This window comes from Saccostrea echinata, unplaced genomic scaffold (assembly GCF_033153115.1).
Source record: "Saccostrea echinata isolate AGI-Se365-2 ecotype Australia unplaced genomic scaffold, CSIRO_AGI_Sech_v1 ptg000056l, whole genome shotgun sequence".
Lineage (NCBI taxonomy): Eukaryota > Metazoa > Mollusca > Bivalvia > Ostreida > Ostreidae > Saccostrea > Saccostrea echinata.
In genome coordinates, this window is record NW_026889805.1 from 14,552,528 (window position 1) to 14,624,616 (window position 72,089).

A 72,089-nucleotide genomic window follows, 5' to 3' on the forward strand; every position below is an offset into this window, starting at 1 on the left:
AACGTCTTATCTGTCGTCAAAGAGGGCGTAGAATGGTTTCCAACCAATCGTGTCGATGACGTTGACGCGTAACAGCGCCATGTCAAGATCTGACTATTCATCCTGCCACCTAAATAATCACCACCACATTACCCCAAAACTGCTGTTATTGTAAAAGGCTATGATAGTCGTTACATCCATGCGCGAATTTGGTTTGTGAGCTCGTCAAATTTACGTTGGTGTCCCTCTCACTCGCGCACGCGTGCGTCATTTGCCTATTTTTTTCGGCTTGTTAATCCCCGTCCCAGTGCTGCCAGGGTTTGTCGACTTTCTCGCAAACTATCACATTCATCCACTTGACTGGTCTCCGTAAAGTCCATCTTTTCCGGACATCTTTGGGAGTACGTGGACGATAAGGTTCAAAATGCCCAAGCTGGTCTCAATCAACTTAAGGCTGCCTTGTCGGAAGGGTTGAATAATATCCCTGTTGGAAGGATAAACACACTGAATGGGAGAATCAAGGCTGTAACAGATGCACGAGGGAGACATGTGAGATAATGAGAATTTTCAATTTTCACTTTTGGGGGGTACCGTCATATGAGGTTCAATAACTCATGAATTATTGGAGAAAATCAAATGAGATTTTGGTTACATGTTTATTAAAGATGAAATTTAATGTTAGATAAGAAAACTGAAAAATACGTCTGAAACATATAACCTTACTTCACCTAAAAAGTTTACCATGCGCTTCTTTTTCCTTTCAGTATATTTCGCTTTCTTCCAGTATAAATTATGATCGTTCGTACAAGTTTAAAGTGTGGGCTTATAACAATTCAGATTTCAAAAACTAAACTCTCGAAAATTGTTATTGGATTAAATGCACCAACGAAGCTGAATCTATAGACCTTGCAGCTGAAATTTTTACATTGAAATTCCTTTCCTGTGTTCACGAATGTTCACATGAACAAACTATTACCGTTCCTTCTTCGTGACAAGCCATGGTTTGATTCAGTGCTACGTGAAGCAAAAAGAATTAGAAATCGTCTTAGTAATAAAGCACTAAAAACTAAAAAAAGATTCCGATTGGTCCACATATAGAAAGGACTGAAATTTAGTTCACAATAAGAAAAAGCATGCAATATCAAATTATTATGACAATATAGAAACCTACTTGGAAGATTCAAGTAATATAACAATAAGTTGTATTGGAAGTTGATGAAAGACTCATTTAATATGAAATTATCTTACGAAATACCACCGTACAAATATTTACTGACCGAGGTTTAAGACAAGTGGCTTATTCAGACTTTAATAAGATTGAAGCATTAAATTCATATTTTTCATTTATTTCCTCTATTGATGATTCTAATGAAACACTGCCAAACATGTATGTGGTGCATTATGCAATATTATCATTGATGAACAAGAAGTATTAGATAATATATCAATACTTTCCGTAAACAAAGCTATTAATCCTGATTGTACTAGTCATAAAATGTTAAAATTTACTCTTTTTTACTGTTGTTAATCCACGTACTATGTTATTTAGTAGGTCTTTGTCAGAAAAGGTTTTTCTGTCTTTTTGGAAATTAGCTGATGAATTTTATTCCTTTTTTTTAAAAAAGGATGGCCCATCTGTGGTTTACAATGTAAAAAATATACTAATGCAAGAATTAATCTTTTCAATCGCTTGTTCATGCTTGAATTGGACACTATTGATATAAGTCTATTATTATGTGGTGATGTTGATTTGCCTTTACAGATAAATGATAGTATAGTTGCTGCTGTTCGTAAATTTATTGAAGAAACATGTAGATTCTCTTACTTGATATGTTATTTAAGGTTAGTCGACACGTTCCTCAAAAATATATAATTTTCCCCAAGAATATGTCATTGAAGTATTGCTACTTAAAAAAGTTTCCTCACAAAAAAATTGAGGTACCTTACCAGGCATTTCTGCAAGATACCAGCAGTTGGTGTTTCTTATTGCCTGATGCCACGTGCGTCAAGCAGTATTAGGATTAATTAGTTTTCCATGGTCCGAAACTAAGCAATCATTCTTAATGAACTAGATTTTGTGAAAGCTGATTTGCATCGGAATTTGTTACCTGCATTTAAACAAATACAGATTGCAAAAGAAAAAATCATATTACTGATGAAAAATAATGATGTGTTTAATTCCTCCAGTTTTTTTTATGCACATGTTTATTCTTTGCGATTATCTGTACGGACATGTCCGTGTAACATTTTGTCAGCATTTCTAAACTACTGGATCAGTCCATTTGTTTCTACGAAAAGGGTGAGCAATCATTTCGCGCCAAATGTCAGAAGTAAATTATCTTGGCGCTTTTTTTTCTGGAATTGTTCTATTGAATGGGTTTGATAACCTCTATGGAAATAAATAAAGTTTGTTCTTTTAACCTGATTCTTAAGCTTCAGGTATTTTTTATTAACTGCAAATTTTATCTCATTTTTTAAAAGAACACATTGTATATGGGCAGGCAACACTAAAGCAGTGGATGTTACTATTTTGTTTCCCAGTGATCCATTAAATGGACTAGTCCAATCATAAACAAACTCCCTCCACCTAGTAAAGTCATCTCTTCTTGATTCAGTCTGTTTTCCATCATTTCTTTCATTATTACATTTATTAATAATGTACGTTACAAGGTTAGGTTTGTACTCGTAGAGGAATGGGATTCACTCCCGTAAGGTTCTTAGTAAAGAATCGGCAAAATGAAGAAGACATCATGATCAGTACTGATTTTCATTTCATAAAAAAGCACGTTATTATAGAAGAAACGAGAAAGGTCCTAAAATTGATGGAAAAGAAAAACTAAATTTTAAAACTGTACATAAAGATGTCTTTTAAACTCATTTATAATAGATGTATGTAGACCATCACTGCGTGAGTTGTGTCCGGGTGGGGGGGGGGAGTATTAGTATCATGTTTTGCTCTAGCTATAAAGTGTACAGGCCATTTACTTTGAGTCCTAGAGCAGCATTGAAACATTTTCGTCTCAAACACTTCAAGACAACTTTCCCTGTTAAAACTGTTCATAATTTACTTCGTCGTCGAGAACGACGGAAAACAGACTATTTTTCCCAGAATTCCAGTCTACGCTAGCTCACTTGCAGTTTCATCCGAACATAACTAGTCAGCCCGTTGGCTAACTAATAAATGACCAAATAGTGGCATGTCTTCGATATTCGTTAATCTGTAGTATTTGGTTATGACATTTGAGAAAGTCAATTGTACATATACATCTTGTGTAATAAAGTATCTATGTCGCTCCTTGATTACGGAAACGTTTAGCACCTCTCTTGCTTATACGTTCCATAGATATTGATTGATTAGTCAGGCAAGCTTTTTGAAAAGCTATTACTTGTATAATCCTATAAGAAATAGCTCGAGTTTGCCAAAATCACAATTTTTGATGTTATTATTTTCAAAAACCTTTTCAAAATAGTTTAGAATTCACAAGAGAATGGCAATTGTCAATAGATTTTGAAACAGTACAAAGAGAAACAAATTAAATATTTGAGGAACGTGTCGTCAGACCTTAATCGCTTTTCACTTAATATATTAATTGTATTATTTTTCCTAATTTGCACGACATACCAGTACTGTATTGTAATACATGTATAAGTACATTAGAAGAACTATTCAGTTATAAGAACTTGTTTCCAATCCTTTTGATGTTCAATAAAATATGTTCAAAACAATGTTTTGTGAACAGTTAACGCAAGCGGATGTTGAAAGCTGAACGCAAAACTGTGAACATTGAGCGCATGATGCTCTCATGGTAAGCAGACGTTGAACACACGGTGAACGATAGGTGGGCTACCGGAAAAACGGGAAAGCAGAACGTTTCCTAATATATCAATTATATGTGTTTAGATGACAGTGTGTGTCAGACGTGCTCAGTTGATCGTGTGTATCAGCGGTGATAAGTTGACTGTGTGTGTGCTAAATGTGTTTAGTTGACTGTGTGTATTATACGTGTTTAGATGACAGTGTGTGTCAGACGTGTTCAGTTGATCGTGTGTATCAATAGTGATTAGTTGACTGTGTGTGTGCTAAATGTGCTAAGTTGCGTGTGTGTATTATACGTGTTTAGATGACAGTGTGTGTCAGACGTGTTCAGTTGACTATGTGCTTTATAAGTGTTCAGGTGATAGTTTGTAAATGAAAGTGTTCAATTGGTTGTGTATCAGTTAAGTGTATACTTGGTATGTGAAAAATCAAGGAATAAAATAACCTTTTATATACATATTAGGTCTGATACTAGTATTATGTTTGGTGGTGTTGTTTGCAGTGTAAATAAAAACTTGGCCTTTAAAAAAAATGAAGTTCAAAATAGGTAGGAAAAACTTATCAAAATTGTATTTTTAATGTATCAGACTTATGCTTGAATATGCTTGAGTAGTTTGGGATGGCTGCTCTAAACAATATTCTGAAAAGCTTGAAAAAGTACAACTTACCGCCGCTAGAATTGTAACAGGGCTTCCTATTTTTGTGTCTAGAGAAGCACTTTATTCTGAAACTGGTTGGGAAACTTAAAAGATCAGGCGATATATTGCAAAAATGACTACTATATTCAAAATTCGCAGGGGAAGAGTGCCTGAATATTTGCACAATAGTGTTTCCAAAAAGCGTGATCATGTATCCATATACAATACCCGTGACAAACAATATTATATAGTTCCGAGATGTAGATTAGAATTATTTAGAAATTCCGTCGTACCTGATTCTGCAAATCAATGGGATTTATTAAAAATAGAGGTCAGAAAAGCCATCTCAATAAATACATTTTGAAGAAAAAAAACTTGATAACAAAAAATTAAAAAAACCACCATCGTACTTTTCTTTCGGTAAGCGAGATACCAATATCATTCCTACTAAGCTACAATATTACTGTAGAGTGTTTACTAAAGTATGATCCATATAAACGAAATTATTAATAGTCCATTATGTTCATGTGGAAAACATGAAGATGTGTAAAATTTCTTTTTTTGCATGCAGATGAATAATAGTATATTTTCTGCTGATCATAAATTTATTGACGAAACATGTAGATTATCTAGTTGATATGTTATTCAATTGCTTTTTCACTTGTATCAATTGTATTATTTTTCTTTAATTTGCATGACATAATGTAATACATAAGGAGAGAAAATAGTAAGTTATAAGAACTTGCTTCCAATCCGTTTGATGTACTCAATAAAATATGTTCAAAACAATGCTTTGTAAATCGGTTAACGCGAGCGATTGGTGAACGCTGAACACAAAACTGTGAATATTGAGCGCATGATGAGCTCATGGTGAGCGGACGTTGAACGTACGGTGAATGAAAGGTGGACAAACGGAAAAATGGGAAAGTAGAACCTTTCCTAATATATCTATATATTTACAATATTTCAAAATATGTTTATTTACAATTCTTGGCTGTGCTAAAATTCAGAATAAGATGAATTAATGGACTTTTCCAAAGTAAATTCTCAAAAAAGATTCATTTCTATTGATATTATTGTGCTTCAATTGTCAAGATTAAACGTTTTCCGCTGTAAGTGTTCTCACCATGAGAAACCAAAACACGAGTGGACACTTGTTTGTACGATTCGGTTCATCGGTGATCATGCATGAATTCCGGGATGCGTTAAGGAGGCTGGGGGGGGGGGGGGTCAACAAATTAACCACAAATTAACCACCAGATTTAACTTAATTTTTTAGATATGATATTTTAAGCTGTCAACTATCATTTGGCAAAGAAAAATTTCAAAAATTTTAGTTTTAAAATTTGATCATTTTCTATATCTTCATATGGAGCTCTTCTTCTAAAGGAGATCAATATAGTCTAAAAATGGCCACAACCCCCCAGCCTCTTTAAATTTTGTCCATAAAGAATATTTACATGTATACCTGACTATGTTAACGAGTCAGATCGACTTAATATTTCTATCTTGTTAAACTGTTTTTTTCATTTAAAAAAAATCTTGTCCATAAAGAACATTTACATGTATACCTGACTATGTTAACGAGGCAGGTCGACTTAATATTTCTATCTTGCTAGGTTGTTTTTTCTAGAGATATGGTATTGTTCATCGTATGTTTAAGATGCTTTTAATTAGTTGACTGTGTGTATCAGATGTGGTTATTTGATTGTGTGTTTGACAGTGTGTTGGAGGTGCACAGTTAACCATGTACAAGTATTTAAGAAGTGAATACTTGGCTGTGTGTGTTGAACGTGCTTATAGTTTACGGTGTGCATTATATGTGTTTAGATGACAGTGTGTGTCAGACGTGCTCAGTTGATCGTGTGTATCAGTGGTGATAAGTTGACTGTGTGTGTGCAAAATGTGCTTAGTTGACTGTGTGTATTATACGTGTTTAGATGACAGTGTGTGTCAGACGTGCTCAGTTGACTGTGTGCCTTAGAAGTGTTCAGTTGATAGTGTGTAAATGAAAGTGTTCAATTGGTTGTGTATCAGTTTAGTGTTCACTTGGTAAGTGAAAAATCAAGGAATGAAATAAACCTTTTTTGATACATATCAGGTCTGATATAATGTTTAGTTGTTATTTTTAGTTAAAAAATTAACATTTCTGCCTTCTAACTCTCTTTTACAAAAAGTGTCCATTTGCATGTGGGAAGTAAAGGTGTTCAGTCGGCACGTCATACACGTATAGGTGTGTGTGTGTGTGTTTGGGGAGGGGGTCATCTTTAAGATGCCCTTGTTAACATATCTTGAAAATTAGGTTATCATGTATCAGTTTGGTAATAATATATAGAAAAATAATACAAACCCTTTTACATATCACATCCTGTATCAGAACGAGGGACTAGCTATCAGCCAGAGGGTCGAAGGCCCGAGGACTGATATTGCTCAAGAGCTTTATGTTTAAGTTTCTTTTTATTTTGAAGAAGTAGTGTGTATGATTTCAAAAACACTAGTCTTTAATATTGTCAACTGCATTATTGTTCATATTTTGGCAACGAAGCTAAGTAGAATATTTACTGTAAAATAATATGTCAAAATATTATAAATAAATATATGTATGATATGTTACTAATATTATAATAACAGAGATATTCTGAATGTTGGCAAAATTTATAACTCACAACCTAGTGAATAAAGAACCAGACTATACAAATGAGGAAGGAAAAAATCAATTAAAAAAAACAAACACACTAAAACAAAGACAATACCTCACCAACAAAGAATATTTTTGCATCGTCAAATTTATACATAATTCCTTTTTTTTTAATTGTATTATGACAAATACTTAGCCTTTTGGATTAAATGATATGGAAGTGAACTTTGGTCTTCCTCTCTTACTCCTCAATTTAATTTGGAGAAAAAACTAATTGAACATAGAGTACGAAAAACTGAATTACTATTAATCACTTCAGAAATTTACGTCAACATGCAAGTACCAAGTAAATAAACAAATAAAAATTTCTCCTTATACACGGAAAAAACAAATGTTTTGATAAAGTCCAACAGGATATTTTTTTTTTAATTTCCAGTGAATCTTGAATCAAGACTTTCCAATCAAACATAACAAGCTGAGAAAGGAAACAGTAATTGCTCAATACATAATTGTTTATCGAATTAAAGGCATGTTTGAAAGCATTGTAAGAAAATAACATATTAAATCATTTGTGATAAAGAAATGGATTATAATTTTTTTGGACCTCAAATCACTCATTCTACAAGGCCTAAATTTAGGGGACGTCTATCTTTTAATTTGGCGACAGAATTTAATAAATATTTTGAATTGAATTCTGTCGAAGAATATGGAAGACGATGGCTCAAATATGGAGGCCTTAGGACTTTGTCAGAATTAATAAAAATTACAAGGTGGATGTTAAAATCTCGTGTTAAATGATTGAAAAGCAATAACAACCATCTATCCTTGTGAATTCCATAATTCAGATGAAACTAAAGAATTAGCTAGATTACATGAACATAAGGTACTGGTCCCAGCTGCCAAAGCGCGTATTTACACCATTTTTAGGTCACCTGAGTCACTCAGGTGACCTATTGCTATATCCCTTTTTGTCTGTCGTGGTTCGTCGTTCGTCGGTGGTAAACTATTGAACATTTTCAGCTTCTTCTCCGGAACCACCTAAACCATTTCAACCAATTTTGGCATAAAGCATCTTTGGATGAAGGGAAACAAAAGTTGTGAAATCCATGGCCATTGTCCCCCTGGAGCCTGAGGGGTGGGGCTAAAACCATCAAAATTAGTTCAATCTTTAACAATTTTCTTCTTTACTCCTTAGCATCAAGGAGTCAAACTGTTGGCATAAATGTATTAAGTATTGAGCCCTCTACCAAAATTCTGAAATTCATGGCCCCAGGGTAACGGGTTTTGGTGCTGGGGCGGGACTCTGTTGAATATATAGTGAAAATGCATTATTTATCAAAATATCTTCTCCTCTCTACCGGATATTAAATAAACGAACTAAATGCATAGTTATGATGAGCAAGTGTGCCTCTTCCAAAATTGTGAATTTCATGGCCCCTGGGTCAGGGGCTCTGATGTTAGGGTGGGTTCTGTTGATTATATATTGAAAATGCATAATATCTTTAAAAATCTTCTCTTCTGCTCCTAAGTATTATGCAAACAAATTAAATGTATAGTTATGATGAGCACAGGCGCCTCTTCCAAAAATTTGAATTTTATGGCCCCTATATCAGAGGTTCTGGTGTTAGGGCGGGGCTTTATTGATTTGATGATTACACATTAGGGAAGTGTCCATTGTATTTGTATAATTTGCATTCATTATCATCCTCGTAAGACTTGGGAAAACTAAGTACGATCCCAAGGAGATCACTCAGGTCTAGCCTGTTACATAAGCAAGGGTATTTTTTTTACCAGATTTTTAGCTCATCTAAACGAAGTTTGGGGAGCTTATGCAATACCCTTGGCGTCGGCGTCCCAGGTTAAAGTTTTTGGAGCAGATTTCTTTTCAAGTACTTCTATGCCCTATAATAATCAGAGATGCATAGAGGATGCTTCTAGTATGTTTCTTTGTACAAGTCAAGGTTTCATATGCTGCAATTGCAGCTAAAAAATGACCAGGTTAATGTTTTTGGAGCAGGTTAAAGTTTTTGGAGCAGGTCAAAGTTTTTGGGAGCAGGTCTCATTTCTAGGTAACCATAAGCCCTATATTGACCAAACTTGCATGGATGATACATATAAGGATGCACACTACTGGACTTGCTTCGGATGCTGGATCTGACTTGTATTTTATGGATGAGTAACCAGGTTAACGGTTTTGAGCTGGTCTCATTTCCAAGTAACCATAAGCCCTATATTGAGCAAACTTGTAAGGATGATACATCTAAGGATGCACACTACTGAACTTGCTTCAGATGCTGGATCTGACCTAGATTTTCCAGATGAGTGACCAGGTTAAAGTTTTTGGAGCAGGTCCATTCTTAAGTAACTGCAAGCCCTATCAGATCAAAATTGCATGAATGTTACATCTAGGGATCAACACCACTAGATTTTTACTTTGCCTTACTTCAAGACAACATTCAATGAGGTGATCTCTGTTATCTCTGATTAACTATGTTTGAAATTCTTGGGCAGCATTGCTTCATCTTTCAATTAATTTTGCTTTATACTTCTATGGATCCTTTACAGTGTTGTATTATACTCAGGTGACCGTTAAGGCCTTTGGGCCTCTTGTTGTTTGTAGGGCTCAATATCCCAACTGCATTTTAGGAGATCTTGAATTTAATTCTACAAGTGGTAATCCAACTTATACTCATAGTTCCTTTTCTCAGGAAGAGACTCTTCATATGTCCGTTTTAAATGTTTTTAATATTCCCAACAACCACATTGATTTTGGATTACCATACCTATATTGGATTCAAAAACTTCATAAAAAGCCTTACAAATAAAGATACACAGCGGAATCAAACAAGATTCCAAGCTTCCTTCTTGACCCCTCATGAAAATATTAACAGCAGTGAAGGAGACACTTCAGCAGTACTGTAAAACAACATGTGAAAAAGGTAAAGAAGATAAGAAACAGCGATCGATAAAAAATCTAAAACATTACAAATTTGTGAACAGGGCATAAAACATGGACCTCCGGAAATGCCAGAGATGGGATCAGTTGCCTAGGAGGGGTAAGCATCCACTGTTGACCGTTCACACATGCCGTGAGCCCTATGTATTGATTAGGTATACTGGACATTCCGTACAAAATTCAAATTTAGAATAAAAACCTCTAAACATTTGAAACACGTCAGCCAACATACGACTCAATGATAGGGTAAATTTGTTAACAAGGTCATTTAAATGAAAATAGAATTTACGAAATGCTAACTTTAAACGAGGTTATTACTCCCAGTAACATCAACGTATATGTCATAAGCCTGCCTTGGTTTAAATATTGATCGTACTCAGAGAACTCTCTTGCGTATCGAATTAGTTTGGGAACATAAACATTATATGTAGGTGATGTTGGAATAGTACGGTACTACATAAACGCCATATATAAGTGATAGCAGAATATTACGGCATAAATAACGCAAGGTGGGGATGAAAAAGCTGAAGGCACCTATAGTTTGTCATACAATTTAGTTGTTTGTTAGCCTTATCGTGTTTATATCATAACAAAAATTGCATAAAAATAGAAAAATTGTGGAATTTATGAATTTCGAGGGTGAAGTAGGAAATGTAGTAATGTGTGGCCAATCGCGTAGGATAAAAATAGAAAAAAACAGATGCTGGGCAGGAGTGCAGGATGAACTTTTCACCGCTGATAATTAGCTCCATGAAGTTTGCTATTTGTTTATAGATTAAGAACTTGTTTATAAGATGCTGGCTTGGTCAAGAATAAGGGTGTAACCAATCAAAGAGGTTGATGCGAGGGATCAGAGGTCATGCATCTGTATAAATTATCTACAGTAAATAAAAAGTCAAGATTATGCAAAAAGTTCAACAACAATTTTAAAGTGCAATTAAAGATTAAAAGAGGGTTTAAGGACGGATAATATTAATTTAAATTCAGAGCAAACTTAAGAGTAATTCGTGCAAATTTGAAGAAATACTCAAATATGCAGGGCATGTACGGGGGTATAAATGTAGCGCAGTGAAACATAGCCAGCCGGTGGTCTGCTGGATTTTGTCTCTTTCTGGTTGCATTTATACAGGTAAGATATTTTTGTAGCCTTGTGCGATTTTTGTAAAATGGGTAAAATTTTCAGATGGCTCAATGTATTTACAGCTTAATATATTTTATAATCTGATAGTAATGTTTCGTATTTATTATAATGTTTGCTATATTGTGTATTGTGCATCTTTAGTAATTGTAAATAATTAGAATGTATGTATTAATTTGATAAAGGGTGGTCTGCTGGATTTTGTCTCTTTCTGGTTGCATTTATACAGGTTGGGTAACAGCTAGGGCCACTCCCCATAACCTGTGGTGCGCTATGGACAGGAAGGGAACATATCCTAGGAAGAGTAGATTCAAACCGGAGCGTCATTTTGAGAAATAAAGGACCATTAATAACCTAACTAACTTGGGTCAATCTGGTCAAGACCAGGGGATTGTAGGAATTGTTCCCCTGTGTCTAACAACCTCTCACATGCAAAAAGCGCACAACGATTCCGGAGCTGACAATCAATTTATCCAGTGACCAGAGAAATTCTAAGACCAAAAACAACATTCAAAATAAACGAGAATCTCCCACAAGATATAATTTTAATTATGAAAAGTGGTGGCGAAATGGGGTTGTGATATTACATTTCGGAAAAACGGGACTGTTAAGAGTCACAATTATATGGAAGCCAATGTCTTTAGGCGAATAAAACATCTGCAACGGTTGATTGAACTAACGCCATATTTTCCCCAGATTTCATTCAACGAGACTTGGACTTTGAAATTTCATATTTGACTCAAACATATAAATCGAGTGCTGACGAAAATAAGCGAGGATTCATCAACACCTGACCAGGACCAGGAAGTCCACGATTTACAAATAGAGTCTATTTCAAACAGAAAAGCCCGAGGCAATTCTGTGAGACGCCCGACGTTTAATGGGCCAGGTTTTTTAGTCGTGGTTTGAAAACATAATTACGCAAAGAATATGACCAGAGCTTAAATTATGAAATTTACTTAGTAAAGCGTCCAAATATGAAACAGATGTGGCAGAGTCTGGGATGTCCTTTATCATACGTTCACTGGGATACTAGTATATCTCGTTGACATAATTATGAATTGAATTGAAGTAACTATTGTTAATTCATAAAATGTCGTTGATATATGTGAATGTCGAGTTGAAGGCCACAGCAAGTGTTCCTCTTCGCATGGAGATGTTTTTGAATAAATACTTCATAGGAATATAAAAACACATCTGCTAATAAAGGAGCACAATTAGTTTCCATCGAAATTCCAACATTCGGAGAAGACCTGGTGTCCGAAGACTAAATAAATGTTTTCAATGAGAAACTACAGCATTCTTTTTATACCAGAGTACTATTCTGTTGAACAAAAGTGATTTTTAACAAATTAATTTTTTTGATGACCAATTACAAGATGCAAAAACTTACGAATTGCATTTTTATTAAATAAGCAGTTGTCTATGATATCAAAAGCTTAGTTTTTTTATTTATCTTTAGAAATGCTTGTATTGAGAAAAGTCGTACATTTTGATGTGAAGTGGTGTGAATCAAATTGAAAATTGAAATTACAAAAGTTTTTCCAAAATTAATAGCATCGAAACGAACGGCTTTTTAACACTTACACAACCATTTTTCCGAATAAATTAAAGACCAGGTTTTAGATCATAGACTACTACTTTAATAAAAATGGAACTCACAAATTCTCCTATCTTTTCACTGATCATCTTTAAATTTTTGTTAAAAATCCCTCTGATTCTTCGCACTAAAAATCCTTCTGATTCTAGGCACAGGTACTTTTAACTTGATATTAAAAGGATTGAGTTTTGGTTTTCTACTTGAAAATATCTATGTAGTCTTTGGAGATCAGGTTTTCCAACAAACTTTTGGAATTCCAATGGGTTATAATTGTTCTCCATTATTGGGAGACCGGTATTTGTATAATTTATGAAGCAGAAATTATTCAAAAACATCTTTAAGAAGTCTCTTCAAGTCTTGCTAATGCCTTCAATTGATATTCAGAGAAACTGACGACATTTTATCTATTAGCAATTACACAGGTATATTTATTTTCATCTATATGATTCAATATATCTCACTGAACTCGAAATAAGACACCATGGAGTCTGACACATCTACTTCATATTCAGATTTTCATTAGAGAAATACGTTGATGGCAAACTAACAACCAGAGTTTTCTCACAATATTATGAATTTTGATTCTGATTAGAAAATTGATTTTATTTTGACGTAATGATACTGTCGCGACTTCTAAAAAATATAATGTCACAATAAAAAGAACAAGTAACACGATCATGGCAACTTAAAGATTCACCAACACTACAATCAATGTGCAGGATAATGCATTGGATACAATTGGGTTGCTAAATTTTAATAAATGAAATCAAAATAATGTTTTATTGATTTGTTTTGTTTTTCATAAAACAATACAATTATTGACTGTTTTTTCGGGTAACACTGATTATGTTAGACCCCAAGGGATGAAATATTGCCCGACGCGGAGTCCAATGGATGATTTATTGCCCTAAATCCCGGTCAATAATTGTATATTACTAATGAGAATCAAAATCAATAATATTGTGGGAAAACTCCTTTTGCAATTCAATAGAAAAAATAAAAAGATTGTCAATATTTTTAGGAAGAGCTACTATGAATTATATTGATTGTTTCTCTTTACAGAGAATATAAAGACTTTTCTTTACTGACTACATGCATAACAAATATCATTATGAAACCACCTATTGCAATAGATCAAGAGTAGTGCACACTTCTAGGGAATAGGTAACAACAGTTCTTCTCAGTGATACAGGTGACCTAAAATCACTCGACAACTAATTTCTACAATTAATAAAGAAAAATACCCAATGCTTAATGTTACAATCAAATCTAATAAAATCATTGAGACTATTTATTAAATAAAATTGAATTAAATTCTGTGAACATTCTCACAATTTTGACTGAATATTATGCATCACTGATCGGAAATCTTAAGAAAACAATTTAATGAACTGTTTCTTATTCCAGATACATCATAAATCCCAGAGTCTCAGCTATTGGAATCTTCTTACAGATCAGGATTTAAGAGATAATAATATCGCAATTGGTTTGTTTATCATCTGCTTTTTGATATCTATTACTTCCTTTGTATAGACTACGACACATGCAGCACAGGTTTTGTTCTGATTGGTTAATGTAAACATTGTCCGAGTAAAAAACACATGTAGTCTTTTCACTTGTAACATATTCAGCTTAACACTCAGATTAAAGGAAAATTAAAACATGAATTAAGGAGGTTGTATCCTGTCATCAAAAGTAATGAGATTTTTTTTATCAAGTATATTTTTAGAATTTATAAACATAGCTTAATTAAAAATCAAAACAAAAATGGGGGGTTAATGCGCTTCTTTTGGAGCTACAAAGCATTTAGTTTGACCTTTTTGCACTGTAAAAACGCCTTACACATAAATCATTTTTAAAGTTTTTCCTCCAATATCTTTTATTCAAATAGATTATGGGAACAGACATAGTCTTATTCCATCTTGAATAGACACATTAAAATTTGCGACAACGAAAAAAATTTCAAATTACTCCGCATGTTTAATTATTTGACCTTTTTGCACTCAAAAAATTCATTTTTCTGGCATTAAAAATGTAACGAGCAAAAAAAATCATTTGAAAGTAATGACATTTGATTGAATTTAAGAAGAATGGTTAAAAGTATCTTATATATTCAGAAAAGAAAATTAAAAGTGGGGGTCTGTGATGTTATTTTTTAGATATTACTAAAAAGGTGCTAATATTAAGCTTAAATTAGGGCTATTTTTTCCTTGATTTTCACCATATATTTGCTATATTTATCAAATATGATGATAGAATTCATGACAGATTTTTTAATGTATAATTTAGGACCAGTATTAAACAGTTCACTGCAAAAATTAACTCTGTGTGCAGACTGCATATAAAAATAGGAATCCAAACTTAACATACTTTAAATACTTATAAAGAGACAAAATGATCATTTTCCTCTGAAAATAAACCTTCCGCCACAAAATATAGTTCCTCACTTAATGCTTTTGGTATGGAATTTCATCACGGAGTTTTAACTAAATATAGTTGAATTGGCACTGTAGATTTATTGTAAGAATTAAAACATTATGCAGATTTTTTGAAATATAGGTTAAGATAAAAATCTGCTCAAAAGCTCAGGAGCGAACCTCATTAAAGACGTAAAAATTTAAATTTCTAATTAGAGACAAAACACCGTAAACTATCGATATGAGTTGAATATGAATGCCACATTCCGATTTTCATACAAGCATTTAGTACTGTTGTTTTTCAATCGTAAAAATAAATTGTCAGTTTAGTTTTTCTTTTCGTCTTTTTGGAAGAAAAATTAAGAAAAAAAAAGAATTTTACTCATCTGCAACATACATTTACATGTAAGCTTCGGAACTTATACAGGTAAGATTAGTCCTGTTGTATGCAAGATGACTTTCTTTCGATAAAAAATACAGATTATGATGCTATAATGAATTCACTTATTTTCAAATCTTTCCAAACATGGACAAAAGACATGAAAATTAAACCGTTTGATGAAGTGGCATCAACCCCTGAAACCTGTGCAGTGGTAATGAAAACGCATAATAGAAAGGTATACAAAAGGTATATGAAAAAATATAGCACCAAATAAAATTTCTCACTTTAATATTCAGTACTGATTGATGTATTTCACAAAAACGTGATTTTAACAGGATGTTAAAGAACAATTATAGCAATTTTTTCTGGATTTAATAAATAGTTTGTTAAAGATAAAAGGAAGGACGAAACAGCTGTCACCTTTGGTGTCGAAAAAAAAAAACCCTTACTATTTTAGATTGTAGCTCACAACTATAACAAACTTATACAGACATATTATCGTCTTCAAATTAGATTCAGAGTTTTAACAAATTGAGTTAATTTCAATGTATATCGCTCGAACGAAATTTATTCAATTTTCTAGTCTTAACTCTATTTAAAATACTTGAGAATTATTATAATCCCCTCAGTCCTAATATGAATTTAATTTTTTTTATTAATCAATTAATTTTTAATAATTACTAATTTGTTTCTACTAATTAAAAGCAAATCCAAAAGTAGAGAAGAAAAGCACTCCGATTAGTTTGCGGGTAATACAGTTTTGGAGAATGGTTTGTACAGAATAAGTAGTAAGTAATTGTCCTTTTTTATAAGTTCATTCAAAAAATTTGAGTGATATCTTTAAAATACGATCGACTATTTATATTTTTCTTGTATATTTTGTTAAATGAATATGCATCGATATACATATGTATATGAATAGTGAATTGTTAACAGGAATTTACAAATTAAGATAGTCGCCTGCGTGGCGCAATGGTTAGAGTCATAGAGTAAGGAGTTGATCCTTACTTCGCGGGTTCAAATCGGGACTTGGATGCCGGTCCTTCGGATGAGACCGTGTAAACCTAGGTCCCATGTCACAGTAGGTGCTGGCACGAAAAAGATCCCTTACTGCTCAATGGCCCTGAGTGTCGAGCATAGGTCAAAATTTGCAGCTTTCTACCGGCAAGTGGTCGCGTCTACATATGAGTGAAAAAATCTCGAGAAGGACGTTAAACAACAAACAAACAAAGATAAAAACAAAGTACATGAAATTCTGGCTAAAGGTTTACATGTTTATCACCTGCATCAAAGCATGACCTGTATCAAATTTGGTATAATTTGTCCACTCACAGACCTGATGTCTTAACAGATCAGCTGAATAGAACATGAATATTTACACTTTGATAAGCAAAATATTTTCATTCACTTTCCTAAATAGTAATAGAACTCCAGTTGACACGATGTTGAAATAAAATCAGAATATTTTGCTTAATCAGACAATTGAAAAAGAAAGTCTGCTGCAAAATACAACAGATTTAGTGGGGAATACTCCAGAATTGATTCAGAATTTAACCTCCGAGAGTCTGGACAGCGAAGTGGTAACCAAATGAGATAACTTACAAACAGCCGTCTTTGTACGGAGTGTTGCTGTATTTTGCCTTCTAGTCATAATTATGATTTTCCTCTACAGAATTAAAATATATCATAATTCATACTCCTTTGATCAAAACGCTATTATCTCCATTCAGGAGAAAGTTCAAAAAAGAAAGAATGTGCGGGATAAGAATATGTCTACCAACCGTAAAAAGCATTTTGGAAGAGTTGTCCTTCCTGTTTTCTCTGATTTACATAGGGCTGAACATCATGATACTAATTTTCTGGAGAGTTCCGATGGATACATCAGACCGTGGAACAGCGACGAAAGACATATATATATATATATATATATATATATATATATATATATATATATATATATATATATATATATATATATATATATATATATATATATATATATATATAGACGTAATATCAGATACACAAAGTACTTCTAATAAGAGAAATTTTTCTACCTGTTTAAATGAGGATGAAAATCACACGACAGGACGTACAGATTCGAAATATTATAATGTGTGTGATATCTGTGAAAGAAATACTAAAGTGCGATCAGTGATTTATTTTAATGAAACTGGATAGAATGAAGGAAAGAATTTTTTTTTTCATGGAAAACCCTGATAAATGAATGGTTTAGTTATGGTTGAAACGGAATATACGTTTTCCATGTACATGTATGTACAATGTATATGAAAAGAAGTTCACATTTATAAAATTAATCTAGTTCATATAGCTCAACAGTTTTGCAATTTTGATCAAGGGGGGCTTTATTAATACTTGGGAATGGACCAACTGTGAAAATATCTACATATACCTGAGCTCCCATCCAGAAAATATTCCTTTAAAAGCAAAAATATTTCATTGCAGATAAAGGAGATGAGCGAGCAAGGCGTACAAAGTGCCTGTAGCTTCATATTTATTAAAGTTATGTTCAACTTGTGAATTTAGTATTTACAGTGAAATCTTGCGATTTGACGTCTTGAGGTCATTTTGCGATATTAAGTACTCGCATGAAATAAAGAATCAGTTCACAAATCAACTACATTATCCCTGAATCTTGAATACAATTCATTGCCTTTCATATTACATATTTAGTAATAAATACATGTATACAGTTTCATCGCTTGAACAATATATAGCTGATGTCACAGTTTTTACACTACAAAAAACTTGAGTTGCGTGAATAAAAATTGTTGCTGGAAAAGATTTGAACTTCAAGCTTAATTTTGAGTCTTTCTTGATTAAATGATCTTTTTTCAGAGTTATCCTTCCTGGCTGGGGAGCGGATATTCCTAAGAAAATCAGCTACATAACTTCATCTACTTTTATTTCTAGTTGTTTTACTTAATTTGTGTTTAGCATTCTAGACACCTATCCTGGGATTGTTATATAACTCAGTCAATGTATCTTGAGATAAACACATAAGCATAGATATAACTGTCTCCATTCTATCCCTTAGAGTCAAACTTGATGAGAGTTCCGCTGTCTTGTCATTAGATATGCCACAATCAACACAAACCTAGTGAAAAATATCTAGCATATGTTTACAAATAGTGTCTCCCAATTTTTCTGTAAAATAAAAAATCATTTATGTAATTTATAACATTTTACATAAATTTTTAACTTTGTACAAACCAAAAAAAAAGGGGGGGGGGGTAGATAATATATGACAGAGTGCATTCTTAATGTACCCTGTCCCAATAGGTGAATCATCAACACTGCTTTATCTATTTTACTTCATTTCACTGTGTATATATCCAGGTAAAGGAAAATCGTCCAAATTGTAAAAGTCAAGAATTTATAAGTGAAATTAAAATCTTTAACTTTTATAGGCACAAGGCCTACTCAAGACAATTTCAGGTGATTTTGGTCTTAACTTTTACCAGTCAGGCAGTGAACCCTGGACTTTGCACATCTGTGCCTAAACTTGCTGGGGATGGTTACTGCCCTTTTGGACTTAGCTTAAATCCAACATTACCCAAATATAATTTCCGATGAAATGTTCATAGGGTTAATTGTTAGTACTGCCCTGGTGATATTAACATTACCCATATAACTCAGAATCAAATCTTCCCCATTGACGATTTATTTATTTATTTTGGTTTGTTTTTGTTTTTATTGTAAATTTTTTTAACTACTGCTCGGAGTTCGGATCCGGCGTATTTCTACCAACCCATATGACTCTAGCAAGCACTAGCAGTTAATAATACTTAGCATGTATTTTTTTAATGTATTTTTTATAATTTATTTCCTGAACTTTCTCTTAAAACTTAAAGTACAATATATACTAGTCTATAGATGTATAAGTTTAAAGTGGATATCGAGTGTAACTCTGCTTTTCATAAATATTTTGACATAAAGATTATAAAAACCTTTATCATTATATTGATTATTTTTTTAAAAATTATTATTATTATTATTATTATTTTTATATATCATGCCAAATCAATTTAGGACCTTGCCATACTGTCTAAATCTTATCTAGGATGACTAGACGGCACCCGTCAGACATTGGGACACCTTTGACTAACAGTCATTATCATCATGGCTGCATGGTGAGCCCCTAACTTGTACCTTAACCCTAATCCAGAGACCCATGCCACATTAAAACTGACATTCCGTAATAATATTAAAGCCATTTTTTTCCTTTTTTTTAATTGTTGAACCTACACCGCTTGAATTTCTGCCAAATTACAAATGCATGCGTACCCGTGAAATACATTTAACCTCCCCCCCCCCCCGAGATTGGCCACTGGCGCTTCTTCTAGCCATGGATGACTGGTTAGTGATCCTGATCCTGTAGGACAGCTTTGTTACTGTCAATTTCGGTGGTTCTTCTAGACCCTAATCCATCCAGAATCCGGGGTGGCACATGTGTCATGCACTTCATATCCGCTTCCTAACTGCTATATCGGCCATCCGTTCACTTGGTATCCTTATACGCTTTGCTGTATCACGTCTAACTTGTTGTTTCCCCATCTTCCTTGATTTGGGTGACATTACGACCCGATGGCAGCGGATATTTGTGATATTTCTATGACATGAAATTTTGCAACATGTCTGCCCTTCTAGCTTTTTCGGTAGATTATGAAGGTGCTTGATTATATTGCGTCATCTATTTAAAACCCATAGCCTCGATAATGTTTAACCACTACCAAGAACGCACGAGTTATCGCCCTTGCCCTGGTATTAAAAGAATTTATCACAATATGGTGATAAATGCAATAAATACAGTTTCATTGCTTGAACAATATACTGTATAGCTGATGTCACAATCGTTGCCTCGTGTTCGGTTAATATAAAGATCCATGATGTATCAACTCCGTATTGACTCCATAACATATATACATTCTTTTCTTGCAACTTATCTATGATTTACAAGGCCAGATGTTTTACAAATTAAAAGTGGAGGTTTTAGACCGTTGTTCTTTCTAGACAAGCGTTTTCATGTACATTAGAAAGACTAGTTATTTTACTTCTGATAAACCCTGCTTGTGTATCATTACTATGTATGCAATAAAGATAATAAAAGATAAATATCTCACAATAGCCCATCTGGGGCTAAAACAGTATGTTATAAGAAAAAAATAAATCCTTTTTACAACTTATGATATTTTACTTTTAGATTTTACTACATGTTTTATTGAATGAATAATTTTTCAGAATCACTTTGCTAAAGAATATTCGTAATAGCTAAATTAAATCTGAGTTATTTTACTGAAACTTGCAGCAAATTAATCTTTGAAAACTCAAGAAATCCTTGGAAAATAAAAGTGGAAAAAAAAGAAATAACATAGTTTCGAAAGGAACAAATCAATATCACGCTTCATTGTCCTATGATCAACTATGATTTCTCTTCATGTTATCTTTGAACTCTTTTCCTGAGAGAGGATAACAGATACATGTTCCCAACGTTAAAAATGAAATAGATTTACTCCATTTTTGCAAGTTTATATCAGATAGTTTTTTCACAGTCCAAAAAAAAATCATAAGAAGTTAGAATTATTAATTTAGTGACAACTCATATACTTTGTTGAAAAAAAATGTGTAAACTGAAAAAGTCCAAAAGCCGTAAGATACTTCGGAAAGAAAATTCGTGAAGGGGATACAGTATTTTGGACAAATCCTCAGATTACATATAGCTGAAAATTCTAAAAACAAAACACGGATGAATTCTGAAAGATTTTTTTTACAGGAAAACAATGTTTAGTCTGTTGTCTTGAGAAAAAAAATTTAAAATGTAATATTACCAGTTCATGTTGTAATTGCCTACTATGGTCTGTGTGTTGAATGTGTTTTCTTTTGTACTGCAAATATAACAGAAATACATGTTTAATAGTCATGTAATATATTATAATATTTACTGAACACGTAAGAACATCTTTCTCTGAATAAAATACGTTTACTACCTAACAAAAACTTTCTATAGTTAACTATTGTTTACTACAGTGAAGTAAAATTAACTATAGTAAAGACTTTGATACTTTGATTTACTATGAAACTTTACTGTAGAAGTTTTTTTTTGTTGAGATTCTGAAGCTTAAAATCTCTTACATTCAGTACCAATGATGTAAAATTTTAAAAATAATATCATTGCTAATTTACAAGTAATATTTCTATTCAAAAAACAATAAAATACGCACGTATGAACAAGACAACATAAAATAAAATAATCTGAGATCCATTGTTAAAAAAACTTTGATTTACTATAGTGAAAACTTTGATAATATAGTAAACTATATTTTTGTTAGGGTATTGACAATTTAATGATTTTTCTACGATAAATGTCGCCCGCGTGGCGCAGTGGTTAGAGCGTTCGCTCTAGAGTCGCGGAGTAAGGAGTTGATCCTTACGTCGCGGGTTCGAATCCCACTGTGGGACGTGGAGACCGGTCCTTCGGATGAGACCGTATAAACCGAGGTCCCGTGTCACAGTAGGTGCTGGCACGAAAAAGATCCCTCACTGCTCAATGGCCCTGAGTGCCGAGTATAGGACAAAATTTGCAGCTCTCCACCGGCAAGTGGTGGCGTCTCCATATGGGTGAAAAATTCTCGAGATGGACGTTAAACAACAAACAAACGATAAATGTCGTCCTGTTTACAAATCCGAAGCAAAAATTTACTAACATCTAACTATTGTTTAGTAAGGCAAACTATAGTAAGGATAGTACATACAGGTACGATTAATACATGTATTTTGATGTATTACTATAATATGCTTTCAATAACTATGACTGTGATTTTTAACTATCTCTAAAATTCAATATCAATGGTGGCAAGTTTAGAAATGATACAGGAATATATAAGTTACATTTCTTTTTAATATATAAAAAAAATCTCATTAGGTAATGAGTAGTCGAGAACCTCGATTACTCGATTACCAAATGAGATTTTTTTATAATAAAAGGAAAAATTACTTGTATATTCCTTAATGAAATACAATATATCACAATTTAAATTTAAAGGAAAAGCACCTTGCTTCACTATGGTAAAAACTTTATTTTGATTTACTATAATGATAAATACTTTGATTATTTGATAAGTTTACTAACTACTAAGGCACATATGTATCTTTTGTTAGTGATTTTCAATTGTGCTGGTTTCCAACTAATTTTTGAATAATTTAAGAAAGTCTTATTCATTTTCTGTTAAATGATTTTTCAGGTTTAGTGTTTGGTTGTTTAAGATTGTTTTAAATCCTTCAAAAACACCGAAGTATGAATTCAAAAGACTAAATATAAATGTAACTATTGGTTTTTGTCTAATGCATACAACACTAATAAATGTTGAAAATCACAACCTAAAGGTTTCTTTTACCGGAATTTTACAATGTTTAGTTTCTTACCCTTGAGAAAAAATTAAAAACAGAACATAATTCTACCAGAATTTTTTATATGCTTACTTTGGTTTGTGTGTTGAATGTATTCGTTTTTACTTTAAATCTGTTAAAATTTAATATAATATAGTATAATATTTACTCAACACGGAAGAACATCTTTATTTAAATAAATACAATGTATTCATCTTTTCGGGAAGTTTTCCTTATTTTCCCAAATTAAGATAAATTTCATGTCAATTTGACTTAAATTATTAGAATATAAGTGGGTATGGATTTAACTGTGATTAAACTGTTTCTTCTCTGTATGAGCATTGATACACGTGTAAGAGGAGAATGCAATAACACTCATCCTGGTCAAAGTGGAAAGTAAGTGGACGTTCACTATCATAATGATTTGAAATGTATCAATGGCTTTGATTTATCTGTGATATGTTAACTTCATTACTATTATATTTATATATGCCTATAGTTATATTGTCTTACTTCAGGTTAATCTGCTGCACACACTTCTTTCTATATAATGGAGAATGTAGAGGTTTGTTAAAATATGATCGCATGTCCTTATACAAATTTACTGCTCATCATTTTTCAAATGAATAATAAATAAAGACTTTTTTTCAGAGTGCCCACCCGGATCTTTTGGAGAAAATTGTTCCCGTCAGTGTTACTATCCTTACTATGGTCAACTCTGTCAGTACAGGTGTCAGTGTGACAGTAACACATGTGACCATGTTATGGGATGTACCAACAACACATCTATGGATGCATCAACAAAAGGTTGATAACTCATTAACAATGTCTCTTCAGTTAAATAGTAAAACTACTGTTTTATCTATGTAAAGTATTTCATGTATCAGTGTCCTATCGTTTTTCCAGGTGTTTTTCCTCGTGAAAAATTTACAGATTCAACTACACATTTATCAAGTATTTCAGTAACAATTAAAAAAGAAATGATCACAATGCAGAAAAATGACAGAGGTGACACCTCAATTCAAAGTTGCGTATACATAACCACCATAATGCATAATTTATTTAACATATACTCCGTTAATCATTGGCATTTCGTCCTGTTTACAAATCCTAAACAAATTTGCTAACAGCTAATTATTGTTTACTAATGTAACTATAGTAAGAATAGTACAATAATATACAGGTACCTGTAGATTAACACATGTATTTTGATGTCTTACTTTAAGGAGGGATTCTTCTCATAAGAACACTCATTTCTTATATTTAAAAATAATTTAATTCTGATTGTAACGCGCCATTTGATTGGATAAAAAATTATACTTTATATCGTATAAATTGGGTTGCCTACGTCACAATGATTTGCGTCAAAAACCTATCGTTCCGCCTGACGTTACATTTAAATTTTGTACAATTTGAAGTCATTTTACAAGGATAATCATATTTTTTCATTAAGAATATTTCAATTCATAAGAAATTGTGTCATTAACTGTAGATTCCCATTTATTCTATTTTTCTTCTAAGGGCAGATCACTTTGACTCATTAAAACTACCCTACAAATAGAACTCTATAGTGTGCAGTGTTTAGGGCTTCCTTAAGAATAAAAAAATACTGTTGCCAATCATGCGATGCCTACTTCCATTTCAATAAATTAAATGTTTTTCTTTTTGCATAAAGAGATATTACCATATTGGGTCTAAAAGATGATATTACCAAATTGACATAAATAATTTAACTAAAATGGATATTGGGTAATCCGAATTTTCTCTACTTTTCATAAAATTTTAAGATATTTTAATTATTTTTATATGCTTTCTATATTTAAATTTTTCTTATTTTCACATATGATAAAGTTGTCACATAATTATACAAACTTATATAAAAACAAAAAGTTTTGACCGTTTACTAAGAGAGAAAAAAAACACTTTTTACCAATTTTTGGCTCAAATCTGAACTTAGATTGGAAGCTTTTAAAAGCTAACATAATTGTAGATTGTTTGGAAAATCATATTTATTTGATATATTTTAAAACTTTAGTTCCTTATCATTAATTTAACTTACATTTAAAAAATTTCTCCAAGTCTTTGATTGTGTAAAAATTATAACTAAATTCATTGTTCTATAATTATTTTGAGAGGCAGAAAAGAAAGTATTTTCATACGCCGCCATTCCGCCAAAAATATAGTCCCTGATAGATTTCAAACTCAGTTTACCATTTCTATTTAAAGTTGTAAAATTGTGATGAGGAAAGAAAAATATGATCTTTTAAATCTCTTGCCTCTAAATATATACAACATATAAGCAAATATACTTTGAATATTTCATCTAGTCAGAAACCAGACAAGAATCCCTCCTTAATATGCTTTCAATAACTATGATACTTATAAACTTTACTATCTCTCAAATTCAATATGAAGGATTGAAAGTTTTCAAATGTTTCGGTATTCTTTCTTTTTAAAGTGAATGAAAATTTCATTTGATTCAATCGATTAATGATATACAATGAACATGTTTAACAATTTGAACTTTAAAGTAAAGGGACTTTTCTTTAATATGGTAAAAACTTTACTTTGGTTTTTTATAAATTTAATACTTAGATTATTTGTTTAGTTTTTTAAGGTATCTTTTGTTAGTAATTTGAAATTGTATTGGCTCTCAACTAATTTTTGGACACTTTGAATATGACAAACATTCCTCAAACCTCCGATTCGAATTAAGTTCGTATTGAACAAACCCATTTATTTTCCGTTAGATATTTTTACACGGCTAGCGTTTGGTTGTTTACGATTTCAAAACGAACAAAAATTTGCAGTCACAAAGCCAAGCAAGAAGTCAATCGATGAATGTTCGATTCATCCTCATCTGCCTCTATATTTTGAAGAAAAAAATATATATGCATAATCCATCTCCTTTTTCATACATTTTTTATCGTTTGTTTTTCTTTGGAATGTCTATGGTTCATTAGTTGACTGTTTATTTATTCGCCAGTTTGTTTGTTTATGATATGATTTTTTTTACCTACGTTTTGTGGAGATGAAACAATTTTGATATTCAGAGTATCACAAATATATGGATTAAACACACACAAAAATCTACCTTGAAAGCATAGATTTTGTAGCGATTATTGTATTGTGAATACCAAATACAACTTTGCAACAAGGTGAGATATCTTACGTGCCATACCCTCATTGAGTGAGACAGATGAACTTTCAACGTGACTACATACGCTTAGATTTGAAGGTATGTTAATATGAATTATACTCTAATGATTTATTCATTCATTTATAATTTTATCCCACGCAACAACAATAATAAACAAGATGTGTTTGTGAAACACTGATACCCCGTATGGCAGCTTATGGCGAAGGTTAAAGTTTCTCAAATGCAAGTCAAAATCCAGGCCAAAAGATAAAAAATTTTGGTACCCAAAGAAAGGACTTGTCAGGAATATACTGTGAAATTTGAAAGCTCTAGCTCCAACTGTTCAAAAGTTATGGCGAAGGTTAAAGTTTTTTGAAAGTAAGTAAAACGTCAAGGTCAAGGTCAAAGTTCTTGGTATCCAAAGGAAGGTATTGTCACAAGGATTACATATGTGAAGTATGAAAGCCCTAACACCAACCATTCAAATGTTATGGCCAAGATTGAAGTTTTTCGAAAGTAGGTCAAACTCCTATGTCAAGGTCAAAGGGTCAAGGTGGTTGGTATCCAAAGGAAGGTCTTGTCACAAGGATAACATAGGTGAAGTATGAAAGCCTAGCATTAACCATTCAAGAGTTATGGTCATGGTAAAAGTTTTCCAAAAGTAGGTCAAGGTCAAAGGGTCAAAGTGGTTGGTATCCAAAGGAAGGTCCTGTCATAAGAAATAAACGTGTGAAGTTTGAAACCCCAAGAACCAACTGTTCAAAAGTTATGACCAAAGTTAAAGTCTCATAAAATTTTGCAAAAGTGGTCAAACTCCAAGGTCAAGATCAAATATGATGGTACCCAAAGAAAGGTCTTGTCACAAGGAATACACATGTGAACTATGAAAGTCATGGCTCCAACCAATCAAAAGTAATGGGCAAGGTTAAAGTTTTTGCGGACAAACAGACAAACAGACGGACGGACAGGGCAAAAACTATATACCCCCGAATCTTCGATAAGGGGGCATAATGAAATATGGAGATAACGAACAGTATTCCAGACCAACGTCCATTAAAACATACAAATCGGGAGCAGAGCAAATACGGGCCTCCAAAAACATCAGAGGTAGGATCAGGTTCCAGGGAGGAGTGAGCATCCACTGCCGGTCGGTCACACCCGCCGTGTGCTCCTTGTCATGATCAGTAAATAAGGGAAAATCTGTCGACAATTCAGTGTGTAAATAATTACCTAACAAATAGTACGTTATTCAGCATATGACTTAATGATAGATTGTATATTTGCTGACAAGCTAGGTCATTGTATCAACCATAGAACTTACGAAATGATGACTTTAAACGAGATTTTCTTGTTTCATCAACTTGTTTGTCAATAACTTACCTCGTTTTAGAAATTGTTCACACGAACAGCATGCTCTTGCGTATCGAATCAACTGAGAGATATACATATTTCATACACCCCATATGCAGGTGATAAGGGTATATTGCTGCATAAGTAAGGAAGTTGACGATTGAAAAATCATCACGTTTTTCATAAAGTTTTGTTCTTATACTAAAAAGATTGATTTATTACAGAGGTAAATCGACCAAAAACAATAGCAAAACATGAATGACTAGCAATCGACACATTCTCCTCCATGCAACACTAATCTGAAACATTCAAACATTCTATCTGATTCTGTGTTAAGATTGTTATCAAGTCCGTCAGATATTTTAACAATCCTATTCTTATTTAATATCATCCATTCATTGAGTGCTCCCATGCAATAAATCAGTTAATTTATTTATATTATTCAGTGGTATACGTTTTAACATCTATCAAATCATTTTAAAAAGTTACAATATTGTTATCAGGCAAAATTGATCTGGGACAAAGTCCAGAGGATTACTTCCGTCTTCGTCGTTCGTTCCAAATGATTCATAAAACTGTTGTTTACGTATTAGTTAATTTCATAATTTGCTTTTAACACACGGAAGTTTTTTCCTTGAATAATTCTAATATTTCAATGCAAAATGATTTATTTGGTTAAATACTCAAAGTTGTTGCTCATCATTAATCTTGTAGATGGAATTATTGATATGGAACATGTAATGTTAAAAAGTTTTCTTTTTTGTTTAAATATTGGAATACTTACGAAAGCGGAATGCAATAATACTCATCCAGATCAAAGCGGAAAGTGAGTAAATATTCTTTCTGACAAAACATGTCGAAATAATTGATTGTATGTTGTTTTACATTAAATTCCGGTAATTTTCACTCATATATGGAGACGAAATACATGAATATTTGATTTATATGTGTTATTCAATTTTTAAATAGTAATCATGATTATGGATACACAGATTTCTAGTTATTGTATTTTATTCCAGGTTAAACTGCTGCACACACTTCTTTCTATATAATGGAGAATGCAAAGGTTTGTTAAAATAGTGATCGCTTGACCTTATACAAATTTACTGCTCATCATTTTTCAATTGATGTTGAATAAACACTTTTTTTCAGAGTGCCCACCCGGATTTTTTGGAGACAATTGTTCCCGTCAGTGTTACTATCCTTACTATGGTCGACTTTGTCTGTACATGTGTCAGTGTGACAATAACACATGTGACCATGTTATAGGATGTACTAACAACACATCTATGGATGCATCAACAAAAGGTTGATAACTCATTAACATTGTCTCTTCAGTTAAATAGTAAAACTACTGTTTTATCTATGTAAAGTATTTCATGTATCAGTGTCCTATCTTTTTCTCCAGGTGTTTTTCCTCGTGAAAAATTTACAGATTCAACTACACATTTATCAAATATTTCAGTAACAATTAAAAAAGAAATGACCACAATGCAGAAAAATGACAGAGGTAAAAATCAAAAAACAACGACAAAGCTGAAAACACTAATAAAATATATTGGGAGCATTGTGATATCAATAATAGTAATGTGTACAATAATATGGATGTTGATGTCAATATGTAGAAAACAGACAGTAAATATAGCTAACGACATAGCGTCAGTTTACATGGAAATCGATGATGGTTCGAACCACACAGAACCTCGGGATGAAACACTCGGCAGAACTGTATTAGATGAGTCATGCACAACTCTTGATGAGACAACGGAAGAGAGACCACAACTCCCAGCAAGGATGACCATTGTTGTGACTTCAGATGAAGACACGCCTACTTCGTGTTTAAACACAAGCGAAATTATATTTACAGACATATGAAATGAATCAGTTGTGTAACGTGTGAATGAGCGACTTCTCATTTGATAGATTACCTGAGGTCAATTAAAGGCATTCATTTTCTAATGATTTTCGAAAGTTAAGCATGAAAATCATCAGAAAAACAAAAGATTTCAATCACTTGTCGAGAATATATTAGGTAAAGACATGGAAAGAGAATGGAATTAGATTTTTTTCCGTTTCAGCAATATGCTCTGCTGCATAAAGATATAAAAAGATCATTGAATGAAGTAATGAAGGAAAATATATGTTGCCAGGAAATGTCTTTAAATCTAATTTTGTACAATGTCCTCTTTTCTGTATTGTCTACGAGGAAAGGATATATTTGTGTACACTGGAAATCATTTATGAACTTAATTTCATTCAGTTTTGATAGTTTTCTGACACTTAATTTACCACCATAAATGAGCGGGTTATGAAGAATGTAAATTCATATCAGGCTACAAACATGTATAGCAAACTGCATATCATATAAATATACTATGACTTTCCAAATCTGTTCTATGTTTCCTACAGCTACAGTGGTGTTACTGATATATCAAACCAGACAGATTTACACGTGTATCATTAAATATGTAGACTATTTAAAAAAAATAACTATTTCGGTAAACCTGCTTTAATAAATTCATGTTCCATGTTAATGTGCATGTTTATTATACTTCAGGTTACTTCAACTGTAACCCATTTTATCTGTATTATATGTTTGAACACGGTATAAAATGTTTTGAGATATTTTTTGGATACATATATACGTTACAGCACAGCTGGTGCAAAGTCAAATCGTAACTGATCATGAGACTGACATGGATAATACGGTACCACCCTGACCAATGAGGTACATGAAGCTCTTTTTACAATATAAAAATGCAAAAGAACATCGAAATTGCGCCCAGAATGATTCTTGCTTCCTACACAAATGTTTGTAGAGCCAGAGTAAAATGTCTATTGAATAGGAGGGCAAAGGTCCAGTCCAAATATATGACAGTCGTCTACAATCATTTTAAATGAATTTCACTTAAGCATTTAAATTTCCTAATTACCATTGACATTGATGATGACCAGTAGAAGACGCCCATAGAATCAAGGTTAAAAAGGTAAAATATCAAATTTGAATTTTAAAAATTAAAAGGTAGGCCATTTTTTTTTTAAATTTTTGTTTGCCCTCTCCCGACCGACTGACTAAAAGTGGTCCGACTCAAAACTTTTTTTAACCTCCATTTTCATCCCATTAATAACTTTTCAGCTTCATATTCGCATGTTTTTTGAAAGAAAAAAATCCCCTACCTACCTACCTACCCATTTTTTATATCCTGAGCCGGGCAAGGGCAAGCAAACATTCTTTTAAAGATGGCCCAATTTAAACAGTAACACTTAACATTTTTAACTTAACATCACTCTCATATTTTCTACAGAGATGCAAAGGTCTCACAGGAAAAATATAAAGAATATTAGGGCAAAACCAATGATAGGCGTTAACAAATGTTTATTTACATCCTTGACATTGCTTTTTGACCACTTAGTCTCTAGTACTTGAATCAGTGATGCTGAATGTCAATAGACTATCTATAGTATTATTATAGAGAGTGGATAGTGATTCGTATTGATAATTAATTACTTGGTAGTTGAAGGCTAGAGTAGTAATAGAAGTTCAATATTGAATACTAGTAATATGAAAAAAAAATATCGAATTGTGTTTGTGTGATTTGGGGGCATCTTTAAGATGCCCATGTAAACATATATTAATACTTAGGTTATCATGTATCAATTTGGTAATAATATATATAAAAATAATACAAACCCTTTTCCATTTCACATCCTGTATCAGACCGAGGCACTAGCTATCAGCCAGAGGGTCGAAAGCGCGAGGACTGATATTACTCAAGAGCTTTCTGTTTCAGTTTCTTTTTATTTTGAAGAAGTAGTTGTCTATGATTTCAAACACACTGGTCTTTGATATTGTCAACTACATTATTATTCATATTTTGGCAACGAAGCTAAGTAGAATATTTACTGTAAAATAATATGTCAAATAAATGCATGTATGATATGTCATTAATATTATAATAACAAAGACATTCTGAATGATGGCGAAACTCATAACTCACATACTAGTCCACAGATAAAGAACCAGTCTACGAAAATGAGGAAGGAAAACATTCGACTAAAAAAAAAACACAAACAAACAAAAACAACGACATTACCTCACCTACAAAAAAATATATATATATTGCATCGTCAAATTGATACATAATTTCTTTTTGATTGCATTATAACAAATACTTAGCCTGTTGGATTAAATAATATGTAATTGAACTTTGGTCTTTCTCTCTTATTCCTCAATTTAATTTGAAGAAAAACTAATTGAACATATAGTACGAAATTATCTGAATTACAATTAATCACTTCAGAAATTTACGTGAACATGCAAGTACCATGTAAATAAACAAATCTAAATTTCTCCTTATATACGGAAAAAACAAGTGTTTTGATAAAGTCCAACAGGATTTTTTTTAATTATCAGTGAACCCTGAATCGACTTTCCCACCAAACATAACAATCTGAGAAAGGAAAGAACAATTGCTTATTACATAATTGTTTATCGAATTAAAGGCATGTTTGAAACATTGTAAGAAAATAACATATTAAATCAGCTGTGATTTAGGACTGGAAAAATTTTTTTAGACCTCAAACCACTCATTTTACAAGGCCTAAATTTAGAGAACTCAGATCTTTTAATTGGCGACAGAATTTTATAAATATCAAGAATTGAATTCTGTCCAAGATTATGCAAGACGATGGCTCAAATATGAAAACCTTAGAATTTTGTCAGAATGGATAAAAAGTACAAGATGGATTTTGAAAATCTCGTGTTAAATGATTGAAAAGCAATAACAATCATATATCCTTCTGTATTCTATAATTCAGATGTAACTAAAGAATTAGCCAGATTACATGAACATTATGTACTGGTCCCAGCTGACAAAGCAGGTATTATATAATTCATTTTTGTTTGTCGGACTCAATATCACAACTGCATTTTAGGGATCTTGAATTTAATTCTACAAGTGGTAATCCAACTTATACCCATAGTTCCTTTTCTCAGGAAGAGACTCTTAATTCACATGTCCGTATATTCCCAACAACCACATTGATTTTGGATTACCATATCTATATTGGATTCCAAAACTTCATAAAAATCCTTACAGACAAAGATACGATACACAGCGGAATCGAGCAAGTTTCCAAGCATTATTCTTTACTCCTCATGAAAAAATTAACAGCAGTGAAGGAGAAACTTCAGCAGTACTATAAAACAACATGTGAAAAAGGTGAAGATAAGAAACAACGATCGGTCAAAAAAATCTACAAACAATACAAAACTGTGAACAGGGCATAAAACATGAACCCAGAGATGGGATCAGTTGCCCAGGAGATGTAAGCATCCCCTGTTGACCGTTCACGGTAGCTCAGTCGGTAGAGCGCTCGCTTCGTGATCGGGAAGTCATGAGTTCGAATCTCGGCCGCGACTGACCTAAGTCGATAAAAAAAATAATTGGGTAGCAACTGTTCCTTCGCCATGAGCTCGACACTTTGAAGTGAAAGTTGCGGGTCCTTTAGATGAGACCTTAAAAACCGAAGCCCCGTGTCACGACAGACGTTGGACGATAAAGATCCCTCACTGCTCAATGGCCCTGAATGCCGAGTAAAGGTCAAAATTTGAAGCCCTTCACCGGTATATGGTGACGTCTCTATAAGAGTGAAAAAATTTCGAATGGGACGTAAAACAACATACAATCAATCAATCAATCTATCTATGTATTGATTAGGTAGACTGGACATTCTGTAAAGAAGTCAAATTTAGAATAAAAACCCCTAAACATTTGAAACAAGTCAGCCAACATAAGACTCAATGATAGGGTATATTTGTTAACAAGGTCATTATAACAACCATATAATTTACGAAATGCTAATTTTAAACGAGGTTACAGAAATCCCCGTAACATCAACTTATATGTCAGAAGCCTGCCTTTGATTAAATATCGATCGTACGCAGAGCATGCTCTTGTGTATCGAATCAGTTGGGGGAAATATTATATGCAGGAGATGTTGGAATATTACGGTACCATATAAACGCCATATGCAAGTGAAAGCAGAATAGTACTACATAAATAACGCAAGGTGGCAATGAAAAGCTGAAGTCACCTCCTTTGTCATACAATTTATTTGTCAGTTAGCCCTTCTCATGTGTACTTAGTAAAACATCCAAATATTAAACAGACGTGGCACACTCTGTGGTGTCTTTTATCATAAGTTCACTGGGATATATCAATGGGTTACTTAATTATGAATTGAAGTAACTATTTTAATTGATAGAATGTCGCTGATATATCTGAATGTCGAGTTGAAGGCCACAGCAAGTGTTTTCCTCTTCGCATGTTGAAGTTTTTGAATAAATACTCCATAGGAATATAAAAAAAAATCGGCTAATAAAGGAGCACAATTAGTTTCCATCGAAGTTCCAACATTCGAAGAAGACCTGGTCTCTGAAGACTACATAAATGTTGTCAATAAGGAACTCCAGCATCCTTTTTATATCAGAGTATTATTGTGTAGTATAAGAGTGGTTTTTAACAAAGTAATTTTGTTGATGACCATCACAAGATACAAAAACTTCCAAATTGCATTTTTATTAAATAAGCAGTTGTCTATGATATCAAAAAGCTTAGTTCTTTTTATCTTGAGAAATGCTTATATTGGTATTAAGAAAAGTCGTACATGTTGATGTGAAGTGGTGTTATTCAAATAGCATCAAAACGTACGACTTTTTAACACTTACATAACCATTCCTCCCGGTAAATTAAAGACCAGGTTTTTGACATCATAGACAACAACTTTAATGACAAGAGGCCCTAGGGCTTTAACGGTCACCTGAGTATAAAACAACAATCCATTGAGGATCCATAGAGTATAAAATAAACTGAAGAGGAAAATTTCATTCTCGTGTATAACAGTATTCATAAAGATTATATACAGCAATAACCACAATTCGTGAATATTCTGTCTCGCTAATAAAGAGCCAATGACTATCTTATGAAAATAAGGTGTCGCGAAAATTTAGTGATCTACAGTACCTGAAGATGCTTCTGTATTGAAATGACTAATCACGGCTTTGTTCTTGAGAAGATTTTTAAATGATCTTTCCTATATATTCCTAACTAAAACTTTGATCAACTGTTGTGTCCCCTCTCTACCCTAGGGGGTCATGATTTGAAAAATTTGAATTAAAATTACCCAAGGATGCTTCCATAGAAATAAAACAAATCATGTTTTTGCTACTCTTGAGAAGAAGATTGTTAAAGATTTTTCCTATGTATTTATGTAAATCTTTGATCATCCATTGTGGCCCCACCCTCCCCCAGAGTCAAGATTTGAACAAACTTAAATCTATACTATCTGAGGATGCTTCCATGTAAATATAACCAATCATGGCTTTGCTGTTCTTGAGAAAAGAATTTTTTCAAGATTTTTCCTATGTATTCCAATGTAAAACTTTTGTCCATTGTGGCCCCACCCTACCCCCGGGGGTCATGATTGAACAATTTCGAATCTACACTTCCCCAGGATGCTTCCAAATAAGTTTCAGCTTTTCTGGCCCAGTGGTTCTGGAGAAGAAGATTTTTAAAGGTTTTTCCTATGTATTCCTACGTAAAATTTTGATCGTCCATTGTGGCCCCACCCTACCCCTTGGGGTTATGACTTTAACAAACTTGAGTCAACACTACCTGAAGATGTTTCCATATAAGTTTCATATTACCTGGTCCAGTGGTTCTTGAGCAGAAGATTTTTAAATGATGCCATTAATTTTTCACCAATTCTTAATTATCTCCCCTTGGAAGGAGGCGTGGCCCTTCATTTGAACAAATTTGAATCACCTTCACCCAAGGATACTTTGTGGCAAGTTTGGTTGAAATTGGCCCAGTGGTTCTTGAGAAGAAGATGAAATTGTGAAAAGTTTACGCACGACACACACCCGTTCGACGACGGACGTAAAAAGATAGCAATAGGTCACCTGAGTGACTCAGGTGATCTAAAATGGAACTCACAAATTCCCCTATCTTTTCACTGATCATCTGATCATCAAATTTTTGTTAAAAATCCTTATGATTCTACGCACAGGTACTTTGAACTTGATATTAAAAGGATTCAGTATTGAGTTTCTTATTAACAATATCTATGCAGTCTTTGGAGACCAGGTTTTCCAACAAACTATTGGAATTCCAATAGGTTATAATTGTGCCCCCTTATTGGGAGACCACTATTTGTGAAGCAAAATTATTAAAAACATCTTAAAGAAGTCTCTTGCTAAGACCTTCAATTTGATATTTGCATATATTGATGACATTTTATCAATTAACAATTATATTTATTTTCATCTATGTGATTCAATATATCCCAATGAACTAGAAATAGAAAGACGTTGATGGCAAACTAACAACTAAAGTTTATGATAAACATGACGACTTCAACTTTTCTTGCGTCAACTTCCCTAATTTGTACACCTTTATACCATAATCACCTGCATATGAAGCATATGTCTCCCAGTTGATTTGATAGGAAAGAGCATGATCTTTGTACAATCATTTTATAAAATAAGACAGAGTACTGACAAATAAGTTGATGATATAAGGATGTCTACAATCTCTTTTTTATATTGTGACATTATGTTTTTTTTTTGGAAGTTGCGATTGTATCATTATGTCAAATACATTAGTTTGTTATATTCAGTAAAGAATAGTCTCTATATTCTCTATTTAGAGAAACAGTCAACATAACTGATATTAGCTTCTCCAAATATTATTGATAGTCATTTAATTTTTACTATTGACCAACAAACAGAGTTTTCCCACAATATTATTGATTCTGTTTAGAAGACTGATTTTATTGTGACATAATGATACTGTCACAACTTCAAAAAAACATAATATCACAATAAAAAAGAACAAGTAACACAATCATGGCAACTTAAAGATTCACTAACACTATAATCAATGTGCAGGATAATGCACTGGATACAAATGAGTTGCTAAATTTTAATAAATCAAAATAATATTTTATTGATTTGTTTTGTTTTTCATATAACAAAACAATTATTGACTGTGTTTTCGGGCAACACTGATTATGTTAGCCCCCAAGCTATGAAATAATGCCCGACGCAGAGCGCATCCAAGGGATGAAATATTGCCCAATGTGGAGCGTCATCCAAGGGATGAAATATTGCTCCAAATCCCAGTCAATAATTGTTTATTACTAACCAGAATCAAAATCAATAATATTTTGGGAAAAGTATTTGTTCAATTCAATAGTAAAAATAAAATGATTGTCAACATTTTTAGGAGGAGCTAATATCAATTATGTTGACTATTTATATACATATAGGGTTCATAAAGACTTTTCTTTACTGAATATAACAAATATCATTATGAAAACTCCTATTGCAATAAATCAAAAATAGTGCACACTTCTAGGGAATAGGTAACAACAGTTTATCTCAGTGACACAGGTGACCTAAAATCACTCGACAATTAATTTCTGACAATTAATAAAAAAATATATATATACCAATGCTTAATGTTACGATCAAATCTAATAAAACCATTGAGACTATTTATTAAATACATATAAAATTAAATAAATTAAATTAAGTGAACAAACATTCTCACAATTTTGACTGAATATTATGCATCAATGAAGAGATATCTTAAGAAAACAATTTAATTAACTGCTTCTTATTCCAGATTCATCATAAGTCCTAAAGCCTTAGCTATTGGAATCTTTTTACAAATCAGGCATTTATCACAATTGGTTTGTTTATCATCTGCCATCTGATATCTAAGTTACATCCTGATACAGAGCTTTGTAGACTACGACACAGCACAGGTTTGTCCTGATTGGTTAGTGTAATCATTGTCCGAGTCTGATTCTGAACTCGAGTCAGAGGACATTAATATATGAATGTCAAGGTCCTCTTTCCTCCGTAACCAATCAGAGAACTGCCGTGGTAATGTGTTCCACTCACTTCCTAGACGAGTGCGATGTCTGTACACATAGTCCAAACAAATTCTACAAAATAACACATGGTACAAAAAGTAATACTTTTGAATGGAATTAAAACATAACAATACATTGATACTGAAAAGTAAAAAAAGTATTTTTTGTTTTTATTTACCTTTTAAGTGTACAAGGATACAGCTGGAAATACAGAATATCATTTCTGTGGTCCTAAAAACAAATACATGTAGTCATTTAAATGTTAACATATCCACCTAAACACTCAGATAAAAGAAAATTTAAGTCAATTGTCTTCTTCAGTGTCTTATGAAAATTTTGTAATAATCAGTACATAGAGTTAACCATTTAAAATGTGCTTCAAAATTAAACCTACACAGAAAGAATTGACATTCTTAATATTTTACAAATCAATCCTTTTTTAATTTCCTTAAATGTTCATTATAGAAGTGTATACATTTTCTTGAAATGTGATTTAAAGAGACTTAATGCAGTTTGCGAATTTTTTAAATATATATACTGTCTGCTGAAGTGCTTTATATGTACTTAATCAACTGCTCTAATTTGTTTGAATTTGGTCATTTAACTTTTGATTATAAAACTTGAGATAAGCACCACTTGACTCTCTTCCTCATCATCTAGAATATTATTTCCACATCCCCCAAAGACAATCACTTCCTTGTCCTGTGTAACACATGCAGTGTGCCAAAGTCGTGGCTGATTGGTTGGAAACTGTGAAAGATGTGTCCATTGTAGTGATGTTATGTCTAGTATCCAAGCATCACCTAAAAATATAGCTTTCATCAAAAACTCTTTACAACAATGACAAACATAAATGTGTGCATCTTCCCTCAAATCTTCTATTTTTGATTAAGTTTTAATTTACTCAGTTCATCAAAGATCTGAGCTCTTTAATTTAAAGTTTTTCAAATATTCACTCTTCTGGTTGATTTCTTTTCACAACAAATAAGCTTATGATATCTTAGATAACAAATTAAATACACAAAAGATAAGTCAATTAAGTCTTATTGATCACTTTCTGTTTAATACTTCTTAACCTAAGAAAATCTTATACATACTGAGAGGTATGCAGTTGGTGTTGAAGCCTCCGTATACAAACATCTGAGTACTAGACAATGCATCGGCAGAATGCCAAGATCTCCCCTCAGGCTGTTCACTGCTCACACATAGACTGAAATACAGCAATATATTTTCATCCACTGAATATTTTCTCCTTTATTTCTTATATAAACTGACTTTTATTAATCAATCAGTTAGCTCTAAACTGTTTAGATCTGTTTTTTATGCTATCTTCACAGGGCTCAACATTAATGAACATCCAACCAACTCAGACTAGTAAAATGTTGGTCCGGTCTTGTTTATTTTGCAGCAAGTTGGCCATACTGGTCATGTAAAAATATCTCAAAAGTCCAAATGAGGCAAAACTATTATTTAGGGAATTCTAAAAGTTCAACTGTGCTGATGAAAATTAAGATAATCATGAAAAGATTTTGGAAACTTTACATGTTTTATTGTACTACATATATAATACTTATCAAATGAGAAACTTTTATGTTCAGTATCATTATTATACATATATTTCACCAACTTTGTTGATTTCCTGTAAAGACTAAATTCTACCAAGAGTTATCATTCCTGCCAGGTCAACTGTTGCACAGTTGTACATGTATGTTTTAACTTCAACAGACCTAGAACTAAATTTAGTTGAATTACGATATACATGTATCTCTATTCTTGAATTCAATAAGAAATTATTCAATAATATATCATTTTTTAAACCTCAAAAAATGAGCAACTTATGATATCCATCAAATTGTTAAAGGGGCCTGGACACAGTTGCATTGTTTACAATTTTAAATGCCTATTTTTATTAAAAAAAAAAAATAATAACTTCAGTTTAATGATTTAAACTTATACGAATATTCTAACAATTCAAAGACAACAAAATTCTTCATAACATTATGTTACACACCTGTGTTTGTAAACAGTGCACGAGCTCTGTTATTGTTAGTGCTTATGTTTTACTGGATGTTTTCAATCTGTTTAGTCTGCACACATCACTGAGCACAGACTGACAATGTGGGTGAGTTGGTTTTGCCTTTTCACATTTCTACTCTCAACTCTCTGGCCTATAGTTTTAATATTTTCATATATACACAACAAAATTTCTACTTTTCTTAAGCTTTCTGGATAAAGTTTACTCCGTGAAAATGCAAGGATATGTCAATCAAATGCGTCCCGAAAATCGTAGTTTTAATAATTTTCAGATAAAAGAATTTTCTAAACAGGCTTCAATGTGAAATACTCTAGCAGCATATAAATCATGATATTATTTAAAAATATGAGCTTCAAATCTGTGTACCAGCCCCTTTAACATTTAAGATGTCAGTTTTTGTCTATGTTAATAATAATGATTGTCTAATATACAATACCACTCCAGGTTATATATTCATATATGTACATGGATTATCTAACCAGCCACTCCAGGTTGCTGTATCAGATCTAAACAGTGTATGGCATAATCATATATCAATATGTATATACATTGTAAATTACTAGTCACTCCAGGTTGCTGTACTCAGACACATGTGCAAAGATTATTTTATCTGCTACTCCAGTTTATATTTTATATATGTTCATGTACATGGATTATCTAACCAGCCACTCCAGGTTACTGTATCCAGATCCAAACAGTGTAATTATAGGGAAAAACTATCTTCTCATTTGTTATTAGCGACTGTTAATGCTGATTTAATGTTCACAACCGAGTTTTACCGATGAAGCATAAGCGGAGCCGGTAAAACAGATGTTTGAGACATTAAGGACCCTCTCTACACTCCACCCTAATTTCAGCGTACTTTTGTGTAGTTAGACTGACCCATCATTTGATATAGAAATAGAATAAATTGTAATCTGCACTGTATGGCATAATTTAAAATAAATCCAAGTATTCTAAACATTATATTAGACCAAGATAGAGTAGTTGAAAACTTTATTTGCATGTATTTTCTCCATTTGAGTAAGCAAAAGCGAATTTTATTTATAATTACTTCATTATCTTTGAAGATTTTTCCTGGATAAAAAAGGCATGCTCCCTATATTAAAAATGAATTAGTTAATTTCAAAATATCCTCATTTATGCCATATAATTTTCTCAAAGTCCAAAAAACATTTTTCATCAGTGTATAGAGGGTCCTTAAATCAGCATTAATGATCACAAATACCAGATGAGAAGATATTTCTTCCTTTTCTAATGCAATTGATGCATTTTGTTTGATGTTACATCTTATTTTTTGAATTTAGTTCTATGTAATACTTCAAGAAGAATTGTGTTTTTGTGTCCCTCTATTATGATGTCACAATTAAAAGCTTTCACTCGTTAATGCTGTTTTACTGCTCAAACATCAGTGCATTAACCAATCAAAATGCATTTTACAAAACAATTGCATTTGAATTCATATTCATATATATACATAGCTTATCTTACCAGCCACTCCAGGTTGTTGTATCCAGATCCAGACAGTGTAAGTCATTCAGTCGCAGATTCCGATGTCTTCCACCAAAAATAAATACCTTACTGCCAAACCTTACAGCAGAAGAGGCTGCCCTTGCAGAGGGCTTTTGTCCCTGTCATGAAAATTTGAGATTTTTTTTTTCCATTAAAGTCAACGAAGAAATATGATGTTCATTTCAAATTAAGCTTTAGTCATTAAATTATATAACATTACATTTACATGTACCGTTTATGAATTAAGATGAAGAAAATAGAGCACATACTTGGAAAAAAAAATCAGATACATATTATAATTTATACCTTGTGCTCTGCTAGACTCCATTTCATTGTGTTAAAGTCAAATGTGCACAATTGATTGTTCCAACCTCTCTATACAAGGGGGAAATAAATCATATATTAAATAGGAATTATTTTCTCAAATCCTTGGACATGTATTTGTAAAAGCACCTATTTATTCTCAAAACTCAACTACTAAATATGAATTGCAAAATATATGGCAGATGTTTTTGACTATAATTGTTTTGAAGATTATTTACATATCTAATTAAGTACGCTAAGCTTTACAATCAATTTAAAGTTAATCATAGAAGGTAATGTACAGTTTTAAATGTGTACATACATGTTCAGATGTTTCATCTTGGAAAAATGACCTGCATTCTTCCAAATACATACTGTCTCTGGAGTAATCAATTATTCCGTATCCACCAAAAGTATAAAACCTGGAAAAATGAGAAAGGAAATTGAAATGAAAATGTAGCAAAATTTATTACATATACCTTTGTTTATAGAATGACCATGCAAATATCACATTCATGAAGTACATTTAGTATATACCGTATATACTCGCCCACAAGTCATTTTTTTTGGAGTTAAACTTTGGTCCAAAACTCTTTATCTGACTTATACGCCAGATATAAAATGATTGGTATTTTAGTGGGTTAGTCCCTCTAATGTAAGCTTAACAAATACAACTGACTTATAGGTGGATCAACTTATAGGTGAGTATATATGGTAATAATCATTGTGATAATTCTGAAGTAAAAATTACAGTAAGCCTTTAAATCAAGAGTACCAAATCTTCATTCCTAAAACTTAACAGATTACCTTTTTTGCAATGGACTAGATAATTGTAATAAACAAAAAATGAGACCTGGCCTTTTTCTTTGGTTGGATGATGTTCATTAATTCTCTAAATAGTATGTAAATAAATAGTAAAATGAACTATTTAATAACCTAAAATAATAGCATCTATGACCAAAAAAAGGAAACTGTATGTATAGATGTACCAAATGAGTCATATTGTCTCATGTTCATTAATAATTAATGGTAATAAAAAACCTGTCAAAATGAAAGATGATCTTGACAAATGACCTTCAATTTTTTTTATCTTCATATTAATATGAATTTCATAAGAACTGATTTCATATTATACTATTTTCAGATTATTTTTTATGTTATCCATTTCATGTAATTGTATTTTCATATTCATGTACAGAAACTATTTTCAATCTGCAATTGTAACCATGGTTTTTTCTGGATATAGCTTTGAAAACCAATAGGGAACATCCCTAAGACCTAAGCACTCAATAAATAAGAAACACACACCAACAGATCCATGCAAAGTTCAGATATTACGGTATCCAAAAATTAACTTTTCCTCCATACATCACAGTACCTAAGATTTTTTACCTCTAACCTTGAAAAACAATAGTTATCTCTTTCATATGATTTGATCTTTACTTGTGAACTCAGTAGAGTTATGCAACCAAGATTCATCACCATAAACCAATGAGACATCTGTCTGCCAGGCCATAAACAATACAAGAAGATGTAAAAAAAAACAATTATTCTGAATTAATCCCTGTACATATCTATGATTTTGGTTGGTGGATGGGTTGGAAAGAGAAATCAAAGTCACTTACTGAATTATTAACTATAATAAATTCCAACTATGAAAATGCTACAATAAATATATGGATATAAGTTGAAATTAAAAAGATGCTTGAGTTTCTGATTGACAATATCTTTCTAGTTTTTCGAGATCAAGTCCTCCAACAATCTGTCAGAATTCCCCCCAAATGCACCCCATTATTAGAAGACCTATTTCTGTATTCATGTGAAGCAGAATTTGTTCAAAAACATATACATGAGAGGAAGAAAACACTTGCTGTGGCCTTCAACTTGACACTTAGATAGATTGACGACATAATATCAATTAACAATACATGTAGTTACTTCTATTCATATGTTGACTCCATACGAAATAAGATACCGCAGAGTCTGACACATCTATTTCATATTTTGGATATTTTACTTAAAAGAGATGTTAATGGTAACCTTACAAAACTTTATGATAAACATGATGACTTCAACTATTTTATCATCAACTTCTCTTATTTCTGTAGCAATATACTCTTATCACCTGCATATGGAGTTTATGTCTCCCAGTTGATTCAATACGGAAGAGCATGCTCTACATATGAACAATTTCTAAAATGAGGAAAAACAAGTTTATGAAACAAGGATATCAACAGTCTTGTTTAAGGTCAACATTTCACAAGTTCTATTGTCAATACAATGATCTTGTCAGCAAATACAATCTATCATCAAGTTGAATGCCTACTGACATTTTTCTTACTAATTATTTGGCCATTATTTTGCACACTGAATTGTCTACGGATTTTTCCATTTGAGCAATCATGACAAGGAGCACATAGTGGGTATGACCAGTCAACAGGGGATGCTTACACCTCCATGGCACCTGATCCCACCTCTGATGTTTATAGAGGTATGTGTATGCTCTGCTCCCAATTTCTGTTGTTGCAATGGACTTTTGAGCTTGATTACTATTAGTTATTTCTATATTTCATCCATATAAACATTGTACAAACTTACTTTTTCTCATAGAACCATGACACTGCTTTGTCCCGTGGGCTTGGTGAAGGACTAGTGGAAACAGGAAATACACCCTCCCATTGTAAGGTATTTAGGTTAAGTTTATATAGAGTATTGAGGTAACCATGGCTTGCATGTCCTCCAAAAACATACATAGAGTCATCCTGGGCACAAGCAGAACATCCAGAGGCAGCTATAGGGTGAACATCTCTACTTTTGCTTAAAAACCTGTTCAGAGTATATAATGTAAAATACTTATAAGCACATCTTAAAAACATTATTATTACACAGCATATACATATATATATATACAGTATAAGTAAACATTTATTCACAAAAACAAAACTAGACTATACATAACTGCTTCGTATACACCATGAAAAAAAGTAAATCATACCATACTTGAAATTCTGTATCATAGATCCACAGTTCACTCGGTGGAAGATATGCTAGATGATACGGATCAAAATCATCCTACAGAACACAAATGATTAAAGAATGGTTAAAGAGAGTTAGGACGGTAGGATGGGATTATATAAAATTTCATGAACATACTCATAGCACCTTGGCATAAAAAGCAACATGGATTAACAATATAATATGGTGTATGTAGCAATATCATCAATTATCAATTATAGTAATCAGCTGGTAATGACGTGAAAAGATGTTGGTAACAGTGAAAACACTTCTGTATCTGTATATGGTACATCGTGGTAACAAATACTGGCTTTTATACGATGGGAGAGAGGCACTGTCGATGTTATTGACAAATCTTGTTGAGGGCAGTCTTGAAGGCCTCAGATTTTGCGCGCACTGTGTCTTCGTCAAGTTGGTTCCTTATAATCACTGTGTCTATGAAAAATGAGTGTTCGTATTGCTTTGTTTCAGTTGGTGTTACTTTAAAGCTTCTGGAGTTGTTTTTCACTTGTTTTGTTATCATATTATCTGAGATGCAATTTCCAAAGTTCCTTGGTTTTATTATAGCGAGCGCAGCAAGCGGCGCAAAGCGCCACTCGTCACTGCGAGCTCTAACGACAACGCCTGGGCGAAGAGAAAATTCGGACTACTCCACATTCATTCAATAGAATTTTTTTCCGCAGTAACTTTGGACCCACAATGCATCGCTTGTTTAAGCTACGTTCTTGCGAGAATGACAACAAAAGTTCAACAAAAAATAAACTGGTCTTGATTTAATGGATATATTGCAGATAAATAGTATATAAAACGTTCCTCATTAAAACATGCTAGCGGTCAGGCTTTGGTTTGGTAATGCAACTTACATACGACGTCCTGTGACGTCAGAGTCTAGACGTACAATATGTCACGTGCGGTTTGAAGAGATGGGTCTAATTACAGTTTATAAAAGTATCTGCGCTCGCCCTAACGGTCACATCGTCAACATATTACGTTTTTGTTTGGAGGGTGTTATGAAATCAGAGGGAGGTAGCGCCGGTACCAACCCCTCAACCACCTTATATAGCAATACCAAGCGGAGACTTCTTCTTCTTTTTACCAGTGTAGGGAGTTCCAACTCGGATGCTATCCTGTTTATGTAGCCCTCTTTCCTAGTTCGATAGTCCTGTTTGATTAATTGATTTGATTAATTTCCTAAATTTCACTTACGTTATATCCTCCCCACACTATCATGTATTTATCTGCCAAAACTGAAACATGACCAGTGCGTTCAGGTACAGCTCTATTCTTCCTAGGTTTCAACTCTACTTTCGTCGCTCCAGTCATAGCTGTCCTCCATTTGTCAACAACCCGGAATATTGAACCCGATGTTAATTACATTCTCTATCTCCAAGGGTTCAACGAAAGAGAGGCGAACGTGTTGATTTTATAACTTGATCTAATTTTCACTCTATAATGTTGATTGACCAACTTGGGCCATCTTTGTTGATGCAGAACAAATACAATCATGTATACTTTCAAATATCTCGAAATAAAATTCAGTATTTATACAGTCTGAAAAATAGGAGAGGGGTATTATTATGGTCATATCTTTACCTTGATTGTAATTTCATCCGTTTGACTCCTGGAAATTCCAGAGATGGGATCGCCTAGGAGAAGTAAGCATTCCCTGTCGTGAGCCCTATATATTGATTTATATTTAGTATAAAAACAAACATTTAACGATTGGAATGAAATATATCAAAATACGACTCTATCAATGATAGGATGTATTTGCTAACAATGTCATTATTACGACATAGAATTTACAAAACGCTCTCTTTAAATGAGGCTGTTGAAATCCAAGTAGTCACTAACATCAACTTATCTGTCTGTAGCCTGATTCGGTTAAAAAATTGATCGTACTCAGAGCATATAATCTTGAGTATCGAAGTAGGGAGGCATAAACACCATATGCAGATGATATTGGAATATTACTACATAAACAAGCATTCTGAGAGTATTGCATTAGCAATACTAGTCCCCTACCGGCAAGTGTAATCTGGTTCCCGTTAAGAATTGAAAATGCCATATTTCCGTCAAAAATTAATGAAGCGGGACGAAATGCAAACTTGATCTATAACTAATCAAGGTAAAGCCACATACCAAAAATCAGCTCAATATCTACAAGCGTTTAGAAGAAAATTGTGGAAAACCCGTAAAAATTGAAAAGGCCGTAATTCCGTCAAAAATCAATGAAGCAGAACGAAATGCAAACTTGATCTGTAACTCATCAAGATACACTCACATACCAAAAATCAGCTCAATATCTGCAAGCGTTTAGGAAAAAAGTGCGGAAAACCAAGTGGGACAGACTGACAGACAGACAGAGGGACAGACAGACAGACAGACAGACAGACAGACGGATGGACAGACGGACGGACAGACTCAGAGGAAACCTATAGTCCCCTCCGGTTTCACCGGTAGGGGACTAATAAGGCAAGTTGACGATGGAAAAGCTGTTCCAAGTCATCTCGTTTGTCAAACAATTTAGTTGTTAGTTGCCGTTATCGTCAAACAACCAAATATGAAACAGATGTGACAGACTCTGTAGTATCTTTTATTTAATTCAAGTTCACTGGATATCGAGTCGACATATGAATGAAGGTAACTATTGTTAATAAGTTAAACATCGTCAATATATCTGAATCTCGAGTTAAAGGCCACAGCAAGTGATTTCTTCTTTTCATGTAGAAGTTTTTGAATACATTCTGCCTTATAGGAATATTAAAAACAGATCTGCTTATAAATGAGCACAATTATTGCCCATCGATATTCCAACAGATCATTGGAAGACATAGTCTCCAAAGACAAGTACATAGATGTAGTCAGTGAGGAACACAAGCATCTTTTTAATATTAACCTCAGAGTACTTATGTGTAGAATCAGGGTGATTTTTTACGAAGTAATTTTCTAGATGACCAATAACGAGATATGAAACCTTTCGACTTCCGTTTTTATTGAGAAACCGTTGTCTATGATATCAAAAAGCCGAGTATTTAATTTGTGGCTATGTAAGTGTAGAAAAACCATACGTTTTGATGCTACTGAATTTCGAAAAATTTAATGATTTGAAATTTTCTAAAAAAATTCTTTGGAGTTTTTTTTTTTTTTTTTTTTTTTTTTTTTTTTTTTTTTTTTTGAGAATCCACATTTGATTTATACATGTACCGCTTCTAGAATTTGCTGTAGCACAGTGCGTCTGAAGTTATCCCTTACATCAGTTAATATTTTTGTGAGGAGTAAAGACATATATTTTTGCAAATCAATAATTCTGAATAAGTATATAATAAATCATTTGTATTAATGACGTATACACCTAACTATAGGATTAATGATGAATTGTTTAAATAACATCTAATTCTCCCATTTCTTCGTTACACATGAGGCACGATATTACGAACAATCCTTAGCTCAAGGGCATAAAGTAATGTAATACAAAATGTTAACTACCTACTCTATCAACTGCATTTTTCATTTCCCCCAATTTAATATGCTTTTTCAATTAAAAAAACGAGAAAAAGAGCTCAACTTACCTTCGAAGCGAATGCAAAAACAGGCCCGTAGCAACGGTTTCAAAAGAGGGGGGGGGGGCAACTTTAAAAAAAACAAACAAACAAACAAAACCCAAAAAAACAAGAGGCCAAATGGTCTTAACGGTCACCTGAGTATAATACAACACAGTAAAGAATCCATAGAAGTATAAAACAAAATTAACTGATAGACGGAGCAATGTTGCCAAAGACTTTCAAAAGTCTGGTAAATTAAAATACCCTTTCTTATTGTAACGTGCTAGACCCAAGTGATCTCCTTAGGATCATACATGTACTTGGTTTTCCCAAGTCTTACAGGGATGGTCATGTATGCAAAATACATGTATACAAATACAATGGACACTTGCCTATTGTGTAAGGTATTCAATATATACAGATATGTTTTTGTCACTTGCCTAGTGCTACAATTCAGTACACACAGACTTAGGTATACAATGTGGCAATTCGCCACTTGTCACTAATTACAATAAGTCACCCTGGCTCTCTGTGATTCTTTGTTCACATTAATAAAGTATAAAACAACTTTATCCAGTCTCTTGTCAACCATGAGTCTACCAGTATACCTCATCTAATGTCAAACAGATAACCACAGTGTAAACATGCTAAATAATCTTTATGTCAATCTTTTATATTGGTTTCCAAGCAAGAATCTGATTTTGAGCATGCTTTGCTCATTTAAACCAAACATTCATTTTTATTTTGTTTCAATATATATATAACATTCTTTCTTGTATTCTCATTCAATCAAATAATCTGTTAATTAAATTATATACAAGAATTTCTTGATTAACAACATCTAGCAAAGGGATTTTTGCTTCACTTATTACAGTTGTGTACTCTGTTTGCATCCTAGATACCCAGGAGCAAAGAAAAGACCCATTTACTTATAATTATATTTAATACATTAACATTGATATTATTGCATTTAGTTTAATTGCTTTGTACTCAGGGGTAGAGGAGAGAATTTTCAAAGCATTAATGAATTTTTGCTAATTAATCAATAGAGCCCCACCCAAGCACAAGAACCCCTGATCCAGGGGTCATGAAATTCACAATTTCGGAAGAGGCATCCTTTCTCATAATAACTCTGTATTTAGTTTGTTCTGTTTTAAGATTGTTTGCTCAGTACCAAGGGGCAGAGGAGAAGATTTTCAAAGCATTAATTTATTTACAGGTCATAATGAATACCCCCCCCCCCCCCCACGGAACCCCTAACCGATGGGCCATGAAATTCACAATTTTGAAAGAGGCGCTCTTCCTCATCATAATTATGTACCTAGTCCATATGCTTAATACCCAGGAGCAGAGGAGAAAATATTTCAAAGAATTAATGCATTTTCACTATATAATCATTAGAGCCCCGTCCTAACACAACAACCCCTGACCCAGGGGCTATGAAATTCACAATTTTTAAAAGAGGCACTCTTCCTCATCATAGCATTGTACTTAATTCATCAGATTAATACCCAGGAGCATAGGAGAAGATATTCAAAGAATTAATGCATTTTCATCATATAATCATTACAGCCCCGCCCTAACACCACACCCCTGACCCAGGGGCCATAAAATTTACAATTTTGGAAGAGGCACTCTTCCTCATTAAAACTATGTACTTAGTTCTTCGGCTAAATACCAAGGAGCAGAGGAGGAGATTTTTAAAAAATTAATGTATTTTCATTATATAATCATTAGAGCCCCGCCAGAACCTCTGACTCTGGGGACATAAATTTCACAATTTTTGAAGAGGGCTCAATGCTTATTACAATCATGCCAACAGTGTGACTGTTTGATGTCCAGGAGTAAAGAAGAAGATTTTTACAGATTGCATTAATTTTGATGGTTTTAGCCCCACTCCACAGGCCCTAGGGGGACAGGGAAAATGAATTTCACAATTTTTACTCCCCTTCACCCTAGATGCTATATGCAAAAAATTAGTTGAAATTGGTTCAATGGTTCCAGAGAAGAAGCTAAAAATGTTCAAAAGTTTACGGACGACGCACGACGGACGACGACGGACGAAAACAGATAGCAATAAGTCACCTGAGTGACTCAAGTCACCTATATGGTGACCTACATGTATATGGTGATTTACCTATATGTAAAATGTTGCTATATTAAATAATCATGTTATGTGATGTATGTGTTTAATTTCTTGTGATTATAATTTCATTATTTTGTGATATACATGTATATTCAGTATCTTGTTATGTATGTTCAATATCTTGTGATGTATATATTCGATAAACATCACAATATAATGAACACCAGATATTGAATATTCATCACAAAATTATCGTACACACATCACAAGATATTGAACATACATCACAATATTACCGAATATAGCAACGTTTCACAAGCCATAGTAACCTGTATAAAATATATGTTTTAAATCAGTTCATTTCAGTATAGTTTATTCATTCAAAACCAAGCTACATTTATGTAAATGGTACATGAGGTACAAGAACATATATACATATTATAATACAATACTAGGGTTCAAGTAATAGGGGATTCAAGTCTAGCTAGAAGAAGAACAAAAAAAAAATTCCTTTCAATAATAAATGTACCATTTCTTTTTAAATTTTGACATCTCTTGAGCACATTTCACAAAATTTCATAGTATTTGGCTTACAACCAAAATGTTTGGTTCAAGAATTTGCAAATGTTTTAAAGCATTACATTCTAAAATACATTGATATTCATCTCCTATCTGATTAGTATCACATAGATAACAAAATCGTTCATTTCTTCGAGTGCAATGCCACCTTCGTTTCAAATAAGGGATGGTGATTTGTTGTTCTAAATTTTCAAGGGTTTTCCTAAATTTACAGGTATATTATTTAGACAAATCATGCTTCACGGATCATGTCACTTTTTTCGCACATTTACATTATATAGCTAGAAATATTTGCGAAATTCAAAATTCTAATATTGTAGTACATTAAGATTTATGAAATTTCACCTGTCGCTACAATATTTCATGAAACGTCACTTGGCGAAATTTTGAATTGAATTGGAGGGGATTTGACTGTTTTATCGCTAATTATAGATGATCAATGAGTAAAAACAAAGTCAAGAATGGCAAGGTCATTTAACATCTTAGAGCACCGCAATCTGATTAAAATCAGATCTTTGTAACGCTCCGAAATCCTGATGGTCTTTGTACAGCGACCATCAGAATTTCAGAGCGTAGCAAACATCTGATTTTAATCAGATTGGGAGCACCGAGCTATTAAAAATTCTGTCTACGGACAAGAAATTATCCGAAAGAAACTAAAATGTTTTTGGATACTGCCTACAAGTATTTAGGACTAAAGTATAGAAGGACTGTCTGACATTTTAGATTATCAACTCCTGCGATACCCCATGCAATACCCCGCTTATCGCATGGACGGAGTGGGGTCTGTCAGCTAACATCCGCAACTGTACTCGGCAGTGCTGGTACCGGACATCCATGACTGTACCTGCTCACTAATATCAAAAACGGAATGTCAGAGCAAGATTTTCCGGATTGTTCAACATATTAAACTATATGTTTTTAATTAAGTATGGATTGTTTTTTAATGAAAAATACGAAATGTGTTAATATGGAGGAAAGAAAATTTCTGATTTTAAATAAATCTACTTTATGGAAGGCTGTAATCGCCAAAACGGTAACGATAACTGGCTTAGTGAATATATCGCGGAAAATATATGTAAACTTGACTATGCCTAAATTTTGTATATCTATGACTGTATACCTGTGCCTGATATACACCATCTGCGACTGTACCTGTGCCGTACATACACACTACCACTGACTCAACCCGCGCTTGATTAATAACATCCACGACAAAAAATTCTGTGGATTTTCTCCGATTTAAATTTAGAATGAATTCAATCAAAGCGCAATTAACGCTAATCTTTATATTACCCATGACAGTGATACCGAGACAAACGATGTCAGCAGTGATTAGGGAAAGATCCAAAACTTTTACAGCTTTATGTTCAGAGTACAATATGAGCCAGGTCTTTAATTTTTTTTTTTTTTTTTTTTTGGGGGGGGGGGGGGGGCTGGGGGCATGATTTCAATATCCTACGTGCTCAATAATAATGATGAATTTAAAATGAAACATCCTAGTATAATTATAGAAAATATACGAGTAAACAATAAACAAAGTAAAATAAAAAAGGAAATTAAAATACATATTGAAATTAATTTGTAATCCTTAATTTTATGTTAGAAAGTATAAGTACGTCACAATATTATTAATTTCACCCATTTTATTGATCACGCAAGAGGTGTCAATGAAAAGCACAGGTTTTTTTCCCCATATATATACATTTGTATGTCTTACGATATATACGGGTGGAATGGGCTGATCCACCCGTTTTCAATGAGTTATATATAAACATCTCAAGTGCACCGCAGGAAATAGCCTCCAATGCCCTAAAAAAGAATAGTTCCTGACAAAAAAAATTATTTATTTACAAAGTACATAAAATTTACTAGGCACAGGTATCAAAGTTGTAAAAATAAGCTGGAAGACCCCCCCCCCCCCCAAAAAAAAAAAATTCTCAAAAGAAATAAAAATTAATTTTATATGCATGGAACAATTAACATCATGACTGGTCGATAACCGTGGCGTGATACCTGAAATATGTAGGGTATGGTATTAAAATAATTGCTCATATTAAAGGAAATTAATGCTATAATTATCGATAACATCCGAAGAAAATATTTGTATAAGTAAATATTCTTATTAGATCCGCCTCTCTAAGATTCTGCAATCAGTTGTCTGGAATCAATCTATAGGGAATATCGGTGAAAAGCGTTAATAGCACCTTTATAAAAACGTAAGGAATTTCTTGGGATGCAACATCAACAACTGTACCTGTCCTGACAACTGTACCGGTGTCTGATTGACAACATCCACGACTGTACCTGTCCAGTACACACACTTTATTCTACATCCATGACTGTGCCTGTGCTTATAAACAACATCCATGACTGTACCTGTCCAGTACACACACTTTATTCTAGATCCATGACTGTGCCTGTGCTTATAAACAACATCCATGACTGTACCTGTCCAGTACACACACTTTATTCTAGATCCATGACTGTGCCTGTGCCTTATAAACAACATCCACGACTGTACCTGTCCAGTACACACACTTTATTCTACATCCATAACTGTACCTGTGCCTTATAAACAACATCCACGACTGTACCTGTGCATATATACACACTTTATTCTACATCCATAACTGTACCTGTGCCTTATAAACAACATCCACGACTGTACCTGTGCATATATACACACTTTATTCTACATCCATGACTGTACCTGTGCCTTATAAACAACATCCACGACTGTATCTGTCCAGTACACACATCTTACTCTACATCCCTGACTGTACCTGTGCCTTATAAACAACATCAACGACTGTACCTGTCCAGTACACACACTTTATTCTACATCCATGACTGTACCTGTGCCTTATAAACAACATCCACGACTGTACCTGTGCATATATACATACTTTATTCTACATCCATGACTGTACCTGTGCCTTATAAACAACATCCACGACTGTACCTGTCCAGTACACACACTTTATTCTACATCCCTGACTGTACCTGTGCCTTATAAACAACATCCACGACTGTACCTGTCCAGTACACACATCTTACTATACATCCATGACTGTACCTGTGCCTTATAAACAACATCCACGACTGTACCTGTGCAGTATACACATCTTACTCTACATCCATGACTGTACCTGTGCCTTATAAACAATATCCACGACTGTAAATGTGCAGTACACACACTTTATTCTACATCCATGACTGTACCTGTGCCTTATAAACAACATCCACAACTGTACCTGCGTATGACACACACTACATCTATGACTACCTATGCCTTATAATCAAGATTTACACACAACTCAGGGTTTAAGAGGTACGTATTGTATACTGTATTTGGACCATCCTACCATAAAAAACAACAATATTTAAACAATTTTCTTTCACTCACAAATTTTGATCTTTAAGTGTGTACTTGACTCTTGAAATTTGACCATGAAAATCAATTAGAATCAAGTTCGAGACACAATTAATCATCAGTGTACAGGTGGAAAACTCAAATCTATAAGTCAACATATAGCCAATTACTATTATTAATTTTAATTAATTTTAATAAACATTTGTCGTATACGTTTGACGTATAATCAGTTGTAAACTATGATAATAATACCCCTCAACTTTGGGGTTGGCACAGAAGAAGGTATAAAAATGTTTTCATAGTTGAAAACATTTTAGGATGGAATAGTGCATTTTATCGTGTTAACAAAGAAAGACCTATCGAAAATAGTTATTGCAGTACATGTAATACTACATGTATCTACACTTCACAATTCAATGTTTAAATGGCATTCAAAAGAATTAAAAAAAAAAGAAGTCTGTGAGCCAATGCTCACTAGTAATACCCCCGCTTTGACGTGAATGTACACAAGTTCAGTTATGGACAGAGACAAGAATGAACAAGAAGTTGACGTCAGATTCGTACAAAAATGAATCCCACAATATGGCATGCCTAAACAAAGAGTGTGCTAAAATTTCAAGCATCTGCGAAGAGTAGTTGCTGAGAAAACTGTGACGAAAATTTTGTTACGGACAGGCAGACAGACTGACACACAGACAGACGGACAGACAGACACACACACAAGGGTAAAACAGTATACCCCCCTTTCCTTCGGAGCGGGGGTATAATAATGATGACAATAATAACAATGATGAAACATGACATAAACAGGAGGGGAAAATGAGGAAAAAGTTGGACTTTTTTTCATGTGCTTAAGAGCCCTCTATACACTGCACACTAAAGAGTTCTAATTTTGTGGTACATTTATGCAAATAGAGTAATCTGCCCTTTCAATAAGAACAAGCATTCTGAGAGTATTGCAATAGCAATACTAGTCCCCTACCGGCAAGTGTAATCTGGTTCCCGTTAAAAATTGAAAATGCCATGATTCCGTCAAAAATCAATGAAGCGGAACGAAATGCAAACTTCATCTATAACTCATCAAGGTAAAGTCACATACCAAAAATCAGCTCAATATCTGCAAACGTTTAGAAAAAAATGCGGAAAACCCCGAAAAAATGAAAAGGTCGTAATTCCGTCAAAAAGCACTGAAGCGGAACGAAATGCAAACTTGATCTGTAACTCATCAAGATACACTCACATGCCAAAAATCATCAATATCTGCAAGCGTTTAGAAAAAAAGTGCGGAAAACCAAGTTGGACAGACAGACAGACAGACAGACAGACCGACAGACGGACGGACAGACTCAGAGGAAACCTATAGTCCCCTCCGGCTTCACCGGTAGGGGACTAATAAAATAAATTGAAACCGGAGGGGACGATAGGTTTCCTCTGAGTCTGTCCGTCCGTCTGTCTGTCAAACTGTCCGCCTAGCTGTCCCTCTGTCCCACTTGGTTTTCCGCACTTTTTTCTAAACGCTTGCAAATATTAAGCTGATATTGGTATGTTAGTGTGTTTTGATGAGTTACGGATCAAGTTTTTTTATTTCGTTCTTCTTCATTGATTTTTGAGGGAATTACAATCTTTTTAATTTTTAAGGGTTTTCCACACTTTTTTCCCAAACGTTTGCAGATATTGAGTTGATTTTTGGTATACGAGTGTATCTTGATGAGTCACAGATCAAGTTTGCATTATGTTCCGCTTCAATGATTTTTTGACAGAATTACAGCATTTTCCATTTTTAATGGGAACCAGATTACACTTGCCGGTAGTGGACTAGTATTGTTAATGCAGAAAGCTTGTCTCAATAGCTTTAATACGCATGCTTGAATAAACCATATGATAGCAAGAATGATAGTAAAATTCTGCCACCTATCGCAGAGTTAATTTAGAAAGGTGACATATTGGAATGATTTTTTCATATTCATATACCGAATATTTATGTGAATTTTATCAAAAAACATAACTTACTTGGGAAAACAAAGAGAGATAAGTCTATAATTTTGGTAAAACTTCATCTCTATAGAAATCAACGGAAAATATTTTTACTCCCCCCCCCCTTCACTGAAACAACAATTCCTTTTAAAGTATTATGAATTGTTATTTCAGAAATTCAAATTTATACCAATTGTTTCTTGTTTCAGGGGAGTGGGTTGTTGGGGAGGAGGGGGGGGGGGGGTATGAGGGTATAGAACATATATTTACATACTAAAAGCAGCAAAAATAGTCATTTTATTGCCAATGAATCTAATATGTCAGTTGACTTTTACATAAGTTAAACATACGGAGAGATTTGATGGTTATTTATCCATTTCCATGAGTATTTGAAAATCTGGATCACTTGTTATGTTTAAAACCCGATTTCAATTTATAAAATTGTCTAACCCTTCCCCCTCTTTAAGAGAAGAGTTTTAAATGAACAGTTAACTTTTTGACACTTGTTTTAAAATAATTAATCCATTACCTATAAACTCTTCTACAATAATAATAAAACTTGGCAGAAGTTGTGAAGGCGAGGATGGAGTATATCGAAAGAAGGAGTATTTCCTCTTAAAAAAAAAAGACTAAATCCCAAGCTTTCTTGCAGGATTATATGATTCAATTTTTTTGACGGAGTGGGGGTTGCATTGGGGGTAGGGGTTCGGGTCACAAACGACAAAAGAACAAACTTTTAGTAGAGCCTTGAGTAACTTTTCTTGGATGTTGTTAATAACGCAAAGATGCAGACATGGAAGTAGAATAAAGTGTGTGTACTGGACAGGTACAGTCGTGAATGTTGTTTTTAAGGCACAGGTACAGTCAGGGATGTAGAATAAAGTATGTATATATGCACAGGTACAGTCGTGGATGTTGTTTATAAGGCACATGTACAGTCATGGATGTAGAATAAAGTGTGTGTACTGGACAGGTACAGTCGTGGATGTTGTTTATAAGGCACAGATACAGTCAGGGATGTAGAGTAAGATGTGTATACTGCACAGGTACTTTCGTGGATGTTGTTTATAAGGCACAGGTACAGTCATGGATGTAGAATAAAGTGTGTGTACTGGACAGGTACAGTCGTGGATGTTGTTTATAAGACACAGGTACAGTCATGGATGTAGAATAAAGTGTGTGTACTGGACAGGTACAGTCGTGGATGTTGTTTTTAAGGCACAGGTACAGTCATGGATGTAGAATAAAGTATGTATATATGCACAGGTACAGTCGTGGATGTTGTTTATAAGGCACATGTACAGTCATGGATGTAGAATAAAGTGTGTGTACTGGACAGGTACAGTCGTGGATGTTGTTTATAAGGCACAGATACAGTCAGGGATGTAGAGTAAGATGTGTATACTGCACAGGTACTTTCGTGGATGTTGTTTATAAGGCACAGGTACAGTCATGGATGTAGAATAAAGTGTGTGTACTGGACAGGTACAGTCGTGGATGTTGTTTATAAGACACAGGTACAGTCAGGGATGTAGAATAAAGTGTGTGTACTGGACAGGTACAGTCGTGGATGTTGTTTATAAGCACAGGTACTGTCATGGATGTAGAATAAAGTATGTGTACTGGACAGGTACAGTCGTGGATGTTGTTTATAAGACACAGGTACAGTCAGGGATGTAGAATAAAGTGTGTGTATTGGACAGGTACAGTCATGGATGTTGTTTACAAGGCACAGGTACAGTCATGTATGTAGAGTAAGATGTGTATACTGCACAGGTACAGTCGTGGATGTTGTTTATAAGGCACAGGTACAGTCATGGATGTAGAATAAAGTGTGTGTACTGGACAGGTACAGTCATGGATGTTGTTTATAAGACACAGGTACAGTCATGGATGTAGAATAAAGTGTGTGTACTGGACAGGTACAGTCATGGATGTTGTTTATAAGCACAGTTACAGTCATGGATGTAGAATAAAGTGTGTGTACTGGACAGGAACAGTCGTGGATGTTATTTATAAGACACAGGTACAGTCAGGGATGTAGAATAAAGTGTGTGTACTGGACAGGTACAGTCATGGATGTTGTTTATAAGCACAGGTACAGTCAGGGATGTAGAATAAAGTGTGTGTACTGGACAGGTACAGTCGTGGATGTTGTTTATAAGGCACAGGTACAGTCTTGGATGTTGTTTATAAGGCACAGGTACAGTAATCGATGTAGAATAAAGTGTGTGTACTGGATAGGTACAGTCGTGGATGCTGTTTATAAAGCACAGGTACAGTCATGGATGTAGAATAAAGTGTGTGTACTGGACAGGTACAGTCATGGACGTTGTTTATAAGGCACAGGTACAGTCAGGGATGTTGTTTATAAGGCACAGGTACAGTCAGGGATGTTGTTTATAAGGTACAGGTACAGTCGTGGATGTTGTTTATAAGGCACAGATACAGTCAGGGATGTTGTTTATAAGGCACAGGTACAGTCATGGATGTAAAATAAAGTGTGTGTACTGGACAGGTACAGTCATGGACGTTGTTTATAAGGCACAGGTACAGTCATGGATGTTGTTTATAAGGTACAGGTACAGTCGTGGATGTTGTTTATAAGGCACAGATACAGTCAGGGATGTTGTTTATAAGGCACAGGTACAGTCAGGGATGTTGTTTATAAGGCACAGGTACAGTCAGGGATGTTGTTTATAAGGCATGGGTACAGTCATGGATGTTGTTTATAAGCACTGGTACAGTCATGGATGTAGAATAAAGTGTGTGTACTGGACAGGTACAGTCGTGGATGTTGTCAATCAGGCACCGGTACAGTCATGGTGTAAAATTTCTAGAGTTGTCTGGACAGCACAGCAGAATCTTAGAGAGGTGGATCTAATAAAAATATTTACTTATACAAATATTTTCTTCGGATGTTATCGATAATTATAGGATTAATTTCCTTTAATATGAGCAATTATTTTAATACCATACCCTACATATTCCAGGTATCACACCACGGTTATCGACCAGTCAAGATGTTAATTGTTTCATGCATATGAAATTAATTTTTATTTCTTTTGAGAGTTTTTTTTTTTTTTTTTTTTTGGGGGGGGGGGGGGTCTTTTAGCCTATTTTTACAACTTTGTTACCTGTGCCTAGTAAATTTTATGTACTTTGTAAATAAATAATTTTTTTTTGTCAGGAACTATTCTTTTTCGGGGCATAGGAGGCTACTTCCTGGGGTGCACTTGAGATGTTTATATATAACACATTGAAAACGGGTGGATTAGCCCATTCCACCCGTATATATCGTAAGACATATATTTATGGGAAAAAACCTGTGCTTTTCATTGACACCTCTTGCGTGATCAATGAAATGGGTGAAATTAATAATATTGTGACGTACTTATACTTTCTAACATAAAATTAAGGATTACAATTTAATTCCAATATTTATTTTAATTTCCTTTTTTATTTTACTTTGTTTATTGTTTACTCGTATATTTTCTATAATTATACTAGCATGTTTCATTTTAAATTCATCATTGTTATTGAGCATGTAGGATATTGAAATCATGCCCCCAGCCCCCCCCCCCCCCCCCCAAAAAAAATTAAAGACCTGGCTCACATTGTACTCTGAACATAAAGCTTTAAATTTAAATCTGTAAAAGTTTTGGATCCTTCCCTAATCACTGCTGACATCGTTTGTCTCGGTATCACTGTCATGGGTAATATAAAGATTAGCGTTAACTGCGCTTTGATTGAATTCAGTCTAAATCTAAATCGGAGAAAATCCACAGAATTTTTTGTTGTGGATGTTATTAATCAAGCGCGGGTTAAGTTAATCAAGCGCGGGTTGAGTCAGTGGTAGTGTGTATGTACGGCACAGGTACAGTCGCAGATGTTGTATTATACAGTCATAGATATACAAAATGTACGCTGTAGTAAATGTTACTTTTTAGAGATAATAGCGATCTATGCAATGGATTTAGGCATAGTCAAGCTTACAAATATATTTTCCGCGATATATTCACTAAGCTAGTTATCGTTACCGTTTTGGCGATTACAGCCTTCCATAAAGTAGATTAATTATTAACACATTTCGTATGTTTCATTAAAAAAACAATCCATACTTAATTAACAACATACAGTTTAATACGTTGAACAATCCGGAAAGTGTTGCTCTGACATTCCGTTTTTGATATTAGTGAGCAGGTACAGTCATGGATGTCCGGTACCAGCATTGCCGAGTACAGTTGCGGATGATAGCTGACAGCCACTGTTGCATGGACGTTGCGCTTATGGATTTTGCTTTGTTTCCATTCCTAACTTCCTAGACATGGATTTTAAGATCTCACTAATATCCGATACGCCTTTTAAGGTATTAAAAGGCATTTTAGAAAAAAGTAACATGTCTTGTTATTGTAAGTATGCAATTTTAGAAAGGAAAAAGACATGAAAAGTCTATAGAACTGAAAGAAATTTAGAACTGTGAAAAAACTTAACAGGTTTGTCACGTCACCTATCGTCAAGTGATTGCTCTGTGAATCCTATGACCGTACAGTAAAAATCATTGGGTTTTTTTCAAAAATTTAATAAATGGACCTGATTTTTTACATACTAATAAACAAAAGATAAGAATTTAATCAAACATACGTCATTCTTCAAAGTACGCAAGAAATGTTCCGTAAATCAGTGTGTCCGCGAACTTTTCTAACAACCGTCGTATATATATATATATATATATATATATATATATATATATATATATATATATATATATATATATATTAGTGTTGTCAAATCGGACGATTTTTAGTAACCGGTTACTCGCTTACTTTTCCGATCCAGTAACCGGTTACTCGGAAGCTTTTTCTTTAGACATCGACACATTCTTGTTCGCAGTATATAAACTCAGCTGTAATTTAAACTGTATGCAAGGTGGTTACAATTTCTGTATTTATCTTATCATTTACAAAACACAAATGCACTGCATATGAACTTTATTTATAATTACAAACACACACTTTCTTCTAAATAAATTTGTTCTCGAACACCCCGTGATCGTTGGCTGTTTTGCGCTTTATGTATCGCTGGTTTCACAGTTATATTTCAGTCTGAGGTGGATAGGCATAATAGTTGTTCCACCCGTGTATGTTAATTCCGTTTCACATAATTTACACCTCATGGATTTAAATTCAGCCATTCTTTTAAAAATGTTTCCACGCTTTCGATGCATGTGGCGGCAACTTCTTTAACCATGTACTGCGGACTACCACAGGTTTATGTTAGGTAATTATAATTAAATCAAGCCTTCAAATCTTGTATAACCCTTGGCAGTCATAGCCATTAAGTAGATAAACTGTGAAATACAAATCAAAACAAATCGACCGCATTTGTAAAACGCTAGGTCGAGACTAACGTTAAATAACGGTAAATAAAATGGGGACATTATAAACAGAAATATATATTATTCCTACTGTTTTACTTTATAAAATTCAATATAACCGAGTAACCGAGTAGCAGTATTACTAACCGATACTCGCATCGTTCGAGATTAACCGGTTAACCGGGTACTCGTTGACAACACTAATATATATATATATATATATATATATATATATATATATATATATATATATATATATATATATATATATATATATATATATATATATATATATATATATCGTGACACATATGTTTTAGGTATAGTTAAACCCTTTATACGATTATTATACATACATAAATATCAACAATAAAATGTCTTCCTTTGTTAATGAGGGATTAACGATTGCGATCATTGTAGAAAAAATAAATAACCCATCTATAAATAGGTTATGCATTTTTGTTTTCTGCAATGGTTGACTTGTAATCGTTATATTAATATTCCACATTACAAACAAAGAAAGCATTTCATTGTTTAAACATGAGCCGACGACTTTGCATTCAATTCTGAAAATTTTGATTCATTTTTTATTTTTACTTATCTAAGACCAGAGAGCGTGTTGCAGTTTTTTGGTATTTTCCCTAAAAGTGTAGCAGATAATGCAAACAATTTAAAGTTACAGAAAACGATGTTCATTTTTTTCAGATATGATATATGCCACAAAGTGTGAAATTAAATTTGGAAATTTTATATCGATATAAAATACACATAAATTAAATATAAATTACTCACACCTAAACTATGACATATTTTGTGCTTTTTAGGTAGGGAAGCCCCTGGCCATTGTTCTGAAATAGAGCATACTTGAAACAGAATTAATTTGATGCATACCTTAGGAGCCAGGGATTTTCCTCAAATCTGTAATTTCTGATTTTTGTTTCAAAGTGGCTTTTAACTTAAAAATTGGAATAAAAATATTTTTCTTTTATATCTAAACCCATAAATACTCTCTGAACATAAAATACCCTGTTTAGACTTTTCAATCTCTTTTTTTTTTTTTTTTTTACTTTTTAAACAACTTTTAGATCTTATGAAATTCTTTTACTACTTTTGGGCTTTTTGGTTGAATCTCTTCGGTTCTATTCTTATTTGTTCTAGCTCTCAGCTCTTGAGTATTTTAGACTTTTGACAATTTCTGATTTATCTACAAAATTATTGTTTATATCAATGGTGTTGGTATATTCTGATAACATTTCAGGATTTACATTAAATACATGTACTATACGATCACGGTGTATTAATAAAAATTTTGATGATTGATTGTACATGTATGTTGTTTTACGCCCCGTTCGAAAATTTTCACTCATATAGTGAAACCATATACACCATATACCGGTGAAGGGCTTCAAATTTAGACCTTTACTCAGCACCCAGGACCATTGAGCAGTGAGGGTTCTTTAACGTACCAACGTCTACCGTAATACGGGACCTCGGTTTTTAAGGAAGGTCTCATCCGAAGTACCCGCAACTTTCACTTCAAAGTGGCGAAGTTTGGCGAAGGACAGTTGCTACCTATTTTATATCGACTTAGTCAGTTATCCGAACACACGACCTTCCGAGCACGTAAAAATTTCGAAAAAGACACAAAATCTTTTTATGGCTCATAGAACTCTCTAATAGTTTTTTTTTTTAAATTTATTATTATTATTATAATTATTATTATTGTATATAACGAGTATGTCATTAATTAATTTACAACTTTCTTTCCTGATCAATACTTTATTATAGAAGTAATTGGACAGAGCTATTCTCCTAATTAAAAAATCCCTTCAGAAAGTTCAGGGAACTAAATCTTTTGGAACACAGTTGCCTTCAGGAAGCCAGAAGCATTTTCGTTTGGTATCACAGGTTGCCTTTTCTTTGGCCTTGAGACAGTTGGTAAGTTCAAAGGCCAAAGTGCGCCTTTTTATATAGTAATTCCTATTCACGGCCACGTTTATTTTTGCGTCACACTTTGTGTCACATTTAGCGTCAAACTCCACAGCACACTTGGAAGCACACTTAGCGTCCAGCCCAACAGCACACTTGGCGTCAACCCATTTCTCTATCGACTTCAGTACAGAGTCACAATTTTGCAACAGCGTTGTATAATATCCAAAGACATTTCCTTCAATAAATGAAAGTTGCTGTGATAATTCTCATTACTACAAAATTTATCTACTTTTGAAATTTAATATAGGTTATTGGTAAATTGATTTTTCCTTTGACTGCCTTTTATGCGTTGTGAATGTCTTTTCATGACATGCATCGGCTTAGTCTAAGTTTGGACCAAAGAAAAAGTTCTTATTAATTTAATTATGCATTATTTAATCTTTTAATTAATGTATACATAATGTCATTCATATTGCATTTATCAGTAAAATACAATGTGCCCCCTAAAAAAAATAAATTAAAAAAAAAATAAAGATCCCAAGTTAGTACTAATGTAAAGTCAGGAACTAGGCCCATTTGCAAGATCTGATTTTCAGGTATGATTTCACATTTGACTCCAGTATTTCATTTACATTGTATGTTTTATCAATATGTAGTTCATTAATATTTCCCTCCAATTTTCTTTTTGTTTACAATTCAACAATGGAAAACGACAAATACATTTAAGTTATATCTTTTAATGATAGCATGTGTGTATTTTGATTAATGCAGTATCATTTTTTCAGACTAAATCTACTTCGTTGTACATTTCTTTTAATTATCCAAACCATTTCTTTCTTTGATAAATTGTTTTCTTTTTCAATATAAGCAGGTGGAATGAAACTCCCTTCAGATTTGGCTGCATAAAATATAACACTAATCGTAAATTAATCGTAAATTTATCTGGAGTAAAAGGCTTGTGATTGTCATATTTACACAGACTGATTTGTAAGACTGCGAGTAAAAAGGCCTTAGCTGGATAGAGTAACACAGCATTGTTAACTTCCTACCTCAGATCATTATATACTGTAACTAAATTTCTAGCCTTTCATTTTTATGAATGGAATGCTGATCCCTTCGTCTCTCTCAACACTTTGACCTTTTTATATGTTCATAAATATTAAAATATGTAGTATAGGGAATTGAAAATAAAAAGATTTTTTCCCTCAAGAATAACGTAAACCTTACCAAAGGGATTAATTGTACGTAATTTCAGGGGATGGGTGGAAGGACCTGACCACCCTTTTTTTTCTGAACATGTTTTTTTTTTAATGTTAATGTAGTTTGAAAATGTTCACTGAGAGACCTGTCCCCTTTTGTTGTAGTAGAATCAAATCCTCCCATGTTGATGTATTCAGACCCCCCCCCCCCCCATTCAAAATCGACGCTACGTGCCTGGGAGAGGAATATATTTCAGATTTTATAACTATTTTAATCATCCCTATGAGGACAAAAAAATTTCATGTTATTACTAATAAAACTTCTGGCCCTCTGCCCTCTAATAGTGCAAATCAGTAAATTATTTCTACATTCTAGGATGGACGATTTAACACGATTTAAGAGTTCGATGCAAAATTATTAAAAATCTGTCAATATGGTTTATTCTTATTATAAGAATAAAATATAACGATAAACTAAACGTCTTACCTCTATCACCATTAGGTAAACATCTAAATGGCAATTCTTGTCCAATGACAACAGTGATACTGGCGCTCAAAATAGCGAGAAAACATATGGTTGAAAAATGCATTCCTGAAAAATATTTTAATAAAAGTAATCTGTATTTGTTATATGTATGGAAGAATTTAATAAATATCACAGTATGTTTTATACTATAAACATTCAGACTTACCTATACAGTGCTGATAATACGAAATTTCGAGAGATACTTGTCGCTTATTCTCGCCTTTACATGTGTCAACGTTGATGTACAATCCAGCTTTTAAGTTAAAAATCCAGGTAATGGATTATATATGTGCACTCTTAGTCTAGGTTACCCAATTCATAACTCCTTTCACAATGTCTTCATGTAGTATACTTCCGAAACACTCCCTTTACTCCAATATTATTCGTCCTTCCCCATTACGAATTTCTTTAACACAATGACGACTCTTCTCTTATTTAGAATGTAAGGAATTTCAGTTGTGTATGATAATTACCACAAAGTTCAAATTGTAAAAGTCTTGAATGCATTATTGCATCTCATTTACTTAGTACGTGTTTTTTTTAAATTTTCAAAAACACAGAGAAATCAAGAATATTTTTAAAAATGTCTATAAACAAAAGCATTTTACATCCCGACCCCCCCCCCAAAAAAAAAACAAACAAACAAACAAAACTCAAAAAGACCCCATCCCCACCCACCCCCTCCTACCCAAAAAAGTAGACGTTGATTAATCGATTATGAATTTTGGAAATACTTTTGTACGATCCAATCGATCATTTGATTCGCCCAAGCAAATGACTACTTTATTTCATTCGTTTTTAATTAAAAATAATACACACAAAAAAGTTTCTAATGAGGCAAACTTTCCATTACTTTATTGTAAGGTTACATATAAGCTGAAAAAAAGCTTTGGTTTTGGCGACATATGGAAAGCGATCGAAGAAAGAGAGAAAAAACAGAAGCACTTGATTGACTCTGAATCAAAACTAAAGGTTCAAGCTTAAGTGGTTCAATAAATGAGGAATGTCAAAGTGTAGGGAAAAACGACAATATTAGTATATGAATTACAAAATATTTATTTTTTTAAATTAAATGGTTGGAAAGCATTTGTTTTATTATGTAAAAAAAATTACATTTGCGACTTTTAGTATGATTAAGATGTTGGAGGCATATGTTTTGAAATCATTGATAGTTGTTGTGAAGTCATGTACATGTAATTACATTCAGTGACCGTCATCCACACATAAATTGGGGAGGGGGGATTAATTAATGAACAAATATATTAGTTTTGAACCCTTGTTGTCGAAAAATATTCAAAATGTTTAAGATAGTTTTAGTGTTATTTAGCAGCTTTCAAAGTACAGCTCAAAATTTTTTAGCCTACACGCAACATGCATTTGTGAACGATTGAATTACTGCAGTAAAAGCTCACTTTGTAAAAGTATTGTATTGCTACTAAACAAAGATGCAAACGGAGAAGAATGTGATGAATGTGTAATTTTATTATGGTTTTTATATTTAAGATTTATATTTTATTTTTAAGTCCTTAGTTAGTTCCCCTTTTTGTGCGAATAACAGCCTTAATGCGAGTAGGTAAGCTATGAACAAAATGAAATGTGAAGATAACGAACAGAGGTCATTCTCAAAAGTCCCTTTAAACAATAACAACTAGGAGCAGAACCATTGTGGACCTCTGAAAACAGAAATAGATGAGGTGCCATGGAGGAGTAAGCATCCCTTATCGACTGGTCACACTCGCCTTGTGCTCCTTGTCATGATCGAGTAAACGGAAAAAATCCGTACAATTCAGTGTGAAAATAATGGCCTGACAATCTGTATGAAAGACATAAGTCAACATTCGAATTAACGACAGATTGTATTTGCAAATAAGGTCTTTGTATCGACCAAAGAAATTGTAAAATGCTGACTTTAAACGAGATTGTTGATATCCATGTACATGTATTATCAACTTATTTCTCTATAGCCTATCTCCTTTTAGAAATTGTTCATATGTAGAACATGCTCTTCCATATCGAATCAACTGGGAGACATAAACTCCATATGCAGGTGATAATGGTACATGTATATAGCTACATAAATAAGGGAAAATGAAGAAAGAAAAGTTGAAGTCAAAGTTTAGTTGGGATATTGCCATTGATATCGTTCTCTAGAAAGGCAATCAAATATGAAAGTTATTAAAGATACTCTTTTTGGAATTGAGCATCATTCCCGCTAGAGTGCCTTCCACATATCATTTTCAACATGTCTTGTCCAAACTTCTTCTTTGCTCGACCAAGTGTATTAAATTGGGTTTAATTAAATCTGGACTATTTTTCGGTCCCATTTGTGTCGAAATTGCATTGCATTTCTGGAACTCTCTTATACTCGGAAGGAGATTATGAAAGGTTTATAGTCCCAAGTGTGCTTGTTTAAAATTTCCAAGAAAACGATTTTACTTATTATTTATCGCATTGTCATTTCTCAAAAAGCACAAGATAGATTCTCAAACGCAATGAAGTTTCAACACTCCAGGTGCCAGGAAACAGTCCTGATTTAAACCCAAATGAAGCATTTGGGGTCGAATAAAATAGACCAGCCTTTGTTAAAAAAAAAAATATGTCAAAGATTAAAACTATATGCTGAAAGATTTCCATCGGGAATGTTTCTCAATTCCAATAAAATTCTATAAAATCTGAATTCTTAGCACCTGGTCGCATAGAGACATACATTCGATCAAAAAGTAGAGAAACCATAAACGTTTTGTTGAGCTTTATAGTGGCGATATTCAAGGCCGGGTGTTCAGATGATGAGCAAGTGTTGAAGAAAACATGTTTTAAGAAAATAATTTGAGTGGTTCAAGAAGACCCAGATGAACCAACAAAGCCAGGGATCACCACTTGATCTGGGGGTAAAACATATAAAACAACGTATGGTTTCTTAATGGAACAAAGTTCCTGTTTATTTTACATAAATATGTAAACATGTCTTTGTGTCTTAAGAGTCTTTGTAACAATAATCTAGCTATAAATTATAATGAGCAGAAAAGTTTCTTTATCAAGAACTTAGACTACATTTCAAATATCATTCACTACCTAATTAATAAAAGTGGATCTGAAAATCTCAGTGTTTTTCCTTTTTATTATTTGTATATACAGCAATTTCTCTAATTATGAGCCAGGTTGCTTGTCCCTTTGTGACTGTTATTTTCAGACACTTGGTGGGTTGTTTTGAATTTGACACATCGACGTTAATTTTGCCTTGAATAAAATTACCTACAAAACTGAGATTTGAACAAGCGACGTTTTTCTTAGAAATTGATTTCACATTTGTACCGAATTCTAGAATTCCAGAATGAAGATAATCAGCCTTTTGTATGCTTTTTCCAGTGAGCACAACTACACGTGCGAGGCTCTGTGGTGATTTGAAAACTATAGTATAGTGGTCTCCAATTCGTGGAGTAGTGGACCAAAACATTTCATTGTCAGATGTAGAATACGCAAATTCGGGCTTGAACGACATCCATGCAGAAAGTGACGTAAATATATCTGCTTCGGGGTTATCTCCATGGTAACGTTTCTTGAAAGACGGAAAATGGGAATAGGATACAGTGGAATTTCTTACCAAATTTGGCATAGAAGAAAAATATCCTCTATGTTGAAAGAGTGAAGGAATTCTTATGAATCGACTCCCTTGTAACATGAGTTTTAAAAAGTAAAAAATTAAATAATCACAGGGTTGTTCGTTATAGAACGTTCTGAGTAAACATGCCAGTTTTCCTAAATCATTTGCTTTGAAGAGTTTTCCAATGAATCCCTGACTTGAAAATTCTAGCATTGTCCAATATTTAGATTTATGCATGTACTCTTTTATTTTAGAAATAAACTTGGGAACTGTGATGACGTCATCCTCTAGGTGTAAGTAGTACTGCGACCTATTGGCACAATGTTGCATTAAGAAAGAGTAATCCAAATTCTGTTTAGAGCGCCATCGGACCCTCGTCTCTGAATCATTGAAGGTTGCTTTTAGATGCGTCAGAGGGGCATACAAATCTTCCGGTGTTTCTATCATTGTTATTAGTCCACGTTTTACATGTGGGAGAAACATTCTTGTTAAGTTAGTTTTAATGTTTTCCCTACACGCCTTGCGTGTATCACATATGCATACGACAATCGTGACCCCATTGTCTCCTTGCATGTTATTGATAAGGGACGTCAAGGTAGAACTCAGGTAATTCTTATTCTTACGACATACTGTAGGAATACCAATCATCAACCAAGCTGTAAATAACGACAGAGAAAAAACAGGTGAAATTGTTACATAATAGAATGAAATACACATATTAGAATTAAATTTACCAGTTTAAGCTGTGAAATTTTATGGTAAAGAAATATGAAAGATTATCATTTACACAGATAATTCAATAATATAATATATGAGAGAGAGAGAATAGAACAGTGCTGTACAAAAGGGACTGACTAAATTCTAACTGAAGGACAGTGACCAGCCATAGAGCATACGAGAAATGAGTTGTTGTTTTTTTTTTTACCGTAAGTTGTGGTAATTTTACCTTTCTTTGGCTTCCTATTCTGTAAAAAAAAAAACCCAGAAAAATCTGTTACTTTAATTCAATCATTAAAGAAGATGGGCAAACAGGGCGAGAAAAATGCCTATTGTGCGACAAATATGAAAGTAAAATATTAAATCTCAATTATACCAAAATTTTCTTTGATATTTCATTTAACTTTATGAAAAATCTCCACAAATCGCAACAATCTCACAAATATTAAAATAATCGTCTATAGCATACACCAAAGAGAGCAAAACTGATCAATTCTTCATACTAAAACACAGTTTTTCCACATGAGTGGGTCTTCGCTCCATTTGTTTGAAAGATTATATTCAAAGTATGTGTAAAATATACATTCCTCGGTTAATGTTAAAAACCCCTATACCTTAAAAATACACTTTCATGACACAGTATTCGTATCTTTCCAAGAAATATTAAAATCCATTTAGTCAAGGCCTGAAGGGTCTTAACACAAACTTGATTTTTAATACCGATATTTTTATGAGCGGTAAAGCGTAGTGCTTAGGGTGTTAGTGTCTCGAAGGAAAAATTGTTGATATGGATTTTTATTGCTTGTTCGAGCCCTTTTAAAATCATAAAATTCCTTTTGCCGAAAGAGTTTTCCTAAGAAAAGTTTTGTTTGCCATACTTTCACATCTTTCAATGATAAGAACTTTAAATACTGAAACCCACAAACTGAATATGACTTTTATAAATTTAAAGCTATAGGCATTTTGCACGCCTTGTTCGCCCCTCTCCTTTGGTATGTGGAAAAGTAACAGAAATATGGAACCATACATACCTCCCACTGCACTATACGTTGTTCCAGAATCCCACTTTTTGAGAGCGAACCTTAAGATATTGAAATATGAACAAAAGATAATCAGAAACTCAAATTGTTAATTTAACGCGTCTAAAGAAAATCCAAACATCGTTATTATTTCAACAATTACCAAATTAAAAAGAATTTAGAAATGAAGTTACTTCAACATGTACCAAAAAGAATTTAAAATCAAGATTAATTTGTAAACAAAAAAAGAAAAAAGAAAACTTCGTTTTTAATTTATTGCCTAACATATCAGTAGTTCTGTACCTTTTGCATAATAAAGGACAGAGCATATTCATAATGTTTTATGTTATATAAACATTGTTTCTTTTGACAGGTTATATTGATTTATCCTTTATGACATTGTCTCAAATAAATCTTTCCTAAGTAGATTATCTTGACGGTCAGCACATTCTAGTCATGGGAACAAAACAATATGAATAGATACAATTTGGTATGGTATAAATTCACAAAAAGTTCAAATAAAGTTATTTGTTTCAAAATCCTCAAAACGTCAGCTATCCCGGGTCCACAGGCTGTCGTGGGAGGAACACGCGTGAACTCGGACGCCATGACATTGTGAGGATGATGTCAGTTATTGTAAAGCAGATTTATTTATCAGAAAGGTGTTTAATCAAAATAAACGTAAAATTTCTAAAGTTAAAAGTTACTTGTTAAACTAGTTAAAAACTCTCTTTACCAGTATCTAGACTATCTATAGCTAATTAACTATTTGGACCCAAACCAATAATTCAGCTCATACAATCTTTGCAATATGACCTTTATTTATTTATATTTTATATATATATATATATATATATATATATATATATATATATATATATATATATATATATATATATATATATATATATATAAAATTCTTGTTTATCGATATATTCATAATAAAAAAAAAAAAAGAAAACATAATGAAGTAGTTGAAATATCTCTATGCATTTTATAAATTATTGAGATGAAAAAATGTTTTCCATTGTATCTTCGAACCCATGATCTATACATACCTTCAATACGAAAATTTCCTAAGTACTGCCAAAGAGTGTGTATATACATACACATGGACAGGGTTATAACAATCCAACACACGCGATAGCCACACCAGCACAAAAATCGCAGTTTCTTCATCATTTCATTTAGGCATTTCTGCAACCATTTTTATTATTCAAATAAATATTAATGTACATTTCAAATACTGATATTCTAACACAGGTTAGAAATAATTCAATAAAATAAGAAATATCTCACCGAAAAATCTGTAATCAAAAATTTGTTTATCCTAGGTATTAAGGTAATAACAAGAAATGACCAGAGTTATATATTTATGTTCCTTATGACAACTCTAGGACCATCAAATGGACAGTAGTGACCAGAGATGGCCGTAGATCACAACCTGTGAACTCCCATACACTGTCAGTACGGATCCCAAGACATCCTTTGGTTTGGAGAAAGTTCACTTGTACCAGTATCATCCTATAACACTAAGACAACTAATCCTACCGTGAATCTACAAAAAATTAAAATGGTTTTAATTTTGACAGATTGCATTCAAGATGAATTGTGTAACATTAACTATTAAGTACGTTCTGGAAGGATTGGTGGCCAATTGATTCATAATTCAGGAAACATAACAAAGTAAATTGTGTTACATGACACGGAAAAGTGTGCAGCAGATCTACCATTCTCTTCTTGCTGAAGTGAAACTTTATTTTCCTGACACTCGAATTATTTTAGTTTTGAAAAATTACAGTTAAGATGCAATATTTTAATATCATGCAAAATCTTAAGACAACCCATTTAAGAATACATATTTATGTCTCGTTTACATACATAGGCGTA

At 33.2% G+C, this 72,089-nt stretch overlaps 4 protein-coding genes across 6 annotated transcripts; 1 reads left to right on the forward strand and 3 right to left on the reverse strand.

Moving 5' to 3' along the window:
• The first annotated feature begins 28,171 nt into the window (after positions 1-28,171).
• On the forward strand, positions 28,172-28,790 carry LOC133173293 (multiple epidermal growth factor-like domains protein 10). The gene is made up of 3 exons (XM_061308282.1): positions 28,172-28,287; positions 28,481-28,527; positions 28,614-28,790. The coding sequence occupies exons 1-3, from the start codon at positions 28,190-28,192 to the stop codon at positions 28,772-28,774; spliced, it is 306 nt and encodes a 101-aa protein (XP_061164266.1). The 5' UTR covers positions 28,172-28,189; the 3' UTR covers positions 28,775-28,790.
• An 8,216-nt stretch (positions 28,791-37,006) lies between these two features.
• LOC133173838 (kelch domain-containing protein 1-like) lies at positions 37,007-45,595 on the reverse strand. 3 transcript variants are annotated; one of them, XM_061308910.1, is made up of 10 exons: positions 45,475-45,595; positions 44,249-44,325; positions 43,852-44,079; positions 41,576-41,675; positions 41,257-41,325; positions 40,930-41,069; positions 38,501-38,613; positions 38,037-38,206; positions 37,582-37,634; positions 37,007-37,475 (listed from the first exon to the last, which is right to left on the reverse strand). In XM_061308910.1, the coding sequence occupies exons 1-10, from the start codon at positions 45,589-45,591 to the stop codon at positions 37,277-37,279; spliced, it is 1,266 nt and encodes a 421-aa protein (XP_061164894.1). In that variant the 5' UTR covers positions 45,592-45,595; the 3' UTR covers positions 37,007-37,276. The 3 variants fall into 3 exon arrangements, with proteins under 3 accessions (XP_061164894.1, XP_061164895.1, XP_061164896.1); XM_061308911.1 differs by having other exon boundaries at positions 37,374-37,475; positions 38,024-38,206; XM_061308912.1 differs by lacking the exon at positions 37,007-37,475 and having other exon boundaries at positions 37,596-37,626.
• A 17,212-nt stretch (positions 45,596-62,807) lies between these two features.
• LOC133173340 (uncharacterized) lies at positions 62,808-65,259 on the reverse strand. The gene is made up of 3 exons (XM_061308329.1): positions 65,029-65,259; positions 64,824-64,928; positions 62,808-63,372 (listed from the first exon to the last, which is right to left on the reverse strand). The coding sequence occupies exons 2-3, from the start codon at positions 64,924-64,926 to the stop codon at positions 63,044-63,046; spliced, it is 432 nt and encodes a 143-aa protein (XP_061164313.1). The 5' UTR covers positions 64,927-64,928; positions 65,029-65,259; the 3' UTR covers positions 62,808-63,043.
• A 2,575-nt stretch (positions 65,260-67,834) lies between these two features.
• On the reverse strand, positions 67,835-71,703 carry LOC133173268 (alpha-1,3-mannosyl-glycoprotein 4-beta-N-acetylglucosaminyltransferase C-like). The gene is made up of 5 exons (XM_061308254.1): positions 71,499-71,703; positions 71,258-71,396; positions 70,212-70,261; positions 69,410-69,428; positions 67,835-69,119 (listed from the first exon to the last, which is right to left on the reverse strand). The coding sequence occupies exons 2-5, from the start codon at positions 71,379-71,381 to the stop codon at positions 67,963-67,965; spliced, it is 1,350 nt and encodes a 449-aa protein (XP_061164238.1). The 5' UTR covers positions 71,382-71,396; positions 71,499-71,703; the 3' UTR covers positions 67,835-67,962.
• Between the last annotated feature and the right edge of the window lie 386 nt (positions 71,704-72,089).

Bases quoted from the DNA above. Each gene is read 5' to 3' on its own strand.
- LOC133173293 (XM_061308282.1), top strand. From the start codon at position 28,190: ATGGAACATGTAATGTTAAAAAGTTTTCTTTTTTGTTTAAATATTGGA. The intron at 28,288-28,480 runs GTGAGTAAATAT...ATTTTATTCCAG, and splicing joins CATCCAGATCAAAGCGGAAA to GTTAAACTGCTGCACACACT. The intron at 28,528-28,613 runs GTTTGTTAAAAT...ACTTTTTTTCAG, and splicing joins ATATAATGGAGAATGCAAAG to AGTGCCCACCCGGATTTTTT.
- LOC133173838 (XM_061308910.1), bottom strand. From the start codon at position 45,591: ATGACTGGAGCGACGAAAGTAGAGTTGAAACCTAGGAAGAATAGAGCT. The intron at 38,207-38,500 runs GTATGTATAAGA...CTATATTTTTAG, and splicing joins CACCAACTGCATACCTCTCA to GTGATGCTTGGATACTAGAC. The intron at 37,476-37,581 runs GTAAATAAAAAC...GTTATTTTGTAG, and splicing joins TATCCTTGTACACTTAAAAG to AATTTGTTTGGACTATGTGT.
- LOC133173340 (XM_061308329.1), bottom strand. From the start codon at position 64,926: ATGCATTTTTCAACCATATGTTTTCTCGCTATTTTGAGCGCCAGTATC. The intron at 63,373-64,823 runs GTAAGACGTTTA...CATTTATTGAAG, and splicing joins TTTACCTAATGGTGATAGAG to GAAATGTCTTTGGATATTAT.
- LOC133173268 (XM_061308254.1), bottom strand. From the start codon at position 71,381: ATGATGAAGAAACTGCGATTTTTGTGCTGGTGTGGCTATCGCGTGTGT. The intron at 70,262-71,257 runs GTATGTATAGAT...CAATATCTTAAG, and splicing joins AGGAAATTTTCGTATTGAAG to GTTCGCTCTCAAAAAGTGGG.